This window comes from Leuresthes tenuis, unplaced genomic scaffold, assembly GCF_036924035.1.
Source record: "Leuresthes tenuis unplaced genomic scaffold, fLeuTen1.0.hap1 SCAF_15, whole genome shotgun sequence".
NCBI lineage: Eukaryota > Metazoa > Chordata > Actinopteri > Atheriniformes > Atherinopsidae > Leuresthes > Leuresthes tenuis.
The window spans coordinates 32,273,549-32,345,637 of NW_027325369.1; the positions used below are offsets into that span (position 1 = coordinate 32,273,549).

General features: G+C 42.2%; 1 protein-coding gene across 2 annotated transcripts; it reads left to right on the forward strand.

The window, feature by feature from the left end:
- Positions 1-635: 635 nt before the first annotated feature.
- gphna (gephyrin a) lies at positions 636-27,218 on the forward strand. Of its 2 annotated transcripts, XM_072364836.1 has the most exons (24): positions 636-813; positions 4,374-4,452; positions 4,530-4,587; positions 5,471-5,563; positions 5,830-5,924; positions 6,004-6,070; positions 6,582-6,875; positions 8,543-8,638; positions 9,790-9,927; positions 11,483-11,525; positions 11,633-11,770; positions 12,310-12,402; positions 12,553-12,608; positions 14,725-14,844; positions 15,636-15,694; positions 15,781-15,934; positions 16,019-16,140; positions 17,374-17,461; positions 17,775-17,848; positions 18,923-18,987; positions 20,266-20,369; positions 20,856-20,952; positions 22,827-22,965; positions 23,042-27,218. In XM_072364836.1, exons 1-23 carry the CDS (start codon positions 651-653, stop codon positions 22,958-22,960), a joined length of 2,430 nt encoding a protein of 809 aa, XP_072220937.1. In that variant the 5' UTR covers positions 636-650; the 3' UTR covers positions 22,961-22,965; positions 23,042-27,218. The 2 variants fall into 2 exon arrangements, with proteins under 2 accessions (XP_072220937.1, XP_072220938.1); XM_072364837.1 differs by lacking the exon at positions 8,543-8,638.
- Positions 27,219-72,089: the final 44,871 nt, after the last annotated feature.

Here is a 72,089-nt window from a genome sequence, read left to right on the forward strand (position 1 = left end):
TCGAGTTGAACCTTCAAACAGATCCAGCATCAGTACCAGAAGCCAGTCTGACCGGATTGAAGAAATCTCTCCAAGAAATCATCGAGGAGTACTTTGAAAGTTTAACCGAGGAGTAAGTAAATTTGTGTACATTTGCAAGAGAAATATGTTGAAATATGTTATTCCTGTTTTTAAGTCCAATGTTTCTAACTCTGTTTCGTGTTTGATTCAATTTTCAGGGAGAAAAGTACAATTAATCAAAGTGTGTCCGGGAGGAACATGGAAGTGGAGTTCGTGGAGATGATCCATGAGGAGTTCAGCACTGTGACAGCTTTGACCATCGACTCTGTCTCTGAAATAAGTAACCTCTTCTTCAACCTCAGCTAAGGAGAGTGGGAAAGAGGCAATTTGTTTGTAATAATGCGAAATAAAATCTTTAAAAATAAGTTTTTCATGTTTTGTGTCATGTCTATGAGAAATTATGACCTGAATAGCGTTGGTTCTGGTTGTATGTTGCTGATATTAAGTGTATGATAAGAATTACCTCATGAAAAGGGACATAAACATCTACGGAACATGATACCCACGACTTCACTTCACACAGAGGTCACCGAAATTCTAACTGGAGGACGTTCACACTAAAGGACACGAGTACACGCGCGCCCACACGCATGCACACACCGCCGTCGTCCTCCAGAGGTGCAGCAGCAGCCTGCACACGCTACAGTTTCTATGTATGCGCCGTCACAGTGCAGACAGGGGTTGTAAACATGGCGGCGGACGGGATGGTGCTCACCAACCACGACCATCAGACCCGCGTGGGGATTCTGACGGGTAAGGACACCGTTTGATTATAAATGCGTCTTAACGATGCACATCTGCGCCGTTTTGTCGTCTGTTGTCTGCGCGCGACCGTGTCACGATCCGAGCTGTCTTCGTTGCAGAGCTAGCCTAGCTAGCCACGATGCTAACCGGTTCCGTTTATGTGCAGGCTTGCCTTCCCTGACAGGTCGGGCAGAGGTGGGATTTGTTCTGTTGGCAGGTCATCGTCAAGCCGTTGTTGACGTTTAAATAATGTATTTGTGTTGATGTGAGGACTGGTTGTTGCTCTCTGAGCTGTATTTTGTGGCTAAACGTCAGTATAGTAAGGCATTTCGCTCAGCGTCAAGGCAGACGGAAGAGAAAGGAAGCGTTGGTGGAGCCTTTCAAAATAAAGCGCGAGCGACATTTTTGGCTACATCTGATCTGGTGAACGCTCCAATTAGATGCTTTTAATTTGAAAGCAGAACCTCGGATCTTCCGGTTTAGCCTAGCTTAAAGTTTCTAGCTTGACTCGGGAGAACCTTATATTTTCTATCGCTGCCGAGCCTACATGAGCTGCATTATTCATGTCCCTTTGCAGATCCGATGTTTTGGCTGCAGTGGAGACTGCTTTTAGTCACAGTTACAGATTTTTAGCAGCGTTTTGGATCCACATGTTTTTTATTGAATGCATAAATCTGCATTCATTCATTCATTAATAGTGAATCTTCTTGAAATGAGAGGGCAGGACGCAGCGCCCGAGCCAAAATGACTTCAGATGCTCAGATCAGCTCAGCTGAGGAGGACTGGGACCAGTTTGCAGCAGTGTGACAGCCACCAACACCGCTGCATCCTCGCTAAAGGCAGAAAGAGACGTGAGAATAATGCTGAGGAGGATGAGAGGAATCAGCAGCTAACCCTGCTGTCCATCCATCCATCCATCCATCCTGGAAGGAAGGAAGGAAGGAAGGAGCGCAGTCTGCTGTCACGTGTTACCACACACCATTCATGTGGTGTGTGTTGGCTGTTTGCTGATCTGCTCTGGAACATGTTTAAAGTTCAGTTCGGTCAACTTCAAATATGGGTTTGAAACTCCCAAATGATGTTTAAATCATCTGAGAAAGAAACGTCTCTTTATTTGTTGTGATAGAAAGAATGTGCTGATCACAGGACCCAGAAAGAAGCTCTGAACATCCAGTTTAATCAGCTGCGAAAGGAAGGCCTCATCCACAGTTTTTAAAACAACCGAAACAGAGAATAAAAGTCTTCATTCTGCTTATGCTGCAACAACTACTTTTTAACTTTTTAACCAACTGATCTGATCAGATCTCAAGTAAAACCAACCAGACTGGTGACTGGTTGATGGAGCAGTGAAAAGTACAGATAAAAACTCCTGATTCAGCCTTGTTTCCCTCTAATCTTTAAAGTGTCCTGATCAACAGTTCTGCAGCTTTCTGGAGTTTTTCTTTGGACATTTTCTGCTTTTTCACTCATCTTCAGTCCTTGTTCCTGAGCATTTTCAGTGGAATGTGTTTTTTCTTTGTTCAGCCACTGAACTCTGACCTATGAACCATTCAGGCAGGAAAAAAGTCTCCTAACTCAAGGGATGAACCAGTGTTGTGTCGACACAGAACAGACAACTTAGCAAAGAAGCCGTTTTAAACTGGATCTTTAGGCACTTTGTCACAAAGACACATCATTTGTTCCCATTTCTTTAGCTGCATCTATGAAAAACAGCAAAGAAAACACAGTTTGACAGACAGAAAATAGGATTTCTGCAGCAACAAGGTGATTCCCAAAGAGCTATTAGCTGAAAACTTGGCATATCTCAGCATGGTGTGCAGTGTGTCCTTAAAACATTTGAGGAAACTGGACAAGTGGAGGACAAAAGAAGAAGTGTCAGGCCTAAAAAACTATCTACAGCAGATGAACAGGATCTGAAAGTGATGTCCTTAAGAAAGAGGAAAAAATCCAGCTGTGACCTGACAGGACCTGAGAGATGCATCTGGACCTTCAGCTGATCCATCTACTGTTGGCCCAAGCCTCATCAGAAATGGTCTCCATGGAAGGGTGGCTGTCAAGAAGCCGTTCTTAAGGAAGGGAAACAGGGAGAAAAGGCTGAGCTGTGCCAAATGACACAAGAAGTGGACTGAAAATCAGTGGCAACAGGCTGTCAAGAAGCTGTTCTTGACCAACAGGTTCAAACACGCCACCTTCATGCTGTGAGGTGACGGTGCTCAGCACCAACAATAAGGCTGGAAATAAAGTAGTTTTAAAGATGCTTTTGTGTGTTTATGATGGCTTTATGAATCCTGCATTTGTTTGGAGCACATCCACAGATATTAAAGCTACATGTGTGCAAAGACTGTAAGAAATGCATTTTCAACACTGGATTCTTATAGCAAAGGATTAGATCTCGTAGTAAATGATCGTAATATGAGGCAGATGACTCATTCTGAAGGCAGTACTGGGTTTAAAACTGGTGGGCTAATCCTTCATGGTAAAGGGATGCATTAGTGCAGATGTTATCACACATCTGTGGAGGCTCAGTTAATGCTGAAACATACTGTCGTGGTAGAAAGAAACCGAACTCCAGTTCTCAGGTTTTCTGTATCAGGACATTAAAACTCATCTGTTCCTCTGCAGGTGTTGAACATGTCACACTGAGTCATTATTTACTGAAATAAAACTGAGACAAAACACAGAAGCAGTGAGTAAAACTAAGTGAACCCCTGATCCAGCAGCTTCAGCAGCAGTGAGTTAAACTAAGTGAACCCCTGATCCAGCAGCTTCTGCAGCAGTGAGTGTAAAACTAAGTGAACCCCTGATCCAGCAGCTTCAGCAGCAGTGAGTGTAAAACTAAGTGAACCCCTGATCCAGCAGCTTCAGCAGCAGTGAGTGTAAAACTAAGTACTAAACTAACTATCGATTTTTCAGTCGCAAGTATAAATTTTTAAATTTTTTCTAGCAAACTTTATTGAAAAGTCAGACGTTACAATTAGTGAAAACACAGAAAATTAACATAATACAAAACAATGCCGGGGGGGGGGGGGGGGGGGTCACATTATACAAAACAGTGATAAATTAGTTCATATAAATGTTATATAAAGTGCATATATCAGTGGTTTTGATGGCTTTTCTGTTTATAGAACGTAGGATTGTTGTAATTTATTGTTTGAGCTCCTTCTCAAAAATTGAAAAAGATGGTTTGTGATTAGAGAATTTGGATTTGTGTTTATGGTATTTTTATGGTATTTTATGGTAAAACGAGCAGGTTGATGATGTAATATTCAACATAAACATGAGTCTGTGTGCGCTGAAGACATGTTTGTTTGTTTCCGTTGTCTTTCCGGGTCAAAGGTCGGACCACCGTCCAATCAGTGACGATTCATGTGAAATCACTCTGTCCCTTTAAAATATTTTAAAAAATGATGTGTATTAAATCTTATTGAATCGTATGGCTGAATGCCGCGTATCGGATGGTGAGATTAGATTATCGCTACAGCATGGTGTATGTGTGACGTTTTAATGAAGCAACTCCTCGTCCCGTTGGAGGCTTCCTGGTCAGTAAATGTGACGCCTCTCTCCTCCAGTCAGTGACAGCTGCTACAACAACCTGGCAGAGGACAGGAGTGGAGTCAACCTGAAGGACCTGGTGCACGACCCGTCGCTGTGAGTCCTCATTCCAACACAAACGCTGACGCACACACAGCTCGCATTAGCCTGACTGTCACTGTCTCTTCCTGCAGCCTGGGAGGACTCATCGCAGCCTATAAAATAGTTCCAGATGAGATCGACGACATCAAGGTATCGAAATCACTCACACGTAACTCAGGTAGCATCCAACTCTTCTTGCTGCAACGGAAATTAAAGTATTTCCCGTTTTCCACTCGTATCTGTTTGGTCTTCTGTCTGAAAACTTTGGATTTAAAGGTTCTGGAACACACGAGTTTGTTTGTTTTAATCACAAAATACAGTTTGTTGATGTAAATGTAATTTATTTATACAGCCCTTGACAACAATTCATTTCGGTTTACAGCAGATGATAAATAAAGAAAAGAATAAGTACAAAACAATAAAATAACAGTAAACGCAATAAAATACAGCAAAATTTAATAAGATAATATAAAAGAGTCACCATACTACTGGGTATTAAAAGCCATCTGAAATAAGTAGGTTTTTAGCCCTGATTTAAAGATGATGTTGAAGTTCAGCTTCTGCCAATAAAATGAGAAAAGATGTGGGAAAGGGATTTAGTTGTTTCTGTTTCTGTATTTATCAGACGCTTTTATCCAAAGCAACTTACAAATGAAGATATAACAGCTCTATAAAAAGCTAACAATAAGCTACAGAGAAGGAACCCAGGAGTCCGACTCTGTCAGAGGGGACAGAGTAGAGATAGGGTGGAGATTTAGGTGGAAATGGCATGTTTCATGGAAATATTTCACTGTAGAATGGACTGAGTTCATCAAAAATAGCAGCTTGTTGCCTTTTTTCCTGCATGGACTCACAGACTGAGGCAAGCTGGACCTTAAACCGTCCCACTGAAGCTCTAAATGCAGCGATGGGGCCTCCTCTGGGATACATTTAAACTAGATATGTCTCTATCCATCCCGGCTGTTCAGCGGTCTCGTGTTATTGGAGTTAAGACGATGTAAAACACCGCTGTTCACGTAGTTTTCGTGTGCAGGACACTCTTCTGGAGTGGTGTGATGAACAGGAGCTGAACCTCATTCTCACCACTGGAGGAACCGGCTTTGCACCGCGGGATGTTACACCGGAGGTACGCACACACATGCACAGACAAACGCTTCATCGAAAAGGTGGCGTGAAGAGAGACAAACGGTCAGGTGTAGGGAGCCGAGGCTGATCAATCCTTCAGGTGATCAGATGCATGAACTGCAGGGCTGAAACGCTCGTGATCTGAGGTGAATGCAGGCGCTGATGCTGGTGGATGTTCTGCCTTCTTCCTCTCTAAAGAAACTGTCTGGATATGTTCTGAGGGTGAAATAAGTCCTTTTTAAATGGCTCCGTGTGCTTCTGCTCCAGGCCACCAGGGAGGTGATAGAGCGAGAGGCCCCGGGAATGGCTCTGGCCATGCTGATGGGATCCCTCAACGTCACACCTCTGGGAATGCTGTCCAGGTGAGGACCGTTGGGGTCAGATTCAGGTGTGAGACGGTGCGTTCCCGCTCTAATTTGCTCTCCTCTGCATCGTTTTCAGGCCAGTTTGTGGTATTCGTGGCAAAACTCTGATCATCAACCTTCCCGGGAGCAAGAAAGGCTCCCAGGTACGACTCTCTGACCTCCTCTGCTGACGCAGTGACGTGCACGTTCGCTCACGTAATCCACGTGAATGCGTTTGAAACGGCGGCCTTGAGGCCAAAGTCCCAGAACGTTTGTTGTTCCTGTGGCCACAGGTTGAAAGATATGTCACAGCTCAAGTTTTAGGCTCCTTTTCTGTAGATTTACAGCAACAAACGACGCATTTGAAGTCTTTCGTCCTCATTTAGCTTCAAAACTGCTCTTAAAATCAGTCTTAAACTATTGCTTTGATGCAGTCTGTCGGTTTCCTTCGTGAGGCAACTTCAATTTTTATTCTCGTTTTATAAATTGGACTAATTTGGATTTGAATTAGTTAATTTCTTTTGATTCTTGAGCAGCAGAATCTTGTTCTGGACCCACAGACGATGCAACACGGTCGTAAACCTGAGTCTGTGACGACTTTTTCTCACTTCAAACTGTGTTTAAATGATTGAAAAACAGTTAAAACCTCTGAGTAGACCCTGATGTGTCCCGCAGGAGTGTTTTCAGTTCATTCTGCCCGCTCTGCCTCACGCCATCGACCTGCTGCGCGAGGCCAACGTCAGGGTGAAATCCACGCACGCCGCCCTGGAGCAGCTGCCCTCGCCCTCCTCGCTGCTGGCCAACACGCACGCCAACGCCCACAGCAACACTCACACCATGGAGCGCGGCACCCAGTGCGAGGAAGAGGAGGACGAGGAGGACGACATGAGGAGAGGGCAGCACGAGCACAACCACCACAATCACCAGCACGGCTCCTCCCACATCACCGCAGCCGCTATCGCTGCCAAGGTAACGCCAAGTCGACAGGACACACGGAGACCGGCAGATTAAACTTTGACCTGGTCTTTATGGGCGTAGGAAACGGGAGGGTGTCATCAAATAAGAGCTTTTAAACCATGAATCTTCATCAGACGTTTGGGTTCAGAGCTTCTTCAGGTCCAGATATTCAAACCGTACAAATCGGCCCTCATTCATTCAGTTGTTCGTTCGTTCGTTCATTCATTCATTCATTCAGTTGTTCGTTCGTTCATTCATTTGTTCATTCAGTTGTTCGTTCGTTCATTCATTTGTTCATTCAGTTGTTCGTTTGTTCATTCGTTCGTTCATTCATTCATTTGTTCATTCAGTTGTTCGTTTGTTCATTCGTTCGTTCATTCATTCATTTGTTCATTCATTTGTTCATTCATTTGTTCATTCATTTGTTCATTTGTTCATTCATTTGTTCGTTCGTTTGTTCGTTCATTCATTCGTTCGTTTAGTTTGTTCGTTCGTTCGTTCGTTCGTTCGTTCATTCATTCATTTGTTCATTCAGTTGTTCGTTTGTTCATTCGTTCGTTCATTCATTCATTTGTTCATTCAGTTGTTCGTTTGTTCATTCGTTCGTTCATTCATTTGTTCATTCATTTGTTCGTTCGTTTGTTCGTTCATTCATTCGTTCGTTTAGTTTGTTCGTTCGTTCGTTCATTCAATCAGTTGTTCGTTCGTTTAGTTTGTTCGTTCTTTCATTCATTCGTTCGTTCAGTTTTTCATTGGTTGGTTCATTCAGTTCGTTCGTTTGTTCATTCGTTCGTTCATTCATTCATTTGTTCATTCAGTTGTTCGTTTGTTCATTCGTTCGTTCATTCATTCATTTGTTCATTCAGTTGTTCGTTTGTTCATTCGTTCGTTCATTCATTCATTTGTTCACTCAGTTGTTCGTTTGTTCATTCGTTCGTTCATTCATTCATTTGTTCATTCAGTTGTTCGTTTGTTCATTCGTTCGTTCATTCATTCATTTGTTCATTCAGTTGTTCGTTTGTTCATTCGTTCGTTCATTCGTTCATTTGTTCATTCAGTTGTTCATTCATTTGTTCATTCAGTTGTTTGTTTGTTCGTTCGTTCATTCATTCAGTTGTTCATTCATTCAGTTGTTCGTTCAGTTGTTCATTCGTTTGTTCGTTCATTCATTCGTTCGTTTAGTTTGTTTGTTCGTTCGTTCGTTCATTCATTCATTCAATCAGTTGTTCGTTCGTTTAGTTTGTTCGTTCTTTCATTCATTCGTTCGTTCAGTTTTTCATTGGTTGGTTCATTCAGTTCGTTCGTTTGTTCATTCATTCATTAATTCAGTTGTCCAATCAGAGTCCAGTTCAAACCATCTGAAAAAGTCTTTAAAACAACCTCACTTTGACTCATAAAACTCAGTTTAATCTGGATTTTTAAGGTGAATATGAGGTTTTCACAAAGTTTTACAGACTTTAATAAAACAACATAAAAGTGGATTTTATATTTTGTGCAGAAAGGCAAAGTTTCAGCGATTATTTCAGCTGATTTTAACGATGCTTCAGGTGATAAAAACCCACGCCGTCGGTGTCCAGTTTCATTTAAATGTTTTCACGCCATCTCATCTCACCCGTGTGCATGTGTGTGTGTGTGTGTGTGTGTGTGTGTGTGTCCACGTGCACGTGTGTGTTCATCAGACGAGTCATGCTGTGGTCATGGCTAAAGGGTCTACCTACCTGCCTGGGAACACCCCCGCCCCCCCCGCTCATTTCACCTGTTCCCATCACCAGCAGGTGAGACGTCCACACCTACACTCCCCCCTCCATCATGTGTGTCCATCCATTAATGACCGAGTTAAAGGGATAATCTGTTGTTTTGTAAGAGGTTTTACCTGCGGCACATTTTCACCATTTAAACCAACTCAAACCCCTAAAATACAGTTGATATAATTAAGTAAATATGACAGTAAATGCTGCTTGAAAGGTAATTAATGCAACAATAATTGAAAAGTATGTGAAATGAATAAATTTTTCTGCTTTAATCTGAAACGGCATCATTTAGATTTGTTTTAATGCTGCTTTTTATGTACTTTGTCACTCAGTTTGCGGCTTTATTTGTTATTTTAATTGGAATATATTTAATTTCTTTCTTTATTAATGTACTTAAGGCACCGCTGAGAGACCTATTGAAGGAAGAAGTGAGATTAAATCACAGAGAAACCTTTTGTTAGCGAGTGAAACGCAGACTTTGTGTTCACCCCGTGTGAATGTCGGGCTCAGTTCATGAATATCATGCAGTGCAAAACTCAAAAGAGTGTTGTTTCTATGTCGTTATGCCACATGTGATGCAGTGTTCAGGGGTTTATTTAGTCTGAAAAGCACAAAGAAAGATGTGATTCCTGCTCATCCAGGACGAATGTTCCCTAAAAAGTAAAAAAAAAGAAGAAATCAAACACATCAGCAGGTAAAAGTGCCTGAATAGTCGATAATATTTGTAGTTTTTTAACATCAAAGCTATATTTAAGAGATGTAAGTACAAAAAAAATGTATTTTTAGTGTCTGAACTCAGTAACTTGATTGAAAATGGAGACAAATGTAGAATCTGATGCAGCGACACTCAGTAAAAGTTGTTCTGGAGTCAAAGAAAGTTTATATAATCCACAGCAACAGCTTCTGGAGCTTCTCCAACCAGCAGGTTACCTGCTGACAGGTGAGGGTGTCAGGATTGGGTATAAAAGCAGCTTCCACCACAGGTTCGGTCGAGTTTTATGATCATGAACGTCTGAGTGAAATCAACAGATTCTCTCAAACATCCTTAAATGTCAGAACCAGAGGAGAAGAGTCGTCATGATGTTGGTTTATGGCAGGTGTGTGAGGGGTAAATAACTGAGGAAAGTGTGTGTGTGTGTGTGTGTGTGTGTGTGTGTGTGTTTGTGTGTGCGTAGATCCCGGACTCGATCATTTCTCGAGGCGTTCAGGTGCTTCCTCGAGATTCGGCCTCTTTAAGCTCCACCCCCTCCGAGTCACCGCGGGCAACACAGGCAACGTCCCGCCTTTCCACCGCCTCATGCCCAACACCGAAGGTACACACAAACCTGCACGCACACACTCAGAGCTGAGCACGGAGAAATTAGAGGAGTTTTCAATCTTTGAAACAGAAAAACGTGTCACTGCATGAAGTCTCCACCTCCCGTGACACAGCAACACGTATGTTGATGTTCTGCATGACACGTGTGGATCTAAAAGCTGTTAAATTCAACATGTTTGTCTCCGTTTGGCTGTCAGATATGAACATAAACTCAAAGCCAAAGGAGGACATTAGATTCAACCTCGCAAAACGTGACCAGATTAAAAGTCTCGGGACATGTTGTGTTGTTTGGATTTGAATGGGAGTGAATGGGACAGTGAGAACATAAAGAACTGCGTTAAAGACTTCCTGTAAGCTCTAAAGTGTCCTGAGCAACAGTTCTCCAGCTTTCTGAAGGTCTTTCAGAGTTTTTCTTTAGACTTTTTCTGCTTTTTCACTCATTTTCAGTCCAGTTTTTTCTTTGTTCAGCCACTTAACTCTGAGCTATGAAGCATTCAGGCAGAAAAAAGGCTCCAAACTCAAGGGATGAACCAGTGTTGTGTCGACACAGAACAGACAACTTAGCAAAGAAGCCATTTTAAACTGGATCTTTAGGCACTTTGTTACCAGCAGCCTGTCACAAAGACTCATCATTTGTTCCCATTTCTTTAGCTGCATCTATGAAAAACAGCAAAGAAAACACAGTTTGACAGACAGAAAATAGGATTTCTGCAGCAACAAGGTGATTCCCAAAGAGCTATTAGCTGAAAACTTGGCATATCTCAGCATGGTGTGCAGTGTGTCCTTAAAACATTTGAGGAAACTGGACAAGTGGAGGACAAAAGAAGAAGTGTCAGGCCTAAAAAACTATCTACAGCAGATGAACAGGATCTGAAAGTGATGTCCTTAAGAAAGAGGAAAAAATCCAGCTGTGACCTGACAGGACCTGAGAGATGCATCTGGACCTTCAGCTGATCCATCTACTGTTGGCCCAAGCCTCATCAGAAATGGTCTCCATGGAAGGGTGGCTGTCAAGAAGCCGTTCTTAAGGAAGGGAAACAGGGAGAAAAGGCTGAGCTGTGCCAAATGACACAAGAAGTGGACTGAAAATCAGTGGCAACAGGTCTTATGGAGGGATGAATCCTCCCCAGAGCCCGGACCTCAACATTATTGAAGCAGTGTGGGATCATCTGACAGAGAACGGAACAAAAGGCAGCCCACATCCAAAGAAGAGCTTTGGGATGTCCTTCAAGAAGCCTGGAGAACTATTCCTGAAGACTCCTTAAAGAAATGACAGAAAGCTCGTCTCAGAGGGTTCAGGCTGTGTTGGAGAATAAAGGAGCTCAGACCAGAGATTCACTTTAAAGCTGCTCAGAACTGATAAAAAACTCTGTTTCTGCCTCAGATTCTGGGTTTATATTCATGTCTGAACATGTTGTTCTGCACAATCATGGAATCGCTGCATGAATTCATGTCCTTGCATGTGTGGAGTTGGGTACCTTTAAAGGTGAAACCAGCCTCCTGTTTCAGGAAGAGTTTCCTATAAATAAACCGTGTGTCTGCCTCTGCAGGTTCAGTCTCGATGTGGCAGTAATGAGAACATCCTGAGAGCCAGTAAGTCCTCATCATCTGTGTTTGGGTCTCTTTTTCTGCGGAAATGAAGGAATTTCATGTGTATTTTCATGTGAATCTCTCAGAAGCCTCTGATGTTGTGTGTTTAGGCCACAGTGCGGTTGACATCAGCAAAGTGGCACGCCGGCATCGCATGTCCCCGTTCCCGCTGACGTCCATGGACAAAGCCTTCATCACTGTCCTGGAGATGACGCCTATTCTGGGAATAGAAGTCATTAATTACAGAGGTGTGTTCCTTTCCTCCGGTAGGATCGCTGAACCTTTCAGGTCTCTAATCAGGCGGGGGGGTTATTTCTTATTTCTGAAGGTGTGAAACGAGGATAAAGTTGAGCTCAGGCTGTACACAATCATCCACCTTCTGTTTTACAAGTTCAAAATAAACAGTGATGGGATGCTGTGAACAGCTTTGACATTTCTTACAGTTTATGTTTAGACTTTATTCATCCATCATCGGGTCTCAGAACCAACAGGTCCAGCAGGGAAACCCAGACATCCCTCTCCAGCTCCTCCTTTGGATCCCGAGGCGTTCCCAGGTCAGATGGGATATATAATCCCTCCAGTGAGTTCTGGTTCTGACCCGGGGCCTCCTCCCAGGAGGCATCCTAACCAGAGGAACCACCTCAGCTGACTCCTTTCTATGTGGAGGAGCAGCGGCTCTACTCCGACGAGGCTCTTTCCTGTTTTAATTATCGAGATGAGTGGAATGAGTTGTTTTGTAGACAGTTTGCAGCACTAAACTGAACTGGTTCTGGCTGTTTCTCCACAGACGGTTTGGGTCGGGTGCTCGCTCAGGACATCTATGCCAAAGACAACCTTCCTCCGTTCCCTGCCTCAGTTAAAGATGGTTACGCCGTACGAGGTCAGTCCTCGCTCACTGGTTCTGTTCCCATTTAACATCCCTTCATCGAGCAGAGCAGAGCTGCATTAAAACTCTCCTCCCTGCTGAGTATTTCAGATCAATAACCGTGGTCTAACTTCCATGATTAACCATCATTATCATTGATTGTAGCTGCTGACGGCCCAGGAGATCGCTTCATCATGGGGGAGTCCCAGGCTGGACAGCAGGTCAGCTCTGATGCATTAACTACTCTCAGGAGGTCATTAGTGCAGTTCGTAACTGTCAGTAGGAGCATCAGTTTACTGCATTTATGTGACACCTTTCTCGTCTTTAAAGCACTTTAAAAACCACGTTAAACCGCTCACTTCCAGCCTATAAAGACACGAGCAACAAATTACGCCTTCGGTCAGTTGTTCAGGACAGAAAAACTCATCACACTGTCTTTATTTACTGAAATAAAACTGAGACAAAACACAGAAGTGGTGTGTGAGAAACTAAGTGAACCCCTGATTCAGCAGCTTCAGCAGCAGTGAGTGAAAAACTAAGTGAACCCCTGATCCAGCAGCTTCAGCAGCAGTGAGTAAAACTAAGTGAACCCCTGATCCAGCAGCTTCAGCAGCAGCTTCAGCAGCAGTGAGCTGCAGTGATGGTTTCCTGTGGGACGTTATCAGTCTCTCTCATGGTTCTGGAGGAATCTCGGCCCTCTTCTCTCCAGCGCTGCTTCAGCTCATTGAGGTTTGCAGCTTTGGTTTCTGCACAGCTCTCTTAAGGTCCCACCACAGCATTTCAGTCAGGCTGAGGTCTGGACTCTGACTGGACCATTGCAGCACCTTGATTCTTTTCTTTTTCCCCACATTCTGCTGTAGATCTGCTGCTGTGTTTGGGATCTTTGTCCTGTTGATGAGCCAGTTTCAGCCCAGCTTTAGCTGTGGGACAGATGGCCTCACATTTGACTCTAGAATACTTTGGTATCCAGAGGAGTTCATGGTGGACTCAATGACTGCAAGGTGCCCAGGTCCTGTGGCTGCAGAACCAGCCCAGATCATCAGCCCTCCACCACCGTGCTTGACAGCTGGTATGAGGTGTTGGTGCTGATATGCTGTGTTTGGTTTCCTCCAAACGTGCTGCTGTGCATTAGGACCAAACATCTCCACTTTGCTCTGGTCTGTCCAAAGGACATTGTTCCAGAAGTCTTGAGCTTTGTTCAGATGCAGCTTTGCAAACCAAAGCTGTGCTGCCATGTTCTTTTTAGAGAGAAGAGGCTTTCTCCTGCAGCCCTTCCAAACAAGCCGTCCTTGTTCAGTCTTTTTCTAACTGTGCTGCCATGACCTTTAACCTTTAACATGCTAACTGAGGCCTGTAGAGTCTGAGATGTAGCTCTGGGCTTTTTCACCTTGGGGTGACCTTTAACCTTTAACATGCTAACTGAGGCCTGGAGAGTCTGAGATGTAGCTCTGGGCTTTTTCACCTTGGGGTGACCTTTAACCTTTAACATGCTAACTGAGGCCTGTAGAGTCTGAGATGGAGCTCTGGGCTTCTTCACCTTGGGGTGAACTTGCTGGGACGTCCACTCCTGGGAAGACTGACAGCTGTCCTGAATGTTTTCCACTTGTGAATAATCTTTCTCTCTGTAGAATGATGGACTCCAGATAATTTGGAAATGGCCTTATAACCCTTCCCAGACTGATGGGCAGCAGCAGCTGCTTCTCTAAGATCATTGCTGATGTCTTTCCTCCTTCTTACCGTCTGCTTCTGCATTTTGTCTCAGTTTTTCATTCATAAAGGTGATTATTTTAATCATGTCTGTGGCAGAGAGCAGGGAGAACAGAGCAGTCAGGCTCACCTTTTCAGCATCTTATGGGGAAAAATAACAAGATAATTAACAGGAACAACATGTACGACACAGAATTCCTCTTCATTCTACTTCCTGGTAACATGGCCAGAACCCAGCCTCTGTCCGTCATCAGCTCCACAGAGAACGTTCTGACCCGAATCAGCATGTGGTGCCCGCCCTGCTCCCTCCCACAGGTCCTGATATGTGAAGCTTAGAAGGAAAACGGTTGGATTTACAGATGGAGAAACTCTGTTTTCTGCAGCTCCGAACTCAAAGTCCAGTTCTCTGGATGTTTGGTGCTGCTGGAAATATGAGAGAAATGTAAAGAATGTGATGTCTGGGAAGCACTGAGGATGTTTGGATTGTAAACTGTGTGTGTGTGTGTGTGTGTGTGTGTGTGTGTGTGTGTGTGTGTGTGTGTGTGTGTGTGTGTGTGTGTGTGTGTGTGTGTGTGTGTGTGTGTGTGTGTGTGTGTGTGTGTGTGTGTGTGTGTGTGTGTGTGTGTGCAGCCCACCCACACAGTGATGCCAGGTCAGGTGATGCGGGTGACGACCGGAGCGCCGATCCCCTGCGGCGCCGACGCCGTGGTCCAGGTGGAAGATACTGAGCTGCTGAGGGAGTCCGAGGATGTAAGAACTCCACTTTCCTGTCAAAGCGCTCGGTGCTGGACAGACAGATGTTGACAGACAGGTGTTGACAGACAGGTGTTGACAGACAGATGTTGACAGACAGATGTTGACAGGCTGGTGCTGGACAGACAGATGTTGACAGACTGGTGCTGCACAGACAGATGTTGACAGACTGGTGCTGCACAGACAGATGTTGACAGACTGGTGCTGGACAGACAGATGTTGACAGAAAGATGTTGACAGACCGGTGCTGGACAGACAGATGTTGACAGACTGGTGCTGCACAGACAGATGTTGACAGACTGGTGCTAGACAGACAGATGTTGACAGAAAGATGTTGACAGACCAGTGCTGGACAGACAGATGTTGACAGACAGATGTTGACAGACTGGTGCTGCACAGACAGATGTTGACAGACTGGTGCTGCACAGACAGATGTTGACAGACTGGTGCTGGACAGACAGATGTTGACAGAAAGATGTTGACAGACCGGTGCTGGACAGACAGATGTTGACAGACTGGTGCTGGACAGACAGATGTTGACAGACTGGTGCTGCACAGACAGATGTTGACAGACTGGTGCTGCACAGACAGATGTTGACAGACTGGTGCTAGACAGACAGATGTTGACAGAAAGATGTTGACAGACCAGTGCTGGACAGACAGATGTTGACAGACAGATGTTGACAGACTGGTGCTGCACAGACAGATGTTGACAGGCTGGTGCTGGACAGACAGATGTTGACAGGCTGGTGCTGCACAGACAGATGTTGACAGTGCGTTTGTTTCAGGGCACGGAGGAGCTGGAGGTGAGGATCATGGTCCAGGTCCGGCCCGGGCAGGATATCAGGTGAAGTGGAAACCGTGTGCTGAGGCAGCTCAGTGGAGCCGAGTCGCTGTCAGGAGTTAAATGCGAGTGTTTCTGTGTCTGCACAGGCCAATCGGCCACGATATACGGCGGGGGGAGTGTGTTCTGGCCAAAGGGACACACATGGGCCCGTCTGAGATCGGCCTGCTGGCTACAGTGGGGGTGACGGAGGTCAGCGTGCACAAATTCCCCGTGGTGGCCGTCATGTCCACTGGAAACGAGGTACAGGCACAAACAGGTGCAGACACTGAACTCTGGTCCTGTTTCTGCTGCAGTTTGGGACACTGTGCCTTTGTTTGTGTGCAGCTGCTGAATCCGGAGGACGATCTCCACCCAGGAAAGATCAGAGACTCCAACCGCTCCACCCTGCTGGCCACCATCCAGGAACATGGATACCCAACCATCAACCTCGGCATCGTAGGAGACAAGTACGCCCCACACTGAGTAAAACGGGCTGAAAGTCCCACAGTAACACCAGAGCTTGTTTCTGCTCAGCACCAGCAGATAACTGACACGTTTTATGTGAATTATTCCCTGAATTATTCGAGACTATGGTTCTCAGCCGGAAAAGGGTGGAATGCTCTCTCCGGGTCGGGAATGAGATCCTTCCCCAAGTGGAGGAGTTCAAGTATCTCGGGGTCTTGTTCACAGTGAGGGACGAATGGAGCTGGAGATTGACGGCGGATCGGTGCAGCGTCTGCAGTGTTGCTCTGCACCGACCCGTCGCTGTGAAGAAGGAGCTGAGCCAGAAGGCGAAGCTCTCTACTTACTGGTCAATCTACGTTCCCATCCTCTCCTGTGGTCAGGAGCTGTGGGTAGAGACCGAAAGAACGAGATCGCGAATACAAGCGGCTGAAATGGGTTTCCTCCGCAGGGTGTCTGGGCTCTCCCTTAGAGATAGGGTGAGAAGCTCAGTCCTCCGGGAGGGGCTCGGAGTAGAACCGCTGCTCCTCCGCATTGAGAGGAGTCAGATGAGGTGGCATCTGGTTAGGATGCTTCCTGGAGGCCTCCCTGGGGAGGTGTTCTGGGCCCGTCCCACTGGGAGGAGACCCCGGGGAAGACCCAGGACACACAGGAGAGACTATGTCTCTCGGCTGGCCTGGGAACGCCTCGGGGTCCCCCGGAAGAGCTGGAGGAAGTGGCCGGGGACAGAGACGTCTGGGTTTCTCTGCTCAAGCTGCTGCCCCCCCGACCCGACCCCCGGATAAGCGGCAGATGATGGATGGATGGATATTCCCTGAATTAAGGTGTCTTCATATTCAAAAAGTTTGAATAAAACTGTATCAGCGACGGCCGAAAGGAAGTGTTTATATGGAAGATGTGCGGGTGAAGCTTAGAGAGGAGAGGGGGGGGGTTCCAACGGGTCGACCAGGCGAGGTAAAGCTGGACCTAGATGCTGCTCAGTCCCTCCAGCTGTTAGAGCAACATCTGCAGCTTCTTCAGGGAAGGCCTTGCATGTTTCAGCAGGAGTTAAAGCACATCCTGCATCTGTTCCAGCAGCAGGATGTGCTGCTGGAAGCCTCCATCAGACAGGAACGGGACCCTGAAGGGAAGGACGGATGATCAGCTGCTCCTGAATCTTTGCTCCTCATAGTTTCCGCTGATGGAAGTGATTCAGTCCTGATGTGATTCTGTCTGATTCTTCACGCTTGTGTTTGCAGTCCTGATGACCTGCTGTCAGCTCTGCACGAGGGAATCAGCCGCGCCGACGTCATCATCACCTCAGGGGGCGTGTCCATGGGAGAGAAGGTAACCTCCCACCTGTGGGCCGTCTCCTTTGATATTCAACAGAAGGATGTTTCAGTCCCTCAGATCAGATCTAACATCAGAAGAAAACTGTCATACGTCACAGTGTTAACGCTCTTTTTGGTCTCTGTGTGTGTGTGTGTGTGTGTGTGTGTGTGTGTGTGTGTGTGTGTGTGTGTGTGTGTGTGTGTGTGTGTGTGTGTGTGTGTGTGTGTGTGTGTGTGTGTGTGTGTGTGTGTGTGTGTGTGTGTGTGTGTGTGTGTGTGTGTGTGTGTGTGTGTGTGTGTGTGTGTGTGTGTGTGTGTGTGTGTGACAGGACTACCTGAAACAGGTGCTGGATATTGACCTTCATGCTCAGATCCACTTCGGACGAGTCTTTATGAAGCCAGGGTGAGATTTTGGGGGGGGGGGGCTTTTAAACCAGCACTGACATCATTTACTTTTAGGAGAACTCTGGTATTTTTAAACCTTATTTCTGGCTTGAAATACGTTCATCTACTCACTGAGAACAGTTTGGTGAAAGTCGGCGTCCTTCTGAAGATATTTAGATAACTGGAGATCCATATAACGGAGTGAACGGGGCTTAGAGGATGCAGCCTCTAAATAAGGCATTATCTGTCTTTATTTCACCAATACTTTAAGAAGAATGAATGAATGAACGTGTGCTATAGCTCTGTTAGCTCATAGCTGCTGTTAGCTCATAGCTGCTTTTAGCTCATAGCTCTGTTAGCTCATAGCTGCTGTTAGCTCATAGCTGCTGTTAGCTCATAGCTGCTGTTAGCTCATAGCTCTGTTAGCTCATAGCTGCTGTTAGCTCATAGCTGCTGTTAGCTCATAGCTGCTGTGTTGTTGTTATTGGAGGCTATCGGGGGGCTTATAGAGGGCTTTCTACACACTTGTCTACTGGGATGATGTCATCGACGCCCCCCTGCAGCACAGTTTATTCACTCCGGTAAGAACGTCCATCTTACTCAAAGTCGTCGTCCACGTCGTCAAAATCTGATAAATATCCTGCCATGTTGCACAAAACTATCAGCAGCAAACTCTGTGTGAAGTTAGCCGCCTGTCACAGAGCACGGAGTGAATAAACTGTGCTGCAGGGGGGATGTTCTGTGTTCGCACAGCTGGAAATCCTCCTAATCGAGTCTGGTTCGAGCCCAAAAGTTCCAGGACGTGAAGTAAAAGATGTCCGAGTTTAGTCGGAGGAAAAGATGATGAAGAAGCAGCAAATCAGAGCAGAAATGTGTGATTCAGGTCCAGACAGATGTTCATCTTTTGTTGCTACGGGACACAAAAAGTTGAGCAAACCAAGCTGTGTTTCACCTCCTGTTTCCGTCCTCCTCACCTCCAGATGTAATAAACCGAACTTCTTGCTCCCAGGCTGTTAGAATCAGCTGTTCTGTTGCATCAAGCAGAGTAAAAGCGACCTCTTCCCTCTCTGCTGACCCGTCTCTCTCTCCTCAGTCTTCCTACAACCTTCGCCACAGCCGACATTGACGGAACACGGAAACTCATCTTTGCTCTACCAGGTCAGTTTTTTATCTAAAGCTTTGCAACAAAGACGGTTTACCTTTTGCCAAACGTAAAATCTGGAGACACTCCAGATGTAAAAGTTGTTCCAGACTCATGTTTCCATCCTTCAGCTTCCTTTAATGACTCGTTTTAACGCTTTGAACTGAGTTTTTCACAGGAATCTGAGTCCATTCCTGCTGAATCCCAGATTCCAGCTGCTCAGCAGTCCCTGGTTGCTGTTGTCTGGTTCTCCTCTTCAAAGCATCACTGCTGGGGCCAGTTTGACTTCAGACATGTTGCTCTGTGGCATTCGGACTTGGCTTTGGTCACCATTGGAGCTACTGCTCCCAAAATGGTCTGCGATTACTCCAGAAAAGTTCCTAATGAGGAAAACTAAGCCACCGACGCTGTTGCCAGTGGATATTCTGATACAAGTTGATGTTGGAAACCTAGAGAAGGTCCACAGAGCCACATCCCTTTAAAACCGGGATGATCTAACCACACTTTGCTGTTTTCCAGACCACACCGGGTCATGAGTTTTACATTTTAGGACGTAACTAAGTCTTAAAAGTGGGTAAATCCAGCCTCAGAGGAACAACAACACATGACATATGAATGATGTGTCATTATTTATTGAACTGAGACACAACACAGAAGCAGTGGAAAGGCAACAACTGTTCATGAACAGGGTTTCCTGGGACCCCCCTGCAGAGACTTTGCTGTCTGAGGGTCGTCAGCAGGAACAATCTGCTTCCTCCTCTGAGGAAAAGCTCAGAATATCCTGCAGGACTCATCCCACCTGCTCGGTTTGAGCTGGTGCAGAAGAAAAACAACCAGGGCAAACAGACTAAAGAGCAGTTTTTACCCCCTGCTGTCAGTCCCTGATTACAGCTCTGATTTATTCATTTTTTTTATTCATATTTATGCTTTTTAATGCCTTTGACGTGTGCTCCAAGGACGGCGCCTCAGTTTCATTCTGCAGTGTGACAGATCCAGAGGTGCACGGCCAGCCGAAGCCACACCAAAGCACCGCTTTTGTGACGTCAGATTGTGTCTGTGTGCGTAACAACGTGAAATGAACCTGAAATGATGCTTTCAGGCCCCAGCACAGTGATTCACTCAGTTGGGGCTGGACCAACACGCCACTCTGTGGTAAATTGGCTGCTGTCCTCGGGATAATGTGCATTATCGTGTGTCCAGCTGCAGGGGGAGCAAACCAGATGTGTTTCTTCACTAAACTCACTTTATTCAGGCAGGATTTTCCCTCTCAGTAACGTCTGTTGTGTTGTGTTTAGGTAACCCGGTGTCTGCAGTGGTGACATGTAACCTGTTTGTGATTCCTGCTCTGAGGAAGATGCAAGGTGTTCTGGACCCCAGACCAACAATTATCAAAGCTCGGGTAAGATGCACATTAAAGGTGACACGTTATGAAAAGAATCCATCAAAACTCCCCAAAAACACAACCCTGGGATTTATTTAGTTCCCCTTTGTGTGAAAGTTCCTCATTTAACGAGCCGTCACTCCTTACTTTGGCTCCGCCTCCTCTGCTAAGCCCCGCCCACTCACACCCACCCTGCTGGACGGATGAAGCCAGCTTCTGGTGGAAATGTTCTGCTGTCAGCTGCACTGAGGAGCATGCATCTTCCATCCAGCAGCAGCCTCAGAGGATATAAGAGCCCAGTGGATAAACTATATCTGAGGCTAATGTTCCAGCAGAGTTAGCTAAAGACTGTGAATGTGCAGCAAACACTTTTCATCCCACTGTTTTAACAACTTGGTCCAGTCCTTTGAGTGTTTTTAGATGTTTGGTATCCTAAAACGTGTGTTTTATGACAGTACAGATACTAAATGAATCGGTTATCTCTTGTGTTTGCTGTTTCTTCAGCTTTCCTGTGACGTGAAGCTGGATCCCAGACCGGAGTACCACCGCTGCATTCTGACCTGGCATCACCAGGAGCCGCTGCCCTGGGCGCAAAGCACAGGTATGTACTCAAACCGTTTCAAAGTTTAACCTGATGAAGCTCCTCTGTGTCCTGGGTCTTCCCCGGGTCTCCTCCCAGTGGGACGGGCCCAGAACACCTCCCCAGGGAGGCCTCCAGGGGGCATCCTAACCAGATGCCACCTCATCTGACTCCTCTCAATGCGGAGGAGCAGCGGTTCTACTCCGAGCCCCTCCCGGATGACTGAGCTTCTCACCCTATCTCTAAGGGAGGCCCAGACACCCTGCGGAGGAAACCCATTTCTTGTATTCGCGATCTTGTTCTTTCGGTCTCTACCCACAGCTGGTGACCAAAGGTGAGGATGGGAACGTAGATTGACCAGTAAGTAGAGAGCTTCGCCTTCTGGCTCAGCTCCTTCTTCACAGCGACGGGTCGGTGCAGCAACACTGCAGACGCCGTTGGAGAGACTATGTCTCTCGGCTGGTCTGGGAACGCCTCGGGGTCCCCTGGAAGAGCTGGAGGAAGTGGCCGGGGACAGAGACGCCTGGGTTTCTCTGTTAAAGCTGCTGCCCCCGTGACCCGACCCCTGGAGAAGCAAATAATGGATGGATGGAAGCTCCTCTGCAGCTCAGACCATCGTCGCTGCTTCCCTCCTCCGAATGAAGCTCCAGTTCTACTGTCTCGGGCGTGTTTAAACGTACAAAGCTTCAACTTCACAGCAAAGAGAGGCACAAACTCCAAACGGTCAAATAAAACACTCGAAAAGCAACAACAGAGACCGGCAGACTGGGGCAGGAAAGCTCTTTGTCCAGGAGAAAATCTGTGAATACAAAAATAATCCCGATCCAACAGGATGTGGCTGTGTTGCTGCGTGTCTTAATGACGGATTAATGTCTACGAATCGCCTCCATCGAGTGGAGATCCAGCAATAAGAGGCTAAAAAAGTCTCATCTTAGGCTCAGCCTCCTTTTTCTTGGATTACAGCATCTTTTTATAAGCTTATGCACCATCACACCTTTTATTTCCCTGCTTTTTCACCAGAGTTTGTTGGATTCATGGAGAAATTATGTCTTTAGCCTGATGTCTTTAGCCTGATGATTCCCGACATCTTCGAATGGTCGTCATCAGGAATAAAAACGTCTGTTGATGGAAACATCTGGTCATTCGGGATATTCAGGTCGTCTGACCTTATTTTCTGGTCACATAAACCTCGATTTAAACCAGCTGAAGCAGCTCGCCACGAGGAAAAGATTAAATGAGAAGCTAGCAAGCTACGAGGAGAAGTTAGCACAAGCTAGGTGGAGAAGAAAGTGGAAGCAAGGCCTGGTGAGGACCTGACAGATGCTGAGCCCACTGAGCTGGTGTCCCTCGTCCTAACTGATGATTTCTGGACTCCGAGAACAGATATGAACACCAGTTCTTGACCACTCAAACACTGAAGCCAGAATCAGGATCTGCTTCTTACTGACGTTCCTTTTACTGATTTTCTGTTGTTTTTATGTGGATAAAATGACAGAAAAACATGAAAAAGATCACAAGTTTTGTTCATAGTTGTATTCATGAAGCCAGAAATGGATCAAAAATGGAAAAAAGAAAAGAAAATCATGAGGAAAAGTGTTCAGAACCCACAAGTTGTGGAATCCAAGGCGCTGCCATGTAGTGATGTCATCAGTGATGTCATCATCTTCAAGGTTTTAAGTTGCTACCTTCATGAACTGTGGGCCAGTATTTTCCCTTTTACAGCATCTCTTTATCTCTGATCGTTTTTAAGCTGCAGCCTTTAGAAATCTGCTTCAAACGTTTCCTCAGACACCTTCAGGTTCTGTTCAGGTCCGGTTCTGTGACTCCAGCTGCTCAGAGGTGAACGCAGCTCTTCTTCTGTGGTGCAGCGGACTCACGCCCCTCTCTGTCTCCAGGCAACCAGGTGTCCAGCCGGCTCATGTCGATGCGGAGCGCCAACGGCCTGCTGATGTTACCCCCGAAGACGGAGCAGTACGTGGAGCTGCGCAAAGGAGAGGTCGTGGACGTCATGGTCATCGGACGGCTATGATGCAGGTATGTCTCCTCCTCTGTGGTCACGCACGAGGGAACGCGACACGAGCAAACTCCCACAAAACGCTTCTCTCCACAGACTCCAACGTCATTCGCTACCGGTTGCCACGGCAGTGCCAGGACTTCTTGCCGGGACTGGAAACAGGCGGAGGCAGGAAGTGATGCATGTCTATCTGGTCGCCATTAGCTGTGATGTCATATGCAACAGCCAATCGGAGCCAGCGCAGGCTGAACCCTCTCTGGTGGAGATCACTGTATTTCAAAGGAGAAAAAAAATGTGAAAAAAATATATAAAATATGAGATTTATTCTGTAATATTATTATTATTATTATCCTAATGATAATTATTATTAATATTCTTAATTAATATTCTATTTATTATGATTATCATCATGGTTCTGATTGAATATTCTCATCTTAGTAGTATTCATACCTTCTTCTCTCCTGCTCATTTTCTCCCTGGTAGGTATAAACAAATAGAGACTTCCACCCTTCCTCATCGTTTTTAACCCTCATCCCCCCTTCTTCTTTCCTTCTTTCTTCTTTTTCTACTTCTACCTGCACTACTGGCATCCTTTATCAGATATAGAAACTCCTTATAAAAGAAAAAAACCTGCCATGTCACGATGTATCTTCAAGGAGCTGTGCAGTAAATAGTTTTATTTGCCAAGAAATGAAAAAAAAATCAAGGATTATTTGTATATTTTTATTGTTATTACGATTTCCTCTCAAGATTTAACACTTTCCAACCGTTCTGAGACTCAGACTCTGGGTGAAAAGCCATGAAATTCTTCCCAAAAAATCTCTCTGGTCCGATATATCCGTTTAAAGAATAATCACGAAACATTACGTGACGTAACTCTGCATTCAAGTGGTGTTTAATGTCTGAAGTTACATCTAAAAAAGCTCCGGCACACAGGTCTACAGGTCTTAGTTTATATGTTTCCTACTGTGATAAAATCCCATGAAAAGAAGAAACACGGCAGCCTCGACGCTTTCTCGAGGAAAATACGAAATATGGTTAAATACGAAGCTGAACCCGGTGAAATAATCGATCCACTGACCGACAAGTTGCTCAGCTCCCACTGAAACAAGAGAAAATATATATATATATATATATATATATATATATATATATATATATATATATAAAACTAGTCTAAATGGCAGAGGACGGTGAATAACATCATATATTTGTCATGAAATACAGAAAATGTGTCCAACTAACCCACCAAAACCCAGTTTTATATGTACTTATCTACATACTTACCGATAGATAAGTTTTATATCTATTTTCATGAGAAAAACAAACAAAACTAAACAAAAATGAGACTCCTCAGATAGACCTTTTCCACCAAAGCAGATCCAGTGTTGGTTCTGTGCTGGTTCTGGATTCGGTTCTAGAAAGACTACGACATCCCATAATTTCAAACATCTCTTCAGGAGATGTTTGAACCTCCCTCTGCTGGATTCTGACTGTGGACAAATCAAATGATTACATATATTTACTTATATATATCTATATAGAATATATCTATGTATATATATATCTATATATATATTTATATATATATCAATATATTATATAAATATAATATATCTATATATTATATATATATATTTGGGAGAATAAATGAAAAAATACTAACAAATCATAAATGTTTCACTAATTTTCACATTTATTTGTTCATTTATTTCCGTGTGTACTGATGCAGTGTTTTAAATGTTTTTATTCTTTAATTTCTGCCTCTTTGTCTTTATTTTCTATATTTTCGCTCATTTTCGTGTTGATTTTTCCTCTTCCTCATTGGTTTTGCTGTTAATAAAAGGTTAAGAACAGAAGTCAGCATCTGATCTTCAACCAAAGAAAAGGAACAAAAGAATAGAAAATAAATAATGCTATTAATCCAAAAATGGGCATTTCTAATACAATTTATGATTATATACAGAAATAAACAGATTAATATGGAGATAAATCACATGTCTGATAGGTTAAACCTTCCCTGGTTTCTTTAGTCATTAATTTATTCATTATTTGTTTATGAATCACCAGCTTCCACCCACTTTTTTAAAATTTTTTTATCCATAAATTACACAAATGTGAACTTCTTGAAAGAGCTGTGACCTATTACGCTACATTCCCACTCAGAGACATCACTTGAAAGCAGCGTGTCACATTCAGGTGCTCGTAAACTACACTGTGTGTTTCCAGTCATGACGGTGTTCAGGTGCTCGTTAAAGTCCGAAGAATCAAAACACCTCAAGGCTGTGAATCTAACCATCGTTTGACTGTACTGTATGTAGGGAAGCATGTAGGAAACTTTATTTAATTCATTTAGCCGATAACAAATAGGTCTGTTGGTTGGAGAGTGCCACAAGAAATAAACTAATTAACAGCAAAATGTAAAAGGGACAAAAACTAAATAAAAAAATTATTAAAACAGAACGAAATGAATTTGTAGAAATAGAAATACCCAATTTAAAACACACTTTAAAACATATACATCATAAAAATATAAACAGAAACATGAACAAATTAATTTTGGGGAATGAAGAAATATGCAAATGTAAATGTGGAGTCAATTAACAAAAATTATCCTCGATATTTTTATTGAATTCCACTTTAATGTCTTAATTTTACTTTATTTCAAAATGTAAATCTGTATATTTAATTTCTAAAGTAGATTACTATATTTTATTTTGTGAGTCTTTTATTTATTTATTTATTTTATTTGATTCTTTTGGAAAACAGCAAAAATGAAGGATTAAAACTCAAAAATCCCCCAATAAATACAAAAAAATGAAAAAGATCTTTAAAAAAGAACATAAGAAAAATCTTTTGACAACAATTAATAAACAAGATGTGGCAAAAATGTATATTTATGCTTTAATTTTCAACCATATTAGAATTAAGCCAAAGTTACATAATTAAAGCAGAAATATCGATTTATGTTGCATTTTACACAATATTGTCAGCATAAATTTTAAAACTAATATTTACAATCATGTTATTGGCACATGAATTGAGATAATGAGACGTGATCTTTTTTTTTTTGTTCTTGGATTTTTGCAGTTTTAATCCTCCATAGTCAGCAGCTGGTCTTAAAAAACAAAACACAGAAAAGTAAAGAGATTTAAGTTATTCACAAAGAAAGCAAACAAAAGAGTTTTTTTCTTTATTTCTCTTTATGCTTCTTTTTTTCTTTTATGTGGCACTTCTGGTATTCCGTAATTGGCTGTCTATGATCCTGCTGAAAAAGCACCGACTCTCTTTGATAGTTTACGAAGTAACAATAATCAGTCAAAGGCATCATATTGAATCCCAGACCTTCACCAACGAACTGTCAGTGATCCCCTCCTCTTCCTCACATTCTTTCCATCAGTGCCAAACAAACCCACATGATCAAAGCGTTGCATTCAGGTCCTATCCGACACTTTAATGCTGCTGGAGGACGTCACGATGATCACACTGACGTCTTCCAGCTGGCAGTTATTTGATTCTTTTGATGTGTGATCAGTATTTCCTCGTCTTTCCACTACAAACTGAATGCAACGTTAGTTTCGAGCTCTTTTTCCACCCCCCCCCCCCCTCTCCCTCATCGCCTTCTTCTTCACACCTGCGTGCCGTATGGGGGGGGGTGTCTTTCTCTTTGGGCAGGTGTGAGTCCAGGTGAGCCGTGGCACTTCTTATCCGACTATAAAAGATTTCCTGTATTGATGTACAATGCCTACGCTGTCCTCAATCTTTCCTTAACTTATCGATTCAGAAACTTCCCAGTTACCTCAAATGCACCACAAAGAGCAGATATCAGTGTTGCGTTCAGGTCACGTAGGACAGAATAGAAGATTTTTGTCATTAATTCTGTAAAAAGCATTTCAATTAAATAAAACATTTGAACATTTCCATTTTGGTTTTCCCACATTGGGCAGCTTATGTGAATGGAAATTCCATTTTGACATGAATGCAGCATCAGAGCACCTGCCGAAGGAGGACCAATGAAACCCAGATGGATTAATCCGAGTAAAAAGAAGAAGAAGAAGCAGGTTATTGTGAAACTGCCTTTGTACTGAGTGATTCGGACCACTGGACTGAACTCAGTCTCACTGCACACACTATAAACTATGACCAGCACTTGTACTGAAGCAATGACACAGCATTCTACTACTACTGTATAAATACAATGAAGAGGATGTTTTTCTGTAACGATATTAATGAAACTGAAAATGAATTAAAGATAATCCTGATTATTCTGTAACTGACGTCCTGATGAGTCATTGATCGAGTCTGTTTCTGAGTGGAGGTGAACGTGAGGAAATTTAATGTTTAATTTATCAGAAAAACTATGAACGACATTAATATTGTGATATTTATTCAGTATATATGTGTGTGTGAGTTAATTTTCCTTTTTGTTTTCTACTTCTTGTATGTATTATCCTGTTTGGGGTCCGTTTTACTTTAAAAATACAGCCTGAACTACATCTGTTTGGATTAAAACTGACATTAATCCGCAGTTTCCAGTTGGATTTAGCAGATTAAAGGAGTTTAAAGCTCCGCTGAAGTGGCTTTGTCATCAGCAGGTGATGTGTGACCCGGCTCATTTCATTCTGCTCTGATACCCAGTAAAACCAAAGGAGATTTTGTTAGTACTGATACTTTTTACAAAAGCTTGATGAGTTGTTGAAAGAAGGTCATTTGGTTCAAACTGCAGCCGAAACTCAGATTATTTTATTAGTTTGTGGAACCTTTTCAGCTGTAATAAAGAGCAGAAATTAAAACCAAATGATCTGCAGAGAAGCAGCGATTTGAAACGATGCTCAGCAGCAGTTTTTATCAACGGCTCCACATGTGAAGCTTCCGCACAGCTGGAGCTCCCTGATGCTTCGCTGTGGACTCTGTTTTCGGTTGAATCAGCCGGCCTTTGGTCACCTGATGCTCTCAGAAACATCCAACAGAGCCTCAGCCTCCCTTGAATCAGGTATTTGTTTCCTTTGCATGTACAGATGAAAAACTCTTTAAATGCAGAGTCACTTTTCGCTGTAGATGATCTTTATCGTGGCCACGTCTCGCTCCTCTGCGGGTTTGGAGCCGCTCCTGTCGTTGTTTCCCGGATGGAAGAGGCTTGAGTTGACCCTGAGGACCCACTCGGCGATCCTCTGGTCCGTGTAGTACTCCTCATCGCTGCCCTCCTGCAGCCATTCTGGGTGACGGCGCTCTCTGCAGTCCTCAGATTCGGCTTCAGAGCCATCAGAGCAGCAGCCTCGTTGCTGCTCCGCTTCGACTCTCTGGGCTGCATTTGGCTGTTTGATCGGTCTGCTGCAGGGCTCTGAATCCCTCAGCTTCCCTGTCTCAGCTCCTCTGGTTCTTGCAGCAGGAGCAGCACTGATTTTGTGATGCTTGCTTGACTCCTGATTGGCTGCCCCTCGCCGTGCAGCAAACACACGGCAGACTGGGTTTCCTTTCATTGGTAGAAGTGTGACGCATCCCTGAGGTCCGGCTGCCTCCTCCTTCCCAGTGACGGTTCTTGACTTCCTGATCGGTGGCAGAGGGATGTTTGTTGTTGGCCTTGAACTCCTCAGGACACGCGCGGCCTCGTCCATATATGGCCTCCATGGTCGTTTTTTCCGCTGGACCTCCAGAATCTGACACTTCCTTTCTGTTTCAATCAGTCCCAGCCGCCTGGATCTTCTGTTTCTGTTTAAATCCGAGCGATCCTGCTGCTTTTGAACATCTGAGCTCTTCATAGCCACGACACCTGTTTGCATAACGTGGAGAAACGACGGATGTCTGCCAAGCCTTGCTGTCAGCCTTCTTTTATAGCGCCGACGCCTCCCTGAGAAGTCACTTGATCTGTAACTGTACTCCTCAGAGGTTACCTGGAGGACCCGAACTCTTTCACAGCCGGCGGAGACCCATGCGTCACTGAGCCACCAAAGAAAAAAACCTCCTGAATCTTTCATGGCAACACAGGGATGTCTGCACGGAAGTCTGTCGTTGAAAGGTTGGATAAAGGCCTGTTCAGTGCCAGACTTTTGCTTCTTTGTCTGGTGAAGGACGCCTCTGTTATGGAGAGGAGTTATTTATAAAGTTACGGACACTTTTACAGAAGGTTTGTCAGAACTTTAACGTTCAAAGGTTCAAAAGGCTTCTCACAAATGCTTTTAAAACTAAAATGTTCGAACCAAGTGTAAAGACATTTCCATCTGTTACATGGGACTTTTTAAAAGTTATTCATGTGCTTTAAAGACAGCCGGACCTTCTGTAACCTTTAAAGTGTCCTGATCAACAGTTCTGTAGCTTTCTGAAGCTCTTTCACAGTTTTTCTTTGGACATTTTCTGCTTTTTCACTCATCTTTAGTCCTTGTTCCTGAGCATTTTCAGAGGAATGTGTTTTTTCTTTGTTCAGCCACTTAACTCTGAGCTTTGAACCATTCAGGCAGAAAAAAGGCTCCTAACTCAAGGGATGAACCAGTGTTGTGTCGACACAGAACAGACAACTTAGCAAAGAAGCCATTTTAAACTGGATCTTTAGGCACTTTGTTACTAGCAGCCTGTCACAAAGACACATCATTTGTTCCCATTTCTTTAGCTGCATCTATGAAAAACAGCAAAGAAAACACAGTTTGACAGACAGAAAATAGGATTTCTGCAGCAACAAGGTGATTCCCAAAGAGCTATTAGCTGAAAACTTGGCATATCTCAGCATGGTGTGCAGTGTGTCCTTAAAACATTTGAGGAAACTGGACAAGTGGAGGACAAAAGAAGAAGTGTCAGGCCTAAAAAACTATCTCCAGCAGATGAACAGGATCTGAAAGTGATGTCCTTAAGAAAGAGGAAAAAATCCAGCTGTGACCTGACAGGACCTGAGAGATGCATCTGGACCTTCAGCTGATCCATCTACTGTTGGCCCAAGCCTCATCAGAAATGGTCTCCATGGAAGGGTGGCTGTCAAGAAGCCGTTCTTAAGGAAGGGAAACAGGGAGAAAAGGCTGAGCTGTGCCAAATGACACAAGAAGTGGACTGAAAATCAGTGGCAACAGGTCTTATGGAGGGATGAATCCTCCCCAGAGCCCGGACCTCAACATTATTGAAGCAGTGTGGGATCATCTGACAGAGAACGGAACAAAAGGCAGCCCACATCCAAAGAAGAGCTTTGGGATGTCCTTCAAGAAGCCTGGAGAACTATTCCTGAAGACTCCTTAAAGAAATGACAGAAAGCTCGTCTCAGAGGGTTCAGGCTGTGTTGGAGAATAAAGGAGCTCAGACCAGATATTCACTTTAAAGCTGCTGAGAACTGAACAAACTATGATTTTATTCTGTGTTTGCACACGTTTATAATGAGCTGCTGCATTTATTTCCTGTACATAGAAGAATGAGGGCAGGATAAAGACTTAAAGACAGATGTTTTTATTTTATACCGGCACCCAAAGTGGGTCAAAAGATGCTGCTTAAAGCTAATTTGTCCTCTTACTGACTAATGAATTTCATACACAGGGAGTTTAATCCGTCCACATAAAGTTTGATTATTTTGCTGTATTTTTTTCTCACGGAAGATGAATCTATATGCTGAAGAAATCCCACATATTAGAGCCACGAGGGAATGATTTACGCCTCCTGTAAAACAGAGAGAAGCCATCTGATCTTTCACTCTGAACGTGGAAAGTAGGACAGAATCATCAAAGCAGGAAATTAGTGGCGTGAGCTGCAAATCTAAACCTGAAGTTTCAGTTTCAAGTCACGTTCTCTGTTTGAGAGCTCCTCAGACACGCCATTTAGACCCACTTCCTGGTAATTTGGTTAAAAGTCTTTACTTTAGGACAGGACAGAGGGAATATGTGGCACAGATCAGTTATCTCTACATGTGGTAACGTGATCTGAGTGAAATGTTTTGAATAAAGAGCCGACATTCACTGACAGTTCGTTTGGACACGTGCGTCATCGAATGTGTCTGACATGGACATCGGCTCTAAAGTTGCACATAGTAGTGTGAGCTGTCTTTGGTCTGTGACACTGTACACCATCTGTTCAGGAGTCAGAGTTACACGGTGAGCTCACTTTTTCCACAGTGAAAATGTGTGTGATGGCAAAAAAAGTCAGATTTAAAGGGGAAGAAAAGATTCTGATTCTCAAAGAGCCACAACAAAGAACAAACTGCAGTCAAGGAAATAAATGAGGGACTTCTGAGTTTCCACCTGCTACATCTCTGATGGTGGGTCTTTGTTTTACAGCCTTCAGAGAGATGTGCATGTTTGCAGCTCAGCTCCAGGACTCCGCACTGCTGCCCGATCAGGTGTGACAGGTCTCCTCTGCAGGGTCTCACCTGCACGGTGTAAACATGGGGTCAGTGCGCCCTCTGCTGGCCAAACAATGGGCTCCCAATATCAGACCGTGCAATGCTCAGAGAAACTGCGAAAAACCCAAGAGCTACATCTCAGACTCTACAGGCCTCAGTTAGCATGTTAAAGGTTAAAGTTCACCCCAGGGTGAAAAAGCCCAGAGCTACATCTCAGACTCTACAGGCCTCAGTTAGCATGTTAAAGGTTAAAGTTCACCCCAGGGTGAAAAACCCAAGAGCTACATCTCAGACTCTACAGGCCTCCGTTAGCATGTTAAAGGTTAAAGTTCACCCCAAGGTGAAAAAGCCCAGAGCTACATCTCAGACTCTACAGGCCTCAGTTAGCATGTTAAAGGTTAAAGTTCACCCCAGGGTGAAAAAGCCCAGAGCTACATCTCAGACTCTACAGGCCTCAGTTAGCATGTTAAAGGTTAAAGTTCACCCCAGGGTGAAAAAGCCAAGAGCTACATCTCAGACTCTACAGGCCTCAGTTAACATGTTAAAGGTTAAAGTTCATCCCAAGGTGAAAAAGCCCAGAGCTACATCTCAGACTCTACAGGCCTCAGTTAGCATGCTAAAGGTTAAAGTTCACCCCAAGGTGACCACCTTCTTTGTATTTAGGAAACAGAACCAAACGTAGAATCTGAAGCAGCAACACTCAGTGAAAGCTGTTCCAGACTCATGTTTCCCGTCGTGTTCCTTCAGCTTCCTTTAATGACTCGTTTTAATGCTTCGGGAACTGAGTTTTTCACAGGAATCTGAGTCCATTCCTGCTGAATCCCAGATTTCAGCTGCTCAGCAGGGTTCATCTAGTTAGGATGCCTCATGGTCGCCTCCATTTGGAGGTTTTTCTGACTGTTCTCGGTGAGCAGATGAACGTATTTCATGCCAGAAATAAGGTTTAAAAATACCAGAGTTCCCCTTTAAGCTAATGTTACGTTTAAGGTTTGATTCAAGCTCTCCATGATGGATGGAGTCTGAACAGTTTCCTGAAGGGGGAAGGTAGCCCCCTGACACTGATGTCACATCAGTGTGACATCAGTGTGACATCACAGTGCACTGTGATGTCACACCCATACCCACATGAAGGGATGACATCACTGTGATGTCATAGACACTGTCATATACATCAGAGGGCATTTATGTCACTTGGAATGTTACCAGGTTCCAAACACAGAACCTGCAGAACTTTTAACTGGAACAGAATTTATCTTTAGTCAGACAAATCAAGCAGAAGAAGGAAAAGAAGAGAATTTGAAGATGCCTCTATTCAAAAAGGTAAATACATTTAATAACATTTAAAGATGTTTTTGGGTCAGAACACAGCTCCATAGTTATGTAGCGTTAGAGAAATCCACAGATCTGTGCAGAAGTGTTTAAACAGCCTTCATTTCTTTACATTTTCCTTCCAAGCAGCCACACTTTCTTCTAATCTTTTAAAGTGGCCCTAAGCAATAGTTCTCCAGGCTTTCTGAAGGTCTTTCAGTTTTCAGGGGGAAGTATTTATCTGTTTGTTCAGCCACTTAACTCTGAGCTGTGAAGCATTCAGGCAGAAAAAAGGCTCCTAACTCAAGGGATGAACCAGTGTTGTGTCGACACAGAACAGACAACTTAGCAAAGTGCCTAAAGATCCAGTTTAAAATGGCTTCTTTGCTAAGTTGTCTGTTCTGTGTCGACACAACACTGGTTCATCCCTTGAGTTAGGAGCCTTTTTCTGCAGGAATGGTTCATAGGTCAGAGTTAAGTGGCTTTAGAAATGAATAAATACATTCCTCAGGTACGAGGACTGGACTGAAGCAGCCAATGTCTGTAGATTTTGAAACATCTTTTGAAAGCTTGGAGTACAGCTAAAGACAACTTTAACAGGTCACAAGAGAGTCGGACTCCTTAGACGCTAAATATAAAGAAATGAGAACTGGATCAGGTCTTTCACAGAGTCATTTAGATCTCTGCGAAGCTGTGCTCTGACAGTAACACATCTCCAAAGTGTAATTGTATCTGTATATAGATAGATTTCTTTGTTAAATAAATGTAAAATTAATCGATAAAATAACTAAGAATATCGTTCAGAGACATTTTTTTGCTAACAATTGTATGTTTCCTTTACTTTCAACAGGATTCAAGAATTGTAACCCAGAAGGAGGAAAAGGACACATCCAGCCCCCCTGTGTCTTCAGATGAGAACTTTGAGTATGCAGAGATGTTCGTCTCTGATATTCTTCAGCAATCTTCTGAAAATATCGATGAGCTCCTGCAGTTTGTTTCCAGGTTGAACAAAGCGGAACGCCTCAATTCGATCGGGGAAAGTGGATCCTCAAAGGAGTCCTGCGCCAGCCAAAAAGTTGAGAGGCATTTGGAAAGATTTTTCAAACTCCGCAGGGCTTTTGCTGAGGTGAAAGTGGAGGTCGCAGTCGACAAAATGCCCAAAGAAAACGAAATGGAACATAAAGGAAAGTCGCATAAAATATTTAAATCAGGATTAAAGAAAATATTTCAATTCGGAAAAAAGGAGGATGAGACAGAACAACAGATGGAAGTTGAGTCAGAGGAAGCTGACCTGACGGCTGCATGTCCTTCTCCTGACTCAGTCCCTGTATGTTCTACAGACTTGGGTAAAACTGAGGACTTTGACTCAGCTATGACTCATGTGGAACCTGAAGAACCTGCAGAAGGAATCAAGGAGACTGCTGATGATGTCCAAACATCACCCAAAGATATTCGTGACCAATCACCCCAAGAAGCAGAACTTACTGAAGATACTTCCTCCAGTGACAAACCAGCCGCCACAACTATGTACAAAAAGATCAAGAAAGGATTAAAAAACATTTTTAAATTGACCACAAAGGAGGATGAGACAGAACAACAGATGGAAGTTGAGTCAGAGGAAGCTGACCTGACGGCTGCATGTCCTTCTCCTGACTCAGTCCCTGTATGTTCTACAGACTTGGGTAAAACTGAAGACTTTGACTCAGCTATGACTCATGTGGAACCTGAAGAACCTGCAGAAGGAATCAAGGAGACTGCTGACGATGTCCCAACATCACCCAAAGATAGTAGTGACCAATCACCCCAAGAAGCAGAACTTACTGAAGATACTTCCTCCAGTGACAAACCAGCCGCCACAACTATGTACACAAAGATCAAGGAAGGAGTAATAAACATCTTTAAATTGACCACAAAGGAGGATGAGACAGAACAACAGATGGAAGTTGAGTCAGAGGAAGCTGACCTGACGGCTGCATGTCCTTCTCCTGACTCAGTCCCTGTATGTTCTACAGACTTGGGTCAGACTCAGGACTGTGACTCAGCTATGGCCCTCAACAAGTCATCCCAACTGGAAGAACAGGACCAAGACGGATGTCCTTTCAAAGAAGAAGGCTTTATGACAGATTTAGGATTCAATATAGGAGAGGATGGCAATGACATCGTACCAGAGAATAAGGACATTCCCACTGGTTTAACCCCAATGGGTCCATCCCAGTCGGAGAAACACCATGAGGATGGGCTTGGTGCCAATGAGGAAGATGGGAGGAAATACACAGAGTCAGCATCAAGCCCCTCAGGACAAGACGGACCTGCAGAGACCGATCTGGAACCTGAAGAAGGAATCAAGGAGACTGCTGATGATGCCCCAACATCACCCAAAGATAGTAGTGACCAATCACCACAAGAAAAAGAACTTAATGAAGATACTTCCTCCAGTGACAAACCAGCCGCCACAACTATGTACAAAAAGATCGAGGAAGGAGTAATAAACATCTTTAAATTGACCACAAAGGAGGATGAGACAGAACAACAGATGGAAGTTGAGTCAGAGGAAGCTGACCTGACGGCTACATGTCCTTCTCCTGACTCAGTCCCTGTATGTTCTACAGACTTGGGTAAAACTGAGGACTTTAACTCAGCTATGACTCATGTGGAACCTGAAGAACCTGCAGAAGAAATCGAGGAGACTGCTGATGATGTCCCAACATCACCCAAAGATATTCGTGACCAATCACCCCAAGAAGCAGAACTTACTGAAGATACTTCCTCCAGTGACAAACCAGCCGCCACAACTATGTACAAAAAGATCAAGAAAGGATTAAAAAACATATTCAAATTGACCACAAAGGAGGATGAGACAGAACAACAGATGGAAGTTGAGTCAGAGGAAGCTGACCTGACGGCTACATGTCCTTCTCCTGACTCAGTCCCTGTATGTTCTACAGACTTGGGTCAGACCCAGGACTGTGACCCCACCGCTTTCGAGTTGAACCTTCAAACAGATCCAGCATCAGTACCAGCAGCCAGTCTGACCGGATTGAAGAAATCTCTCCAAGAAATCATCGAGGAGTACTTTGAAAGTTTAACTGAGGAGTAAGTAAATTTGTGTACATTTGCAAGAGAAATATGTTGAAATATGTTATTCCTGTTTTTAAGTCCAATGTTTCTAACTCTGTTTCGTGTTTGATTCAATTTTCAGGGAGAAAAGTACAATTAATCAAAGTGTGTGCGGGATGAACATGGAAGTGGAGTTCGTGGAGATGATCCATGAGGAGTTCAGCACTGTGACAGCTTTGACCATCGACTCTGTCTCTGAAATAAGTAACCTCTTCTTCAACCTCAGCTAAGAAGAGTGGGAAAGAGGCAATTTGTTTGTAATAATGCGAAATAAAATCTTTAAAAATAAGTTTTTCATGTTTTGTGTCATGTCTATGAGAAATTATGACCTGAATAGCGTTGGTTCTGGTTGTATGTGTTGGAGAATAAAGGAGCTCAGACCAGATATTCACTTTAAAGCTGCTGAGAACTGAACAAACTCTGATTTTATTCTGTGTTTGCACACGTTTATAACGAGCTGCTGCATTTATTTCCTGTACATAGAAGAATGAGGGCAGGATAAAGACTTAAAGACGGATGTTTTTATTTTATACAGGCACCCAAAATGGGTCAAAGTTCACAATCTAACAACGTGTTCATTAGTTTTCTTCACAGTGACTTAATATTTGTTAAATTATTCATTTAATTCTGTTTTCTGATGTTATTAACGTTCATCTCTAATTATTTGCCACAGCAGCAGACAATGATATGAACATTTTAAATGTATTTTTACGACACAGGAGCCTATTTCCAAAATAAACCATATCTTATCGAATCCTTGGTTGATTTTGTACCTTAACTGTAAGATAATGTTTGAGTTCATGTGCTCTACTCGGCTTTTGTTGCTAAAAAAAAAAGCTAAATAACGTTCGTTAACCGCTTCAGTTAAATAAAAACAATTGTGAAGTTTAAAAAATAAACTATTTTGCTCTGAAATTTTAGTGCACTTACAAACCAAATGAGTCAACTTTATTTTACTAATCAGTTTTGCCACATCAATTCATCAGTTTATAGCTGTAAGTATTTCGTTGGTAGTATCTTCATTTTGTTGGGAAACCGTTCATCCGAGTAACCGTAACGGCTAAATAACGGCCATTAACGGCACAGATAACGGCCGTTGGTTGTGAAAGCTAAATGAAAAACATCGTGGAGCTCAAACCTTGAAAAGGTATGTGTGTTTGAATATCATTTGAATAATATTTTATCAAGACAGCTTTTTCCCCCCAGAAATGAACTATGTTGGAAAATACGAATTTAATCGAGTGTCAGTGTTGAAAACTGACTCTGACCTAAAACTAGCTAACTAAAAGTAGCTAACTAAAACTAGCTAAAATTCGGTTCAGGCAAAGTGTGGTCAACAGAAAGATCTAACCCGGTTCAAAATAAACGTGCTAAATATATTCCATTTTAGCATACTAATCTTTTGTAAAGTGTGGTAATTGTTAGCCCGAACCTTTCATTGGAAGCCCAAGAACAAGCTGGAGAAATCGTTTATTAAATAAAGTATTTATTAGTGGTCACATAGTAAAGTATATTCCAGCTGGACTCGGAGTGCCAGAGCTCCCGCAGGAAATCCGTCAGACCGAGCCCCGATATTCGGAAACATTTCATATTTATATTCAGCTTTATCTCACAGAGGTTGTATTCACACTTGTCAGAGTATAATTGGACAGTTCTTAGTGGCATGACCAGGCCAAACACTGTCCTTGTTGTGTTCTTTGGATGTGATAAACTGTTTTAGGCTCGGATCTAATGTACCAGACCTATCTGCTCCAATAGAGATGTTCTGTCTGACCCAGTTGTTTATGTCATTCTAAGGTCTTGGACCATTTTAAGGTCATCTGTTGTGCAGTATGAGCAGAGTGGAAAAGTACCAGCTAGGAACAGAGGTTATTTAGTAAAATACAGAATATGAACTTATAATGTCTAAGAACAAAGCCAATTATAACATAATGATTTGTTAACTTTAAATTAGATATTTTGGAACAACTCATTTTGTGCTAAGCATATTTTAGTGGAAATTAAATTGCAGAAAACTTAAATATATATTCAACAAAAAATATTTATTATAAGGCCTGTTTTCTTTTCAAATATTCCAATTAAGTACAGTTATTTGTGTTGTGAAAAATTGTTCAAAGTGGCACATTAGCATACTTTTGCTATAGCTCTAATTAGCACATCTTTCTGTTAGTACGTTAATAAAATACTACTAAACTCGTGTAAAAATATGAAGAACAATAAAGTACATTTATTTCTCACTTGGGTAGCTTTAAGAATTTCTACAAATTCTTATTTTGAAGCGGATTTGAAGACGATGTCCTGCCCTCCAAAGCCTGTGATGGCTTCTGGATCTCTGAGGGATTCTCCACCTGGCGTCTCTGGTCAAAGCAAACACAGTAACTCCAGAAGTAGGCAAAGCTAATACCACGCATTTAAATACTTTATAGAAATATCAATCAGAAAAATGTTTATTTTGTATTGACAAACTGTTTCAGAATGGCAGCACAAAGTCCCTGATTTGCAGCCCTTAACTCTCCCACCAAGACCTCCAGGACCTGTGAAAGACCCACAGGTGAGTAAGATAAACCAAGATATGTGGGAATATTTTACATTATTCACTGACGTTAATCCTTCCAGTGGTATGTCGGCCTTTGTGAAGCAACCACGTTCCAAAGAAGAAGTGCAAAAATTCTGAGCAAATATTAAAACCTACTGATGTTGTGTAAAATGTAAATAAAAAATAAAATGCAACAATTTGCAAATGTCATGAATCAATATTTGATTTCCAGTATGAACAGAATGGATCTTTTTCTGATATTACTCCACAGTTTCTGCATACTGCTGAACCTCTCTCAGGTGCTCTGCTCAGGTGACCTGTTGCTAATGAACCTGATCAGTTGCAGCATGTTTATTACCATTGACTTTTTCCAGCCTTTTGTTGGCGCTGTTCCACCTTTGAACTGAAGTTTTTAATGAACTGGTAAAATATCCCACTTTCACATGTTTTCTGCTGGTTTATGAGGTTTGCAGGTCGTTGCTTTCTGTGTTTGTTGACCTTAAACATGGCGCCCTTTTTCAGGATTTGGGGTTTTATTAATTCAGTAGTTGGAATAAATAGTTACAGTGTGGATCATTTGCTTCTTAACGAAGGCTGCGCTGAAGAGACGTGCAACACGGAAACATCCCAGCCTTCAACACATGAAAGCTTGTGACCAGATGATTTTTCCAGGTTGGAACGTTCAGCCACATGAACACAGCGACCAGCCGTCCGCCCCCCCACATCCACCGCCCACTGCAAAGGTGAGTGACAGGCGTGGAAGATGAGGATCAGCAGAGCTTGGGGGGTTTTGTTCTTTCTTCAGATGTTTTACTTTCACTGCACAGAACAAAATGTTCATAGTTTTGTCTTTTTTTGTCCCTGATGTTGCTGTTAATAATGAACAGAGGGCAGCTGGAGTTTCAACGGGATAGCTGATATCCTTTTTAAATTAATGGCAAAAATTGACCGGATTAATCAATCTGCAATAAATGAAATAAGACTGAAGTCACGTGGAGGCCAGTTGGAACAGAGAGCCTGCCTCAGGAATAGCTACAGCGTCATCTTTGAACAGCTTTTTAATGTGACTTCACAGTTCTGGAGATAATATCACAGCTTATGAAGGTTCTCAGTCTCTGTTTTGCTGTTTCTTCTCATTACAAGTGACCCACCCTCCTCATATCAAACCTCATAAAATGTGAAATTCAGTTTAGAGATCATACACGCTGAGCTAAAGTGGAATATAATAATAACTAAACTAAATAATATCTCAGTTTCTGCTTGTGACATGTTGTCTTTGAACTATTTTCCATTGAATGTAACATGTGAATGATTTGTAAGATATTATTTGAGATTCACGTTGTGTTCTGTGATCAAATCATACAGTTATGGATCTTTTGCAGATGTCATTTGCTTCTTTTTAATACAGGTTGAGCTCAAGAGGCGTGAAACACAAAAACAAGACAGTCTCCAGCACATCAAAGTCCGTCAGCTGAGGTTTCTTCCAGACAGGAACGCTCAGTCCTCTTTAGCTGAGAAAGATCCACAGCCCACTGCAGAGGTCAGTGACAGCCTTTTATGATGAATGAATTGTGCTTTGCTGCTTTCTCTGAATTTATTTTGTGATCAAACAAAAATCAACCGTCTACAAGCAAGTAAAATAGAAAGTTTCCTCTTTTTGAATTCAAAGGTTTAACCTTTTAGGACTTTAAAAAAGAAAGATAATCTGCTCCTCAGCAGGTGTTAAAACTCAGTAAAAACAACCTCAGATGAACACCGTGTCTTTATTTACCAGCAGCCAGGAGCTGCTGATCAATGCTCTGATTAACTGATCATCAGTCAGTGTGAGCAGCTCTATAAAAGCAGGAGTTCTGTCAGTTTAACACGATGCCAAGGAGGAAAGACACCAGCAATGATCTTAGAGAAGCAGCTGCTGCTGCCCATCAGTCTGGGAAGGGTTATAAGGCCATTTCCAGACTATCTGGAGTCCATCGTTCTACAGAGAGAAAGATTATTCACAAGTGGAAAACATTCAGGACAGCTGTCAATCTTCCCAGGAGTGGACGTCCCAGCAAGTTCACCCCAAGGTGAAGAAGCCCAGAGCTACATCTCAGACTCTCCAGGCCTCAGTTAGCATGTTAAAGGTTAAAGGTCACCCCAGGGTGAAAAAGCCAAGAGCTACATCTCAGACTCTACAGGCCTCAGTTAGCATGCTAAAGGTTAAAGTTCACCCCAAGGTGACCACCTTCTTTGTATTTAGGAAACAGAACCAAACGTAGAATCTGAAGCAGCAACACTCAGTGAAAGCTGTTCCAGACTCATGTTTCCCGTCGTGTTCCTTCAGCTTCCTTTATTGACTCGTTTTAATGCTTCGGGAACTGAGTTTTTCACAGGAATCTGAGTCCATTCCTGCTGAATCCCAGATTTCAGCTGCTCAGCAGGGTTCATCTGGTTAGGATGCCTCCTGGTCGCCTCCATTTGGAGGTTTTTCTGACTGTTCTCGGTGAGCAGATGAACGTATTTCATGCCAGAAATAAGGTTTAAAAATACCAGAGTTCCCCTTTAAGCTAATGTTACGTTTAAGGTTTGATTCAAGCTGTCCATGATGGATGGAGTCTGAACAGTTTCCTGAAGGGGGAAGGTAGCCCCCTGACACTGATGTCACATCAGTGTGACATCAGTGTGACATCACAGTGCACTGTGATGTCACACCCATACCCACATGAAGGGATGACATCACTGTGATGTCATAGACACTGTCATATACATCAGAGGGCATTTATGTCACTTGGAATGTTACCAGGTTCCAAACACAGAACCTGCAGAACTTTTAACTGGAACAGAATTTATCTTTAGTCAGACAAATCAAGCAGAAGAAGGAAAAGAAGAGAATTTGAAGATGCCTCTATTCAAAAAGGTAAATACATTTAATAACATTTAAAGATGTTTTTGGGTCAGAACACAGCTCCATAGTTATGTAGCGTTAGAGAAATCCACAGATCTGTGTAGAAGTGATTAAACAGCCTTCATTTCTTTACATTTTCCTTCCAAGCAGCCACACTTTCTTCTAATCTTTTAAAGTGGCCCTAAGCAATAGTTCTCCAGGCTTTCTGAAGGTCTTTCAGTTTTCAGGGGAAAGTATTTATCTGTTTGTTCAGCCACTTAACTCTGAGCTGTGAAGCATTCAGGCAGAAAAAAGGCTCCTAACTCAAGGGATGAACCAGTGTTGTGTCGACACAGAACAGACAACTTAGCAAAGTGCCTAAAGATGCAGTTTAAAATGGCTTCTTTGTTAAGTTGTCTGTTCTGTGTCGACACAACACTGGTTCATCCCTTGAGTTAGGAGCCTTTTTCTGCAGGAATGGTTCATAGGTCAGAGTTAAGTGGCTTTAGAAATGAGTAAATACATTCCTCAGGTACGAGGACTGGACTGAAGCAGCCAATGTCTGTAGATTTTGAAACATCTTTTGAAAGCTTGGAGTACAGCTAAAGACAACTTTAGCAGGTCACAAGAGAGTCGGACTCCTTAGACGCTAAATATAAAGAAATGAGAACTGGATCAGGACTTTCACAGAGTCATTTAGATCTCTGCGAAGCTGTGCTCTGACAGTAAAACATCTCCAAAGTGTAATTGTATCTGTATATAGATAGATTTCTTTGTTAAATAAATGTAAAATTAATCGATAAAATAACTAAGAATATTGTTCAGAGACATTTTTTTGCTAACAATTGTATGTTTCCTTTATTTTTAACAGGATTCAAGAATTGTAACCCCGAAGGAGGAAAAGGACACATCCAGCCCCCCTGTGTCTTCAGATGAGAACTTTGAGTATGCAGAGATGTTCGTCTCTGATATTCTTCAGCAATCTGCTGAAAATATCGATGAGCTCCTGCAGTTTGTTTCCAGGTTGAACAAAGCGGAACGCCTCAATTCGATCGGGGAAAGTGGATCCTCAAAGGAGTCCTGCGCCAGCCAAAAAGTTGAGAGGCATTTGGAAAGATTTTTCAAACTCCGCAGGGCTTTTGCTGAGGTGAAAGAGGAGGTCGCAGTCGACAAAATGCCCAAAGAAAACGAAATGGAACATAAAGGAAAGTCACATAAAATATTTAAATCAGGATTAAAGAAAATATTTCAATTCGGAAAAAAGGAGGATGAGACAGAACAACAGATGGAAGTTGAGTCAGAGGAAGCTGACTTGAAAGCTGCATGTCCTTCTCCAGACTCAGTCCCTGTATGTTCTATAGACTTGGGTAAAACTGAGGACTTTGACTCAGCTATGACTCATGTGGAACCTGAAGAACCTGCAGAAGGAATCAAGGAGACTGCTGACGATGTCCCAACATCACCTAAAGATAGTAGTGACCAATCACCACAAGAAGCAGAACTTAATGAAGATACTTCCTCCAGTGACAAACCAGCCGCCACAACTATGTACAAAAAGATCAAGAAAGGATTAAAAAACATTTTTAAATTGGCCACAAAGGAGGATGAGACAGAACAACAGATGGAAGTTGAGTCAGAGGAAGCTGACCTGACGGCTGCATGTCCTTCTCCCGACTCAGTCCCTGTATGTTCTACAGACTTGGGTCAGACTCAGGACTGTGACTCAGCTATGGCCCTCAACAAGTCATCCCAACTGGAAGAACAGGACCAAGACGGATGTCCTTTCAAAGAAGAAGGCTTCATGACAGATTTAGGATCCGAAACAGGAGAGGATGGCAATGACATTATTGTACCAGAGAATAAGGAATATCCCCCTGAATTAACCCCAATGGGTCCATCCCAGTCAGAGAAACACCATGAGAATGGGCTTGGTGCCAATGAGGAAGATGGGAAGAAATACACAGAGTCAGCATCAAGCCCCTCAGGACAAGACGGACCTGCAGAGACCCATCTGGAACCTGAAGAAGGAATCAAGGAGACTGCTAATGATGTCCCAACATCACCCAAAGATAGTAGTGACCAATCACCCCAAGAAGCAGAACCTACTGAAGATGCTTCCTCCAGTGACAAACCAGCCGCCACAACTATGTGCACCAAGATCAAGGAAGGAGTAATAAACATCTTTAAATTGACCACAAAGGAGGATGAGACAGAACAACAGATGGAAGTTGAGTCAGAGGAAGCTGACCTGACGGCTGCATGTCCTTCTCCTGACTCAGTCCCTGTATGTTCTACAGACTTGGGTCAGACTCAGGACTTTGACTCAGCTATGGCCCTCAACAAGTCATCCCAACTGGAAGAACAGGACCAAGACGGATGTCCTTTCAAAGAAGAAGGCTTTATGACAGATTTAGGATTCAATATAGGAGAGGATGGCAATGACATCGTACCAGAGAATAAGGACATTCCCACTGGTTTAACCCCAATGGGTCCATCCCAGTCGGAGAAACACCATGAGGATGGGCTTGGTGCCAATGAGGAAGATGGAAGGAAATACACAGAGTCAGCATCAAGCCCCTCAGGACAAGACGGACCTGCAGAGACCCATCTGGAACCTGAAGAACCTGCAGAAGGAATCAAGGAGACTGCTGATGATGCCCCAACATCACCCAAAGATAGTAGTGACCAATCACCCCAAGAAGCAGAACTTACTGAAGATACTTCCTCCAGTGACAAACCAGCCGCCACAACTATGTACAAAAAGATCAAGAAAGGATTAAAAAACATCTTCAAATTGACCACAAAGGAGGATGAGACAGAACAACAGATGGAAGTTGAGTCAGAGGAAGCTGACCTGACGGCTGCATGTCCTTCTCCTGACTCAGTCCCTGTATGTTCTACAGACTTGGGTAAAACTGAGGACTTTGACTCAGCTATGACTCATGTGGAACCTGAAGAACCTGCAGAAGGAATCAAGGAGACTGCTGATGATATCCCAACATCACCCAAAGATAGTAGTGACCAATCACCACAAGAAGCAGAACTTACTGAAGATACTTCCTCCAGTGACAAACCAGCCGCCACAACTATGTACACCAAGATCAAGAAAGGATTAAAAAACATCTTTAAATTGAACACAAAGGAGGATGAGACAGAACAACAGATGGAAGTTGAGTCAGAGGAAGCTGACCTGACGGCTACATGTCCTTCTCCTGACTCAGTCCCTGTATGTTCTACAGACTTGGGTCAGACTCAGGACTGTGACCCCACCGCTTTCGAGTTGAACCTTCAAACAGATCCAGCATCAGTTTCAGCAGCCAGTCTGACCGGATTGAAGAAATCTCTCCAAGAAATCATCGAGGAGTACTTTGAAAGTTTAACTGAGGAGTAAGTAAATTTGTGTACATTTGCAAGAGAAATATGTTGAAATATGTTATTCCTGTTTTTAAGTCCAATGTTTCTAACTCTGTTTCGTGTTTGATTCAATTTTCAGGGAGAAAAGTACAATTAATCAAAGTGTGTCCGGGATGAACATGGAAGTGGAGTTCGTGGAGATGATCCATGAGGAGTTCAGCACTGTGACAGCTTTGACCATCGACTCTGTCTCTGAAATAAGTAACCTCTTCTTCAACCTCAGCTAAGGAGAGTGGGAAAGAGGCAATTTGTTTGTAATAATGCAAAATAAAATCTTTAAAAATAAGTTTTTCATGTTTTGTGTCATGTCTATGAGAAATTATGACCTGAATAGCGTTGGTTCTGGTTGTATGTGTTGGAGAATAAAGGAGCTCAGACCAGATATTTTCTTTAAAGCTGCTGAGAACTGAACAAACTCTGATTTTATTCTGTGTTTGCACACGTTTATAACGAGCTGCTGCATTTATTTCCTGTACATAGAAGAATGAGGGCAGGATAAAGACTTAAAGACGGATGTTTTTATTTTATACAGGCACCCAAAATGGGTCAAAGTTCACAATCTAACAACGTGTTCATTAGTTTTCTTCACAGTGACTTCATATTTGTTCAATTATTCATTTAATTCTGTTTTCTGATGTTATTAACGTTCATCTCTAATTATTTGCCACAGCAGCAGACAATGATATGAACATTTTAAATGTATTTTTACGACACAGGAGCCTATTTCCAAAATAAACCATATCTTATCGAATCCTTGGTTGTTTTTGTACCTTAACTGTAAGATAATGTTTGAGTTCATGTGCTCTACTCGGCTTTTGTTGCTAAAAAAAAAAGCAAAATAACGTTCGTTAACCGTTTCAGTTAAATAAAAACAATTGTGAAGTTTAAAAAATAAACTATTTTGCTCTGAAATTTTAGTGCACTTACAAACCAAATGAGTCAACTTTATTTTACTAATCAGTTTTTACACATCAATTCATCAGTTTATAGCTGTAAGTATTTCGTTGGTAGTATCTTCATTTTGTTGGGAAACCGTTCATCCGAGTAACCGTAACGGCTAAATAACGGCCATTAACGGCACAGATAACGGCCGTTGGTTGTGAAAGCTAAATGAAAAACATCGTGGAGCTCAAACCTTGAAAAGGTATGTGTGTTTGAATATCATTTGAATAATATTTTATCAAGACAGCTTTTTCCCCCCAGAAATTAACTATGTTGGAAAATACGAATTTAATCGAGTGTCAGTGTTGAAAACTGACTCTGACCTAAAACTAGCTAACTAAAAGTAGCTAACTAAAACTAGCTAAAATTCGGTTCAGGCAAAGTGTGGTCAACAGAAAGATCTAACCCGGTTCAAAATAAACGTGCTAAATATATTCCATTTTAGCATACTAATCTTTTGTAAAGTGTGGTAATTGTTAGCCCGATCCTTTCATTGGAAGCCCAAGAACAAGCTGGAGAAATCGTTTATTAAATAAAGTATTTATTAGTGGTCACATAGTAAAGTATATTCCAGCTGGACTCGGAGTGCCAGAGCTCCCGCAGGAAATCCGTCAGGCCGAGCCCCGATATTCGGAAACATTTCATATTTATATTCAGCTTTATCTCACAGAGGTTGTATTCACACTTGTCAGAGTATAATTGGACAGTTCTTAGTGGCATGACCAGGCCAAACACTGTCCTTGTTGTGTTCTTTGGATGTGATAAACTGTTTTAGGCTCGGATCTAATGTACCAGACCTATCTGCTCCAATAGAGATGTTTTGTCTGACCCAGTTGTTTATGTCATTCTAAGGTCTTGGACCATTTTAAGGTCATCTGTTGTGCAGCATGAGCAGAGTGGAAAAGTACCAGCTAGAACATAGGTTATTTAGTAAAATACAGAATATGAACTTGTCTAATGTCTAAGAACAAAGCCAATTATAACATAATGATTTGTTAACTTTAAATTAGATATTTTGGAACAACTCATTTTGTGCTAAGCATATTTTAGTGGAAATTAAATTGCAGAAAACTTAAATATATATTCAACAAAAAATATTTATTTTAAGGCCTGTTTTCTTTTCAAATATTCCAATTAAGTACAATTATTTGTGTTGTGAAAAATTGTTCAAAGTGGGACATTAGCATACTTTTGCTACAGCTCTAATTAGCACATCTTTCTGTTAGTACGTTAATAAAATACTACTAAACTCGTGTAAAAATATGAAGAACAATAAAGTACATTTATTTTTCACTTGGGTAGCTTTAAGAATTTATTTTGAAGCGGATTTGAAGACGATGTCCTGCCCTCCAAAGCCTGTGATGGCTTCTGGATCTCTGAGGGATTCTCCACCTGGCGTCTCTGGTCAAAGCAAACACAGTAACTCCAGAAGTAGGCAAAGCTAATACCACGCATTTAAATACTTTATAGAAATATCAATCAGAAAAATGTTTATTTTGTATTGACAAACTGTTTCAGAATGGCAGCACAAAGTCCCTGATTTGCAGCCCTTAACTCTCCCACCAAGACCTCCAGGACCTGTGAAAGACCCACAGGTGAGTAAGATAAACCAAGATATGTGGGAATATTTTACATTATTCACTGACGTTAATCCTTCCAGTGGTATGTCGGCCTTTGTGAAGCAACCACGTTCCAAAGAAGAAGTGCAAAAATTCTGAGCAAATATTAAAACCTACTGATGTTGTGTAAAATGTAAATAAAAAATAAAATGCAACAATTTGCAAATGTCATGAATCAATATTTGATTTCCAGTATGAACAGAATGGATCTTTTTCTGATATTACTCCACAGTTTCTGCATACTGCTGAACCTCTCTCAGGTGCTCTGCTCAGGTGACCTGTTGCTAATGAACCTGATCAGTTGCAGCATGTTTATTACCATTGACTTTTTCCAGCCTTTTGTTGGCGCTGTTCCACCTTTGAACTGAAGTTTTTAATGAACTGGTTAAATATCCCACTTTCACATGTTTTCTGCTGGTTTATGAGGTTTGCAGGTCATTGCTTTCTGTGTTTGTTGACCTTAAACATGGCGCCCTTTTTCAGGATTTGGGGTTTTATTAATTCAGTAGTTGGAATAAATAGTTACAGTGTGGATCATTTGCTTCTTAACGAAGGCTGCGCTGAAGAGACGTGCAACACGGAAACATCCCAGCCTTCAACACATGAAAGCTCGTGACCAGATGATTTTTCCAGGTTGGAACGTTCAGCCACATGAACACAGCGACCAGCCGTCCGCCCCCCCACATCCACCGCCCACTGCAAAGGTGAGTGACAGGCGTGGAAGATGAGGATCAGCAGAGCTTGGGGGGTTTTGTTCTTTCTTCAGATGTTTTACTTTCACTGCACAGAACAAAATGTTCATAGTTTTGTCTTTTTTTGTCCCTGATGTTGCTGTTGATAATGAACAGAGGGCAGCTGGAGTTTCAACGGGATAGCTGATATCCTTTTTAAATTAATGGCAAAAATTGACCGGATTAATCAATCTGCAATAAATGAAATAAGACTGAAGACACGTGGAGGCCAGTTGGAACAGAGAGCCTGCCTCAGGAATAGCTACAGCATCATCTTTGAACAGCTTTTTAATGTGACTTCACAGTTCTGGAGATAATATCACAGCTTATGAAGGTTCTCAGTCTCTGTTTTGCTGTTTCTTCTCATTACAAGTGACCCACCCTCCTCATATCAAACCTCATAAAATGTGAAATTCAGTTTAGAGATCATACACGCTGAGCTAAAGTGGAATATAATAATAACTAAACTAAATAATATCGCAGTTTCTGCTTGTGACATGTTGTCTTTGAACTATTTTCCATTGAATGTAACATGTGAATGATTTGTAAGATATTATTTGAGATTCACGTTGTGTTCTGTGATCAAATCATACAGTTATGGATCTTTTGCAGATGTCATTTGCTTCTTTTTAATACAGGTTGAGCTCAAGAGGCGTGAAACACAAAAACAAGACAGTCTCCAGCACATCAAAGTCCGTCAGCTGAGGTTTCTTCCAGACAGGAACGCTCAGTCCTCTTTAGCTGAGAAAGATCCACAGCCCACTGCAGAGGTCAGTGACAGCCTTTTATGATGAATGAATTGTGCTTTGCTGCTTTCTCTGAATTTATTTTGTGATCAAACAAAAATCAACCGTCTACAAGCAAGTAAAATAGAAAGTTTCCTCTTTTTGAATTCAAAGGTTTAACCTTTTAGGACTTTAAAAAAGAAAGATAATCTGCTCCTCAGCAGGTGTTAAAACTCAGTAAAAACAACCTCAGATGAACACCGTGTCTTTATTTACCAGCAGCCAGGAGCTGCTGATCAATGCTCTGATTAACTGATCATCAGTCAGTGTGAGCAGCTCTATAAAAGCAGAAGTTCTGTCAGTTTAACACGATGCCAAGGAGGAAAGACATCAGCAATGATCTCAGAGAAGCAGCTGCTGCTGCCCATCAGTCTGGGAAGGGTTATAAGGCCATTTCCAAACTATCTGGAGTCCATCATTCCACAGAGAGAAAGATTATTCACAAGTGGAAAACATTCAGGACAGCTGTCAATCTTCCCAGGAGTGGACGTCCCAGCAAGTTCAACCCAAGGTGAAGAAGCCCAGAGCTACATCTCAGACTCTACAGGCCTCAGTTAGCATGCTAAAGGTTAAAGGTCACCCCAGGGTGAAAAAGCCAAGAGCTACATCTCAGACTCTACAGGCCTCAGTTAGCATGTTAAAGGTTAAAGTTCACCCCAGGGTGAAAAAGCCCAGAGCTACATCTCAGACTCTACAGGCCTCAGTTAGCATGCTAAAGGTTAAAGTTCACCCCAAGGTGACCACCTTCTTTGTATTTAGGAAACAGAACCAAACATAGAATCTGAAGCAGCAACACTCAGTGAAAGCTGTTCCAGACTCATGTTTCCCGTCGTGTTCCTTCAGCTTCTTTAATGACTCGTTTTAATGCTTCGGGAACTGAGTTTTTCACAGGAATCTGAGTCCATTCCTGCTGAATCCCAGATTTCAGCTGCTCAGCAGGGTTCATCTGGTTAGGATGCCTCCTGGTCGCCTCCATTTGGAGGTTTTTCAGACTGTTCTCGGTGAGCAGATGAACGTATTTCATGCCAGAAATAAGGTTTAAAAATACCAGAGTTCCCCTTTAAGCTAATGTTACGTTTAAGGTTTGATTCAAGCTGTCCATGATGGATGGAGTCTGAACAGTTTCCTGAAGGGGGAAGGTAGCCCCCTGACACTGATGTCACATCAGTGTGACATCAGTGTGACATCACAGTGCACTGTGATGTCACACCCATACCCACATGAAGGGATGACATCACTGTGATGTCATAGACACTGTCATATACATCAGAGGGCATTTATGTCACTTGGAATGTTACCAGGTTCCAAACACAGAACCTGCAGAACTTTTAACTGGAACAGAATTTATCTTTAGTCAGACAAATCAAGCAGAAGAAGGAAAAGAAGAGAATTTGAAGATGCCTCTATTCAAAAAGGTAAATACATTTAATAACATTTAAAGATGTTTTTGGGTCAGAACACAGCTCCATAGTTATGTAGCGTTAGAGAAATCCACAGATCTGTGTAGAAGTGATTAAACAGCCTTCATTTCTTTACATTTTCCTTCCAAGCAGCCACACTTTCTTCTAATCTTTTAAAGTGGCCCTAAGCAATAGTTCTCCAGGCTTTCTGAAGGTCTTTCAGTTTTCAGGGGAAAGTATTTATCTGTTTGTTCAGCCACTTAACTCTGAGCTGTGAAGCATTCAGGCAGAAAAAAGGCTCCTAACTCAAGGGATGAACCAGTGTTGTGTCGACACAGAACAGACAACTTAGCAAAGTGCCTAAAGATGCAGTTTAAAATGGCTTCTTTGTTAAGTTGTCTGTTCTGTGTCGACACAACACTGGTTCATCCCTTGAGTTAGGAGCCTTTTTCTGCAGGAATGGTTCATAGGTCAGAGTTAAGTGGCTTTAGAAATGAGTAAATACATTCCTCAGGTACGAGGACTGGACTGAAGCAGCCAATGTCTGTAGATTTTGAAACATCTTTTGAAAGCTTGGAGTACAGCTAAAGACAACTTTAGCAGGTCACAAGAGAGTCGGACTCCTTAGACGCTAAATATAAAGAAATGAGAACTGGATCAGGACTTTCACAGAGTCATTTAGATCTCTGCGAAGCTGTGCTCTGACAGTAAAACATCTCCAAAGTGTAATTGTATCTGTATATAGATAGATTTCTTTGTTAAATAAATGTAAAATTAATCGATAAAATAACTAAGAATATTGTTCAGAGACATTTTTTTGCTAACAATTGTATGTTTCCTTTATTTTTAACAGGATTCAAGAATTGTAACCCCGAAGGAGGAAAAGGACACATCCAGCCCCCCTGTGTCTTCAGATGAGAACTTTGAGTATGCAGAGATGTTCGTCTCTGATATTCTTCAGCAATCTGCTGAAAATATCGATGAGCTCCTGCAGTTTGTTTCCAGGTTGAACAAAGCGGAACGCCTCAATTCGATCGGGGAAAGTGGATCCTCAAAGGAGTCCTGCGCCAGCCAAAAAGTTGAGAGGCATTTGGAAAGATTTTTCAAACTCCGCAGGGCTTTTGCTGAGGTGAAAGAGGAGGTCGCAGTCGACAAAATGCCCAAAGAAAACGAAATGGAACATAAAGGAAAGTCACATAAAATATTTAAATCAGGATTAAAGAAAATATTTCAATTCGGAAAAAAGGAGGATGAGACAGAACAACAGATGGAAGTTGAGTCAGAGGAAGCTGACTTGAAAGCTGCATGTCCTTCTCCAGACTCAGTCCCTGTATGTTCTATAGACTTGGGTAAAACTGAGGACTTTGACTCAGCTATGACTCATGTGGAACCTGAAGAACCTGCAGAAGGAATCAAGGAGACTGCTGACGATGTCCCAACATCACCTAAAGATAGTAGTGACCAATCACCACAAGAAGCAGAACTTAATGAAGATACTTCCTCCAGTGACAAACCAGCCGCCACAACTATGTACAAAAAGATCAAGAAAGGATTAAAAAACATTTTTAAATTGGCCACAAAGGAGGATGAGACAGAACAACAGATGGAAGTTGAGTCAGAGGAAGCTGACCTGACGGCTGCATGTCCTTCTCCCGACTCAGTCCCTGTATGTTCTACAGACTTGGGTCAGACTCAGGACTGTGACTCAGCTATGGCCCTCAACAAGTCATCCCAACTGGAAGAACAGGACCAAGACGGATGTCCTTTCAAAGAAGAAGGCTTCATGACAGATTTAGGATCCGAAACAGGAGAGGATGGCAATGACATTATTGTACCAGAGAATAAGGAATATCCCCCTGAATTAACCCCAATGGGTCCATCCCAGTCAGAGAAACACCATGAGAATGGGCTTGGTGCCAATGAGGAAGATGGGAAGAAATACACAGAGTCAGCATCAAGCCCCTCAGGACAAGACGGACCTGCAGAGACCCATCTGGAACCTGAAGAAGGAATCAAGGAGACTGCTAATGATGTCCCAACATCACCCAAAGATAGTAGTGACCAATCACCCCAAGAAGCAGAACCTACTGAAGATGCTTCCTCCAGTGACAAACCAGCCGCCACAACTATGTGCACCAAGATCAAGGAAGGAGTAATAAACATCTTTAAATTGACCACAAAGGAGGATGAGACAGAACAACAGATGGAAGTTGAGTCAGAGGAAGCTGACCTGACGGCTGCATGTCCTTCTCCTGACTCAGTCCCTGTATGTTCTACAGACTTGGGTCAGACTCAGGACTTTGACTCAGCTATGGCCCTCAACAAGTCATCCCAACTGGAAGAACAGGACCAAGACGGATGTCCTTTCAAAGAAGAAGGCTTTATGACAGATTTAGGATTCAATATAGGAGAGGATGGCAATGACATCGTACCAGAGAATAAGGACATTCCCACTGGTTTAACCCCAATGGGTCCATCCCAGTCGGAGAAACACCATGAGGATGGGCTTGGTGCCAATGAGGAAGATGGAAGGAAATACACAGAGTCAGCATCAAGCCCCTCAGGACAAGACGGACCTGCAGAGACCCATCTGGAACCTGAAGAACCTGCAGAAGGAATCAAGGAGACTGCTGATGATGCCCCAACATCACCCAAAGATAGTAGTGACCAATCACCCCAAGAAGCAGAACTTACTGAAGATACTTCCTCCAGTGACAAACCAGCCGCCACAACTATGTACAAAAAGATCAAGAAAGGATTAAAAAACATCTTCAAATTGACCACAAAGGAGGATGAGACAGAACAACAGATGGAAGTTGAGTCAGAGGAAGCTGACCTGACGGCTGCATGTCCTTCTCCTGACTCAGTCCCTGTATGTTCTACAGACTTGGGTAAAACTGAGGACTTTGACTCAGCTATGACTCATGTGGAACCTGAAGAACCTGCAGAAGGAATCAAGGAGACTGCTGATGATATCCCAACATCACCCAAAGATAGTAGTGACCAATCACCACAAGAAGCAGAACTTACTGAAGATACTTCCTCCAGTGACAAACCAGCCGCCACAACTATGTACACCAAGATCAAGAAAGGATTAAAAAACATCTTTAAATTGAACACAAAGGAGGATGAGACAGAACAACAGATGGAAGTTGAGTCAGAGGAAGCTGACCTGACGGCTACATGTCCTTCTCCTGACTCAGTCCCTGTATGTTCTACAGACTTGGGTCAGACTCAGGACTGTGACCCCACCGCTTTCGAGTTGAACCTTCAAACAGATCCAGCATCAGTTTCAGCAGCCAGTCTGACCGGATTGAAGAAATCTCTCCAAGAAATCATCGAGGAGTACTTTGAAAGTTTAACTGAGGAGTAAGTAAATTTGTGTACATTTGCAAGAGAAATATGTTGAAATATGTTATTCCTGTTTTTAAGTCCAATGTTTCTAACTCTGTTTCGTGTTTGATTCAATTTTCAGGGAGAAAAGTACAATTAATCAAAGTGTGTCCGGGATGAACATGGAAGTGGAGTTCGTGGAGATGATCCATGAGGAGTTCAGCACTGTGACAGCTTTGACCATCGACTCTGTCTCTGAAATAAGTAACCTCTTCTTCAACCTCAGCTAAGGAGAGTGGGAAAGAGGCAATTTGTTTGTAATAATGCAAAATAAAATCTTTAAAAATAAGTTTTTCATGTTTTGTGTCATGTCTATGAGAAATTATGACCTGAATAGCGTTGGTTCTGGTTGTATGTGTTGGAGAATAAAGGAGCTCAGACCAGATATTTTCTTTAAAGCTGCTGAGAACTGAACAAACTCTGATTTTATTCTGTGTTTGCACACGTTTATAACGAGCTGCTGCATTTATTTCCTGTACATAGAAGAATGAGGGCAGGATAAAGACTTAAAGACGGATGTTTTTATTTTATACAGGCACCCAAAATGGGTCAAAGTTCACAATCTAACAACGTGTTCATTAGTTTTCTTCACAGTGACTTCATATTTGTTCAATTATTCATTTAATTCTGTTTTCTGATGTTATTAACGTTCATCTCTAATTATTTGCCACAGCAGCAGACAATGATATGAACATTTTAAATGTATTTTTACGACACAGGAGCCTATTTCCAAAATAAACCATATCTTATCGAATCCTTGGTTGTTTTTGTACCTTAACTGTAAGATAATGTTTGAGTTCATGTGCTCTACTCGGCTTTTGTTGCTAAAAAAAAAAGCAAAATAACGTTCGTTAACCGTTTCAGTTAAATAAAAACAATTGTGAAGTTTAAAAAATAAACTATTTTGCTCTGAAATTTTAGTGCACTTACAAACCAAATGAGTCAACTTTATTTTACTAATCAGTTTTTACACATCAATTCATCAGTTTATAGCTGTAAGTATTTCGTTGGTAGTATCTTCATTTTGTTGGGAAACCGTTCATCCGAGTAACCGTAACGGCTAAATAACGGCCATTAACGGCACAGATAACGGCCGTTGGTTGTGAAAGCTAAATGAAAAACATCGTGGAGCTCAAACCTTGAAAAGGTATGTGTGTTTGAATATCATTTGAATAATATTTTATCAAGACAGCTTTTTCCCCCCAGAAATTAACTATGTTGGAAAATACGAATTTAATCGAGTGTCAGTGTTGAAAACTGACTCTGACCTAAAACTAGCTAACTAAAAGTAGCTAACTAAAACTAGCTAAAATTCGGTTCAGGCAAAGTGTGGTCAACAGAAAGATCTAACCCGGTTCAAAATAAACGTGCTAAATATATTCCATTTTAGCATACTAATCTTTTGTAAAGTGTGGTAATTGTTAGCCCGATCCTTTCATTGGAAGCCCAAGAACAAGCTGGAGAAATCGTTTATTAAATAAAGTATTTATTAGTGGTCACATAGTAAAGTATATTCCAGCTGGACTCGGAGTGCCAGAGCTCCCGCAGGAAATCCGTCAGGCCGAGCCCCGATATTCGGAAACATTTCATATTTATATTCAGCTTTATCTCACAGAGGTTGTATTCACACTTGTCAGAGTATAATTGGACAGTTCTTAGTGGCATGACCAGGCCAAACACTGTCCTTGTTGTGTTCTTTGGATGTGATAAACTGTTTTAGGCTCGGATCTAATGTACCAGACCTATCTGCTCCAATAGAGATGTTTTGTCTGACCCAGTTGTTTATGTCATTCTAAGGTCTTGGACCATTTTAAGGTCATCTGTTGTGCAGCATGAGCAGAGTGGAAAAGTACCAGCTAGAACATAGGTTATTTAGTAAAATACAGAATATGAACTTGTCTAATGTCTAAGAACAAAGCCAATTATAACATAATGATTTGTTAACTTTAAATTAGATATTTTGGAACAACTCATTTTGTGCTAAGCATATTTTAGTGGAAATTAAATTGCAGAAAACTTAAATATATATTCAACAAAAAATATTTATTTTAAGGCCTGTTTTCTTTTCAAATATTCCAATTAAGTACAATTATTTGTGTTGTGAAAAATTGTTCAAAGTGGGACATTAGCATACTTTTGCTACAGCTCTAATTAGCACATCTTTCTGTTAGTACGTTAATAAAATACTACTAAACTCGTGTAAAAATATGAAGAACAATAAAGTACATTTATTTTTCACTTGGGTAGCTTTAAGAATTTATTTTGAAGCGGATTTGAAGACGATGTCCTGCCCTCCAAAGCCTGTGATGGCTTCTGGATCTCTGAGGGATTCTCCACCTGGCGTCTCTGGTCAAAGCAAACACAGTAACTCCAGAAGTAGGCAAAGCTAATACCACGCATTTAAATACTTTATAGAAATATCAATCAGAAAAATGTTTATTTTGTATTGACAAACTGTTTCAGAATGGCAGCACAAAGTCCCTGATTTGCAGCCCTTAACTCTCCCACCAAGACCTCCAGGACCTGTGAAAGACCCACAGGTGAGTAAGATAAACCAAGATATGTGGGAATATTTTACATTATTCACTGACGTTAATCCTTCCAGTGGTATGTCGGCCTTTGTGAAGCAACCACGTTCCAAAGAAGAAGTGCAAAAATTCTGAGCAAATATTAAAACCTACTGATGTTGTGTAAAATGTAAATAAAAAATAAAATGCAACAATTTGCAAATGTCATGAATCAATATTTGATTTCCAGTATGAACAGAATGGATCTTTTTCTGATATTACTCCACAGTTTCTGCATACTGCTGAACCTCTCTCAGGTGCTCTGCTCAGGTGACCTGTTGCTAATGAACCTGATCAGTTGCAGCATGTTTATTACCATTGACTTTTTCCAGCCTTTTGTTGGCGCTGTTCCACCTTTGAACTGAAGTTTTTAATGAACTGGTTAAATATCCCACTTTCACATGTTTTCTGCTGGTTTATGAGGTTTGCAGGTCATTGCTTTCTGTGTTTGTTGACCTTAAACATGGCGCCCTTTTTCAGGATTTGGGGTTTTATTAATTCAGTAGTTGGAATAAATAGTTACAGTGTGGATCATTTGCTTCTTAACGAAGGCTGCGCTGAAGAGACGTGCAACACGGAAACATCCCAGCCTTCAACACATGAAAGCTCGTGACCAGATGATTTTTCCAGGTTGGAACGTTCAGCCACATGAACACAGCGACCAGCCGTCCGCCCCCCCACATCCACCGCCCACTGCAAAGGTGAGTGACAGGCGTGGAAGATGAGGATCAGCAGAGCTTGGGGGGTTTTGTTCTTTCTTCAGATGTTTTACTTTCACTGCACAGAACAAAATGTTCATAGTTTTGTCTTTTTTTGTCCCTGATGTTGCTGTTGATAATGAACAGAGGGCAGCTGGAGTTTCAACGGGATAGCTGATATCCTTTTTAAATTAATGGCAAAAATTGACCGGATTAATCAATCTGCAATAAATGAAATAAGACTGAAGACACGTGGAGGCCAGTTGGAACAGAGAGCCTGCCTCAGGAATAGCTACAGCATCATCTTTGAACAGCTTTTTAATGTGACTTCACAGTTCTGGAGATAATATCACAGCTTATGAAGGTTCTCAGTCTCTGTTTTGCTGTTTCTTCTCATTACAAGTGACCCACCCTCCTCATATCAAACCTCATAAAATGTGAAATTCAGTTTAGAGATCATACACGCTGAGCTAAAGTGGAATATAATAATAACTAAACTAAATAATATCGCAGTTTCTGCTTGTGACATGTTGTCTTTGAACTATTTTCCATTGAATGTAACATGTGAATGATTTGTAAGATATTATTTGAGATTCACGTTGTGTTCTGTGATCAAATCATACAGTTATGGATCTTTTGCAGATGTCATTTGCTTCTTTTTAATACAGGTTGAGCTCAAGAGGCGTGAAACACAAAAACAAGACAGTCTCCAGCACATCAAAGTCCGTCAGCTGAGGTTTCTTCCAGACAGGAACGCTCAGTCCTCTTTAGCTGAGAAAGATCCACAGCCCACTGCAGAGGTCAGTGACAGCCTTTTATGATGAATGAATTGTGCTTTGCTGCTTTCTCTGAATTTATTTTGTGATCAAACAAAAATCAACCGTCTACAAGCAAGTAAAATAGAAAGTTTCCTCTTTTTGAATTCAAAGGTTTAACCTTTTAGGACTTTAAAAAAGAAAGATAATCTGCTCCTCAGCAGGTGTTAAAACTCAGTAAAAACAACCTCAGATGAACACCGTGTCTTTATTTACCAGCAGCCAGGAGCTGCTGATCAATGCTCTGATTAACTGATCATCAGTCAGTGTGAGCAGCTCTATAAAAGCAGAAGTTCTGTCAGTTTAACACGATGCCAAGGAGGAAAGACATCAGCAATGATCTCAGAGAAGCAGCTGCTGCTGCCCATCAGTCTGGGAAGGGTTATAAGGCCATTTCCAAACTATCTGGAGTCCATCATTCCACAGAGAGAAAGATTATTCACAAGTGGAAAACATTCAGGACAGCTGTCAATCTTCCCAGGAGTGGACGTCCCAGCAAGTTCAACCCAAGGTGAAGAAGCCCAGAGCTACATCTCAGACTCTACAGGCCTCAGTTAGCATGCTAAAGGTTAAAGGTCACCCCAGGGTGAAAAAGCCAAGAGCTACATCTCAGACTCTACAGGCCTCAGTTAGCATGTTAAAGGTTAAAGTTCACCCCAGGGTGAAAAAGCCCAGAGCTACATCTCAGACTCTACAGGCCTCAGTTAGCATGCTAAAGGTTAAAGTTCACCCCAAGGTGACCACCTTCTTTGTATTTAGGAAACAGAACCAAACATAGAATCTGAAGCAGCAACACTCAGTGAAAGCTGTTCCAGACTCATGTTTCCCGTCGTGTTCCTTCAGCTTCTTTAATGACTCGTTTTAATGCTTCGGGAACTGAGTTTTTCACAGGAATCTGAGTCCATTCCTGCTGAATCCCAGATTTCAGCTGCTCAGCAGGGTTCATCTGGTTAGGATGCCTCCTGGTCGCCTCCATTTGGAGGTTTTTCAGACTGTTCTCGGTGAGCAGATGAACGTATTTCATGCCAGAAATAAGGTTTAAAAATACCAGAGTTCCCCTTTAAGCTAATGTTACGTTTAAGGTTTGATTCAAGCTGTCCATGATGGATGGAGTCTGAACAGTTTCCTGAAGGGGGAAGGTAGCCCCCTGACACTGATGTCACATCAGTGTGACATCAGAGTGCACTGTGATGTCACACCCATACCCACATGAAGGGATGACATCACTGTGATGTCATAGACACTGTCATATACATCAGAGGGCATTTATGTCACTTGGAATGTTACCAGGTTCCAAACACAGAACCTGCAGAACTTTTAACTGGAACAGAATTTATCTTTAGTCAGACAAATCAAGCAGAAGAAGGAAAAGAAGAGAATTTGAAGATGCCTCTATTCAAAAAGGTAAATACATTTAATAACATTTAAAGATGTTTTTGGGTCAGAACACAGCTCCATAGTTATGTAGCGTTAGAGAAATCCACAGATCTGTGCAGAAGTGTTTAAACAGCCTTAATTTCTTTACATTTTCCTTCCAAGCAGCCACACTTTCTTCTAATCTTTTAAAGTGGCCCTAAGCAATAGTTCTCCAGGCTTTCTGAAGGTCTTTCAGTTTTCAGGGGAAAGTATTTATCTGTTTGTTCAGCCACTTAACTCTGAGCTGTGAAGCATTCAGGCAGAAAAAAGGCTCCAAACTCAAGGGATGAACCAGTGTTGTGTCGACACAGAACAGACAACTTAGCAAAGTGCCTAAAGATCCAGTTTAAAATGGCTTCTTTGTTAAGTTGTCTGTTCTGTGTCGACACAACACTGGTTCATCCCTTGAGTTAGGAGCCTTTTTCTGCAGGAATGGTTCATAGGTCAGAGTTAAGTGGCTTTAGAAATGAATAAATACATTCCTCAGGTACGAGGACTGGACTGAAGCAGCCAATGTCTGTACATTTTGAAACATCTTTTGAAAGCTTGGAGTACAGCTAAAGACAACTTTAGCAGGTCACAAGAGACTCGGACTCCTTAGACGCTAAATATAAAGAAATGAGAACTGGATCAGGACTTTCACAGAGTCATTTAGATCTCTGCGAAGCTGTGCTCTGACAGTAAAACATCTCCAAAGTGTAATTGTATCTGTATATAGATAGATTTCTTTGTTAAATAAATGTAAAATGAATCCATAAAATAACTAAGAATATCGTTCAGAGACATTTTTTTGCTAACAATTGTATGTTTCCTTTATTTTCAACAGGATTCAAGAATTGTAACCCCGAAGGAGGAAAAGGACACATCCAGCCCCCCTGTGTCTTCAGATGAGAACTTCGAGTATGCAGAGATGTTCGTCTCTGATATTCTTCAGCAATCTGCTGAAAATATCGATGAGCTCCTGCAGTTTGTTTCCAGGTTGAACAAAGCGGAACGCCTCAATTCGATCGGGGAAAGTGGATCCTCAAAGGAGTCCTGCGCCAGCCAAAAAGTTGAGAGGCATTTGGAAAGATTTTTCAAACTCCGCAGGGCTTTTGCTGAGGTGAAAGAGGAGGTCGCAGTCGACAAAATGCCCAAGGAAAACGAAATGGAACATAAAGGAAAGTCACATAAAATATTTAAATCAGGATTAAAGAAAATATTTCAATTCGGAAAAAAGGAGGATGAGACGGAACAACAGATGGAAGTTGAGTCAGAGGAAGCTGACCTGACGGCTGCATGTCCTTCTCCAGACTCAGTCCCTGTATGTTCTACAGACTTGGGTAAAACTGAGGACTTTGACTCAGCTATGACTCATGTGGAACCTGAAGAACCTGCAGAAGGAATCAACGAGACTGCTGACGATGTCCAAACATCACCCAAAGATATTCGTGACCAATCACCCCAAGAAGCAGAACTTACTGAAGATACTTCCTCCAGTGACAAACCAGCCGCCACAACTATGTACAAAAAGATCAAGAAAGGATTAAAAAACATTTCTAAATTGACCACAAAGGAGGATGAGACAGAACAACAGATGGAAGTTGAGTCAGAGGAAGCTGACCTGACGGCTGCATGTCCTTCTCCTGACTCAGTCCCTGTATGTTCTACAGACTTGGGTCAGACTCAGGACTTTGACTCAGCTATGGCCCTCAACAAGTCATCCCAACTGGAAGAACAGGACCAAGACGGATGTCCTTTCAAAGCAGAAGGCTTCATGACAGATTTAGGATCCAATACAGGAGAGGATGGCAATGACATTATTGTACCAGAGAATAGGGACATTCCCACTGGTTTAACCCCAATGGGTCCATCCCAGTCGGAGAAACACCATGAGGATGGGCTTGGTGCCAATGAGGAAGATGGGAAGAAATACGTAGGGTCAGCATCAAGCCCCTCAGGACAAGACGGACCTGCAGAGACCCATCTGGAAACTGAAGAACCTGAAGAACCTGCAGAAGGAATCAACGAGACTGCTGATGATGCCTCAACATCACCCAAAGATAGTAGTGACCAATCACCCCAAGAAGCAGAACTTACTGAAGATACTTCCTCCAGTGACAAACCAGCCGCCACAACTATGTACACCAAGATCAAGGAAGGAGTAATAAACATCTTTAAATTGAACACAAAGGAGGATGAGACAGAACAACAGATGGAAGTTGAGTCAGAGGAAGCTGACCTGACGGCTGCATGTCCTTCTCCTGACTCAGTCCCTGTATGTTCTACAGACTTGGGCCAGACTCAGGACTTTGACTCAGCTATGGCCCTCAACAAGTCATCCCAACTGGAAGAACAGGACCAAGACGGATGTCCTTTCAAAGCAGAAGGCTTCATGACAGATTTAGGATCCAATACAGGAGAGGATGGCAATGACATTATTGTACCAGAGAATAGGGACATTCCCACTGGTTTAACCCCAATGGGTCCATCCCAGTCGGAGAAACACCATGAGGATGGGCTTGGTGCCAATGAGGAAGATGGGAAGAAATACGTAGGGTCAGCATCAAGCCCCTCAGGACAAGACGGACCTGCAGAGACCCATCTGGAACCTGTAGAACCTGCAGAAGGAATCAAGGAGACTGCTGATGATGTCCCAACATCACCCAAAGATAGTAGTGACCAATCACCCCAAGAAGCAGAACTTACTGAAGATACTTCCTCCAGTGACAAACCAGCCGCCACAACTATGTACAAAAAGATCAAGAAAGGATTAAAAAACATTTTTAAATTGAACACAAAGGAGGATGAGACAGAACAACAGATGGAAGTTGAGTCAGAGGAAGCTGACCTGACGGCTGCATGTCCTTCTCCTGACTCAGTCCCTGTATGTTCTACAGACTTGGGTCAGACTCAGGACTTTGACTCAGCTATGGCCCTCAACAAGTCATCCCAACTGGAAGAACAGGACCAAGACGGATGTCCTTTCAAAGCAGAAGGCTTCATGACACATTTAGGATTCAATACAGGAGAGGATGGCAATGACATCGTACCAGAGAATAGGGACATTCCCACTGGTTTAACCCCAATGGGTCCATCCCAGTCGGAGAAACACCATGAGGATGGGCTTGGTGCCAATGAGGAAGATGGGAAGAAATACGTAGGGTCAGCATCAAGCCCCTCAGGACAAGACGGACCTGCAGAGACCCATCTGGAACCTGAAGAACCTGCAGAAGGAATCAAGGAGACTGCTAATGATGCCCCAACATCACCCAAAGATAGTAGTGACCAATCACCCCAAGAAGCAGAACTTACTGAAGATACTTCCTCCAGTGACAAACCAGCCGCCACAACTATGTACAAAAAGATCAAGAAAGGATTAAAAAACATTTTTAAATTGAACACAAAGGAGGATGAGACAGAACAACAGATGGAAGTTGAGTCAGAGGAAGCTGACCTGACGGCTACATGTCCTTCTCCCGACTCAGTCCCTGTATGTTCTACAGACTTGGGTAAAACTGAGGACTTTGACTCAGCTATGACTCATGTGGAACCTGAAGAACCTGCAGAAGGAATCAAGGAGACTGCTGATGATGTCCCAACATCACCCAAAGATAGTAGTGACCAATCACCACAAGAAGCAGAACTTACTGAAGATACTTCCTCCAGTGACAAACCAGCCGCCACAACTATGTACACCAAGATCAAGAAAGGATTAAAAAACATCTTTAAATTGACAAAAAAGGAGAATGAGACAGAACAACAGATGGAAGTTGAGTCAGAGGAAGCTGACCTGACGGCTACATGTCCTTCTCCCGACTCAGTCCCTGTATGTTCTACAGACTTGGGTCAGACTCAGGACTGTGACCCCACCGCTTTCGAGTTGAACCTTCAAACAGATCCAGCATCAGTACCAGCAGCCAGTCTGACTGGATTGAAGAAATCTCTCCAAGAAATCATCGAGGAGTACTTTGAAAGTTTAACTGAGGAGTAAGTAAATTTGTGTACATTTGCAAGAGAAATATGTTGAAATATGTTATTCCTGTTTTTAAGTCCAATGTTTCTAACTCTGTTTCGTGTTTGATTCAATTTTCAGGGAGAAAAGTACAATTAATCAAAGTGTGTCCGGGATGAACATGGAAGTGGAGTTCGTGGAGATGATCCATGAGGAGTTCAGCACTGTGACAGCTTTGACCATCGACTCTGTCTCTGAAATAAGTAACCTCTTCTTCAACCTCAGCTAAGGAGAGTGGGAAAGAGGCAATTTGTTTGTAATAATGCGAAATAAAATCTTTAAAAATAAGTTTTTCATGTTTTGTGTCATGTCTATGAGAAATTATGACCTGAATAGCGTTGGTTCTGGTTGTATGTGTTGGAGAATAAAGGAGCTCAGAGCAGATATTCACTTTAAAGCTGCTGAGAACTGAACAAACTCTGATTTTATTCTGTGTTTGCACACGTTTATAACGAGCTGCTGCATTTATTTCCTGTTCATAGAAGAATGAGGGCAGGATAAAGACTTAAAGACGGATGTTTTTATTTTATACCGGCACACAAAATGGGTCAAAGTTCACAATCTAACAACGTGTTCATTAGTTTTCTTCACAGTGACTTCATATTTGTTCAATTATTCATTTCATTCTGTTTTCTGATGTTATTAACGTTCATCTCTAATTATTTGCCACAGCAGCAGACAATGATATGAACATTTTAAATGTATTTTTACGACACAGGAGCCTATTTCCAAAATAAACCATATCTTATCGAATCCTTGGTTGTTTTTGTACCTTAACTGTAAGATAATGTTTGAGTTCATGGGCTCTACTCGGCTTTTGTTGCTAAAAAAAAAAGCAAAATAACGTTCGTTAACCGCTTCAGTTAAATAAAAACAATTGTGAAGTTTAAAAAATAAACTATTTTGCTCTGAAATTTTAGTGCACTTACAAACCAAATGAGTCAACTTTATTTTACTAATGAGTTTTTACACATCAATTCATCATTTTATAGCTGTAAGTATTTCGTTGGTAGTATCTTCATTTTGTTGGGAAACCGTTCATCCGAGTAACCGTAATGGCTAAATAACGGCCATTAACGGCACAGATAACGGCCGTTGGTTGTGAAAGCTAAATGAAAAACATCGTGGAGCTCAAACCTTGAAAAGGTATGTGTGTTTGAATATCATTTGAATAATATTTTATCAAGACAGCTTTTTCCCCCCAGAAATGAACTATGTTGGAAAATACGAATTTAATCGGGTGTCAGTGTTGAAAACTGACTCTGACCTAAAACTAGCTAACTAAAAGTAGCTAACTAAAACTAGCTAAAATTCGGTTCAGGCAAAGTGTGGTCAACAGAAAGATCTAACCCTGTTCAAAATAAACGTGCTAAATATATTCCATTTTAGCATACTAATCTTTTGTAAAGTGTGGTAATTGTTAGCCCGAACCTTTCATTGGAAGCCCAAGAACAAGCTGGAGAAATCGTTTATTAAATAAAGTATTTATTAGTGGTCACATAGTAAAGTATATTGCAGCTGGACTCGGAGTGCCAGAGCTCCCGCAGGAAATCCGTCAGGCCGAGCCCCGATATCCGGAAACATTTCATATTTATATTCAGCTTTATCTCACAGAGGTTGTATTCACACTTGTCAGAGTATAATTGGACAGTTCTTAGTGGCATGACCAGGCCAAACACTGTCCTTGCTGTGTTCTTTGGATGTGATAAACTGTTTTAGGCTCGGATCTAATGTACCAGACCTATCTGCTCCAATAGAGATGTTCTGTCTGACCCAGTTGTTTATGTCATTCTAAGGTCTTGGACCATTTTAAGGTCATCGATTGTACAGTATGAGCAGAGTGGAAAAGTACCAGCTAGGAATATAGGTTATTTAGTAAAATACAGAATATGAACTTATAATGTCTAAGAACAAAGCCAATTATAACATAATGATTTGTTAACTTTAAATTAGATATTTTGGAACAACTCATTTTGTGCTAAGCATATTTTAGTGGAAATTAAATTGCAGAAAACTTAAATATATATTCAACAAAAAATATTTATTTTAAGGCCTGTTTTCTTTTCAAATATTCCAATTAAGTACAATTATTTGTGTTGTGAAAAATTGTTCAAAGTGGGACATTAGCATACTTTTGCTATAGCTCTAGTTAGCACATCTTTCTGTTAGTACGTTAATAAAATACTACTAAACTCGTGTAAAAATATGAAGAACAATAAAGTACATTTATTTTTCACTTGGGTAGCTTTAAGAATTTATTTTGAAGCGGATTTGAAGACGATGTCCTGCCCTCCAAAGCCTGTGATGGCTTCTGGATCTCTGAGGGATTCTCCACCTGGCGTCTCTGGTCAAAGCAAACACAGTAACTCCAGAAGTAGGCAAAGCTAATACCACGCATTTAAATACTTTATAGAAATATCAATCAGAAAAATGTTTATTTTGTATTGACAAACTGTTTCAGAATGGCAGCACAAAGTCCCTGATTTGCAGCCCTTAACTCTCCCACCAAGACCTCCAGGACCTGTGAAAGACCCACAGGTGAGTAAGATAAACCAAGATATGTGGGAATATTTTACATTATTCACTGACGTTAATCCTTCCAGTGGTATGTCGGCCTTTGTGAAGCAACCACGTTCCAAAGAAGAAGTGCAAAAATTCTGAGCAAATATTAAAACCTACTGATGTTGTGTAAAATGTAAATAAAAATAAAATGCAACAATTTGCAAATGTCATGAATCAATGTTTGATTTCCAGTATGAACAGAATGGATCTTTTTCTGATATTACTCCACAGTTTCTGCATACTGCTGAACCTCTCTCAGGTGCTCTGCTCAGGTGACCTGTTGCTAATGAACCTGATCAGTTGCAGCATGTTTATTACCATTGACTTTTTCCAGCCTTTTGTTGGCGCTGTTCCACCTTTGAACTGAAGTTTTTAATGAACTGGTAAAATATCCCACTTTCACATGTTTTCTGCTGGTTTATGAGGTTTGCAGGTCGTTGCTTTCTGTGTTTGTTGACCTTAAACATGGCGCCCTTTTTCAGGATTTGGGGTTTTATTAATTCAGTAGTTGGAATAAATAGTTACAGTGTGGATCATTTGCTTCTTAACGAAGGCTGCGCTGAAGAGACGTGCAACACGGAAACATCCCAGCCTTCAACACATGAAAGCTCGTGACCAGATGATTTTTCCAGGTTGGAACGTTCAGCCACATGAACACAGCGACCAGCCGTCCGCCCCCCCACATCCACCGCCCACTGCAAAGGTGAGTGACAGGCGTGGAAGATGAGGATCAGCAGAGCTTGGGGGGTTTTGTTCTTTCTTCAGATGTTTTACTTTCACTGCACAGAACAAAATGTTCATAGTTTTGTCTTTTTTTGTCCCTGATGTTGCTGTTGATAATGAACAGAGGGCAGCTGGAGTTTCAACGGGATAGCTGATATCCTTTTTAAATTAATGGGAAAAATTGACCGGATTAATCAATCTGCAATAAATGAAATAAGACTGAAGACACGTGGAGGCCAGTTGGAACAGAGAGCCTGCCTCAGGAATAGCTACAGCATCATCTTTGAACAGCTTTTTAATGTGACTTCACAGTTCTGGAGATAATATCACAGCTTATGAAGGTTCTCAGTCTCTGTTTTGCTGTTTCTTCTCATTACAAGTGACCCACCCTCCTCATATCAAACCTCATAAAATGTGAAATTCAGTTTAGAGATCATACACGCTGAGCTAAAGTGGAATATAATAATAACTAAACTAAATAATATCTCAGTTTCTGCTTGTGACATGTTGTCTTTGAACTATTTTCCATTGAATGTAACATGTGAATGATTTGTAAGATATTATTTGAGATTCACGTTGTGTTCTGTGATCAAATCATACAGTTATGGATCTTTTGCAGATGTCATTTGCTTCTTTTTAATACAGGTTGAGCTCAAGAGGCGTGAAACACAAAAACAAGACAGTCTCCAGCACATCAAAGTCCGTCAGCTGAGGTTTCTTCCAGACAGGAACGCTCAGTCCTCTTTAGCTGAGAAAGATCCACAGCCCACTGCAGAGGTCAGTGACAGCCTTTTATGATGAATGAATTGTGCTTTGCTGCTTTCTCTGAATTTATTTTGTGATCAAACAAAAATCAACCGTCTACAAGCAAGTAAAATAGAAAGTTTCCTCTTTTTGAATTCAAAGGTTTAACCTTTTAGGACTTTAAAAAAGAAAGATAATCTGCTCCTCAGCAGGTGTTAAAACTCAGTAAAAACAACCTCAGATGAACACCGTGTCTTTATTTATTAGCAGCCAGGAGCTGCTGATCAATGCTCTGATTAACTGATCATCAGTCAGTGTGAGCAGCTCTATAAAAGCAGAAGTTCTGTCAGTTTAACACGATGCCAAGGAGGAAAGACATCAGCAATGATCTCAGAGAAGCAGCTGCTGCTGCCCATCAGTCTGGGAAGGGTTATAAGGCCATTTCCAAACTATCTGGAGTCCATCGTTCTACAGAGAGAAAGATTATTCACAAGTGGAAAACATTCAGGACAGCTGTCAATCTTCCCAGGAGTGGACGTCCCAGCAAGTTCACCCCAAGGTGAAGAAGCCCAGAGCTACATCTCAGACTCTACAGGCCTCAGTTAGCATGTTAAAGGTTAAAGTTCACCCCAGGGTGAAAAAGCCAAGAGCTACATCTCAGACTCTACAGGCCTCAGTTAGCATGCTAAAGGTTAAAGTTCACCCCAAGGTGACCACCTTCTTTGTATTTAGGAAACAGAACCAAACGTAGAATCTGAAGCAGCAACACTCAGTGAAAGCTGTTCCAGACTCATGTTTCCCGTCGTGTTCCTTCAGCTTCCTTTAATGACTCATTTTAATGGTTCGGGAACTGAGTTTTTCACAGGAATCTTAGTCCATTCCTGCTGAATCCCAGATTTCAGCTGCTCAGCAGGGTTCATCTGGTTAGGATGCCTCCTGGTCGCCTCCATTTGGAGGTTTTTCTGACTGTTCTCGGTGAGCAGATGAACGTATTTCATACCAGAAATAAGGTTTAAAAATACCAGAGTTCCCCTTTAAGCTAACGTTACGTTTAAGGTTTGATTCAAGCTGTCCATGATGGATGGAGTCTGAACAGTTTCCTGAAGGGGGAAGGTAGCCCCCTGACACTGATGTCACATCAGTGTGACATCAGTGTGACATCACAGTGCACTGTGATGTCACACCCATACCCACATGAAGGGATGACATCACTGTGATGTCATAGACACTGTCATATACATCAGAGGGCATTTATGTCACTTGGAATGTTACCAGGTTCCAAACACAGAACCTGCAGAACTTTTAACTGGAACAGAATTTATCTTTAGTCAGACAAATCAAGCAGAAGAAGGAAAAGAAGAGAATTTGAAGATGCCTCTATTCAAAAAGGTAAATACATTTAATAACATTTAAAGATGTTTTTGGGTCAGAACACAGCTCCATAGTTATGTAGCGTTAGAGAAATCCACAGATCTGTGCAGAAGTGTTTAAACAGCCTTCATTTCTTTACATTTTCCTTCCAAGCAGCCACACTTTCTTCTAATCTTTTAAAGTGGCCCTAAGCAATAGTTCTCCAGGCTTTCTGAAGGTCTTTCAGTTTTCAGGGGGAAGTATTTATCTGTTTGTTCAGCCACTTAACTCTGAGCTGTGAAGCATTCAGGCAGAAAAAAGGCTCCTAACTCAAGGGATGAACCAGTGTTGTGTCGACACAGAACAGACAACTTAGCAAAGAAGCCATTTTAAACTGGATCTTTAGGCACTTTGCTAAGTTGTCTGTTCTGTGTCGACACAACACTGGTTCATCCCTTGAGTTAGGAGCCTTTTTCTGCAGGAATGGTTCATAGGTCAGAGTTAAGTGGCTTTAGAAATGAATAAATACATTCCTCAGGTACGAGGACTGGACTGAAGCAGCCAATGTCTGTAGATTTTGAAACATCTTTTGAAAGCTTGTACAGCTAAAGACAACTTTAGCAGGTCACAAGAGAGTCGGACTCCTTAGACGCTAAATATAAAGAAATGAGAACTGGATCAGGACTTTCACAGAGTCATTTAGATCTCTGCAAAGCTGTGCTCTGACAGTAAAACATCTCCAAAGTGTAATTGTATCTGTATATAGATAGATTTCTTTGTTAAATAAATGTAAAATTAATCGATAAAATAACTAAGAATATCGTTCAGAGACATTTTTTGCTAACAATTGTATGTTTCCTTTATTTTCAACAGGATTCAAGAATTGTAACCCCGAAGGAGGAAAAGGACACATCCAGCCCCCCTGTGTCTTCAGATGAGAACTTTGAGTATGCAGAGATGTTCGTCTCTGATATTCTTCAGCAATCTGCTGAAAATATCGATGAGCTCCTGCAGTTTGTTACCAGGTTGAACAAAGCGGAACGCCTCAATTCGATCGGGGAAAGTGGATCCTCAAAGGAGTCCTGCGCCAGCCAAAAAGTTGAGAGGCATTTGGAAAAATTTTTCAAACTCCGCAGGGCTTTTGCTGAGGTGAAAGAGGAGGTCGCAGTCGACAAAATGCCCAAAGAAAACGAAATGGAACATAAAGGAAAGTCATATAAAACATTTAAATCAGGATTAAAGAAAATATTTCAATTCGGAAAAAAGGAGGATGAGACAGAACAACAGATGGAAGTTGAGTCAGAGGAAGCTGACCTGACGGCTGCATGTCCTTCTCCTGACTCAGTCCCTGTATGTTCTACAGACTTGGGTAAAACTGAGGACTTTGACTCAGCTATGACTCATGTGGAACCTGAAGAACCTGCAGAAGGAATCAAGGAGACTGCTGACGATGTCCCAACATCACCCAAAGATAGTAGTGACCAATCACCGCAAGAAGCAGAACTTACTGAAGATACTTCCTCCAGTGACAAACCAGCCGCCACAACTATGTACAAAAAGATCAAGAAAGGATTAAAAAACATTTTTAAATTGACCACAAAGGAGGATGAGACAGAACAACAGATGGAAGTTGAGTCAGAGGAAGCTGACCTGATGGCTGCATGTCCTTCTCCTGACTCATTCCCTGTATGTTCTACAGACTTGGGTCAGACTCAGGACTGTGACTCAGCTATGGCCCTCAACAAGTCATCCCAACTGGAAGAACAGGACCAAGACGGATGTCCTTTCAAAGAAGAAGGCTTCATGACAGATTTAGGATCCGAAACAGGAGAGGATGGCAATGACATTATTGTACCAGAGAATAAGGAAATTCCCCCTGAATTAACCCCAATGGGTCCATCCCAGTCAGAGAAACACCATGAGGATGGGCTTGGTGCCAATGAGGAAGATGGGAAGAAATACACAGAGTCAGCATCAAGCCCCTCAGGACAAGATGGACCTGCAGAGACCCATCTGGAACCTGAAGAACCTGCAGAAGGAATCAAGGAGACTGCTAATGATGCCCCAACATCACCCAAAGATATTAGTGACCAATCACCCCAAGAAGCAGAACTTACTGAAGATACTTCCTCCAGTGACAAACCAGCCGCCACAACTATGTACACCAAGATCAAGAAAGGATTAAAAAACATTTCTAAATTGACCACAAAGGAGGATGAGACAGAACAACAGATGGAAGTTGAGTCAGAGGAAGCTGACCTGACGGCTGCATGTCCTTCTCCTGACTCAGTCCCTGTATGTTCTACAGACTTGGGTCAGACTCAGGACTTTGACTCAGCTATGGCCCTCAACAAGTCATCCCAACTGGAAGAACAGGACCAAGACGGATGTCCTTTCAAAGCAGAAGGCTTCATGACAGATTTAGGATCCGAAACAGGAGAGGATGGCAATGACATCGTACCAGAGAATAGGGACATTCCCACTGGTTTAACCCCAATGGGTCCATCCCAGTCGGAGAAACACCATGAGGATGGGCTTGGTGCCAATGAGGAAGATGGGAAGAAATACGTAGGGTCAGCATCAAGCCCCTCAGGACAAGACGGACCTGCAGAGACCCATCTGGAACCTGAAGAACCTGCAGAAGGAATCAACGAGACTGCTGATGATGTCCCAACATCACCCAAAGATAGTAGTGACCAATCACCACAAGAAGCAGAACTTACTGAAGATACTTCCTCCAGTGACAAACCAGCCGCCACAACTATGTACAAAAAGATCAAGAAAGGATTAAAAAACATTTTTAAATTGAACACAAAGGAGGATGAGACAGAACAACAGATGGAAGTTGAGTCAGAGGAAGCTGACCTGACGGCTACATGTCCTTCTCCTGACTCAGTCCCTGTATGTTCTACAGACTTGGGTAAAACTGAGGACTTTAACTCAGCTATGACTCATGTGGAACCGGAAGAACCTGCAGAAGGAATCAAGGAGACTGCTGATGATGTCCCAACATCACCCAAAGATAGTAGTGACCAATCACCACAAGAAGCAGAACTTACTGAAGATACTTCCTCCAGTGACAAACCAGCCGCCACAACTATGTACACCAAGATCAAGGAAGGAGTAATAAACATCTTTAAATTGAACACAAAGGAGGATGAGACAGAACAACAGATGGAAGTTGAGTCAGAGGAAGCTGACCTGACGGCTGCATGTCCTTCTCCTGACTCAGTCCCTGTATGTTCTACAGACTTGGGTCAGACTCAGGACTGTGACCCCACCGCTTTCGAGTTGAACCTTCAAACAGATCCAGCATCAGTTCCAGCAGCCAGTCTGACCGGATTGAAGAAATCTCTCCAAGAAATCATCGAGGAGTACTTTGAAAGTTTAACTGAGGAGTAAGTAAATTTGTGTACATTTGCAAGAGAAATATGTTGAAATATGTTATTCCTGTTTTTAAGTCCAATGTTTCTAACTCTGTTTCGTGTTTGATTCAATTTTCAGGGAGAAAAGTACAATTAATCAAAGTGTGTCCGGGATGAACATGGAAGTGGAGTTCGTGGAGATGATCCATGAGGAGTTCAGCACTGTGACAGCTTTGACCATCGACTCTGTCTCTGAAATAAGTAACCTCTTCTTCAACCTCAGCTAAGAAGAGTGGGAAAGAGGCAATTTGTTTGTAATAATGCGAAATAAAATCTTTAAAAATAAGTTTTTCATGTTTTGTGTCATGTCTATGAGAAATTATGACCTGAATAGCGTTGGTTCTGGTTGTATGTGTTGGAGAATAAAGGAGCTCAGACCAGATATTCACTTTAAAGCTGCTGAGAACTGAACAAACTCTGATTTTATTCTGTGT

Coding starts and splice junctions, on each gene's coding strand:
- gphna (XM_072364836.1), top strand. CDS start 651: ATGCACACACCGCCGTCGTCCTCCAGAGGTGCAGCAGCAGCCTGCACA. Junction 12,609..14,724: donor AGTCCCAGGCTGGACAGCAG/GTCAGCTCTGAT, acceptor GTGTGTGTGCAG/CCCACCCACACAGTGATGCC. Junction 15,695..15,780: donor CGGCCCGGGCAGGATATCAG/GTGAAGTGGAAA, acceptor GTGTCTGCACAG/GCCAATCGGCCACGATATAC.